Raw genomic sequence first — 60,948 nt, 5'->3', positions numbered from 1 at the left:
TATGGTAGCAACAGAGCTGAAGTCACAGACTTTGACTTCCATCCAAGTCAAATTCCTTTTTACCAGGGATGAAACCCCACCCCACTCTAACTGTCAAATGTCGGGACTTAAAGTGAAAATAAAGTTTAAAAAATTGTGAGCAAGTGGTTTTTAATTGCAGAAGAGACATAATATAGCATCACAAGAGGGACTTGTGATGAAACAGGTTGGGAGGAGTAGCTGCATCACTCACCTTTCTGTTAATCCTTTTTGGGTTGTTTCCATGGCTGTTTACATTGATCCAGTCTGATGGTGCAGTATATTTTCTAAGCAATTTATATCAGTGCAATTGAGAGTACTTACTTATGTGAGTGGCTTATCTATTTTATATTTTTTGTAAAACATATTATGGCTTTACACTATGCGGCAGTTTTCATCTGCTTGGCATTTTCTATGAATGGGGACAATTGAAGGAAAGAGCTCTGAGTCTGGTTGGGAATATAGTTTAGGCGTTGTGGAAGCCACCCTACTTCAAAGCGATTTATGTTTGGGGAAGAAACATACTGGAGAGTGAATGCTAACCTCATTAAGCCCTCAGAGTATCCTGTCTGCACAAAGGTGGTGGAATTATTGGATATTTTGGACATGGAGTTTAATTTATCATGCTATGTTGTTAAGTGTTAAAATTGTTATATGTTTATTTTGAAGTGCACTGTATCGAGATTTTTGCATACACATGAAATATTACATATTACATATCAATATTTTGAATACTTATATTCAACCATGTTTTAGGGAACATCTAGAAATTTTAATTGGGAATAGTACTCTGAAAAGTCTACCTTTTATCTTGATTCTGTATTAAAAATAGTAGTAAATCCACTAGGCACCCTGTAAAAAAAGAGTAAACAATGTAAAAAATAATATTAAATGGTCAGCTCATCCCTCTCCCTGGGATTCATCAGCTGTCCAATGGCGTGCGTGGTCCGTGTGCCTTCCCCACCGCAAACAAAAGTTCAGAAAAAGTTGAATCACTACATCCATCTGGGTAGCCTAAAACATAGCTTTTAATCTACATATTAAATTAAAAAAAATCTTGGCAAAAATTTAAAAAACAACCAGTCCATGATAAAATGTGTGTTCTGAAGTATAGGTAAAGCCATGTACACACGATCGGATTGTTGGCCAACAAAACTGTGGACTTTTTTCTGAAGGGCGTTGGCCCAAACTTGTCTTGCATACAGACGGCAAGGAATTGTTGGCCAACAAATACGAACGTAGTGACGTACTACGTTGTTTTTCAGCTCTTTAGCACCACCCTTTGGGCTCCTTCTGCTAATTTCGTGTTAGTAGAAGTTTGGTGAGTGTTGATTCATAGTTTTCATTTCGCACTTTTCATTCCGCACTTTTAATTTTGCGCTTTTCAGTTCATTTCTGAACGGCCGTCGTCAACCAGTCATGTTGCGGAATCGGAGGAGATAACGTGTTATTTATTATTGGCCTTGGAGTTATTGCTTTGACATTATTTTTTTGGTTGAATAATGATTTGATTTGGTATATTTTCTATATTTTTGGATGCATAGAATTATTATAGATTTTTGGTTAAGTTCTATTGGCAGATAGCATGTCTAATTTTATTTGTTTTCTTTTTTTAATGCACAATAAAAAAATTGTGCAGAATAATACTTGGCTATGTGTTTTACTTCAAATGACAGTTTGGGAGTAGGCACTTACATTAAAAAGATACAATATAAAAGGGACACCAACAGTTGTATCTTTGATCTTAAAAACTACGGGATAATGGAGTTGTGGTAACTTGCCCAAATAAACAAAAAAAACCAAAAAAAACATAATAATATTATTCTTGAAATCACTAGAAAAAAAAAAAGCCTTTAAAACTTCGTATTCAATAACTCCTTCAGTATCACCAGCAAAGCAGCTTCATTATTATCCCATTTATGAAGAAGAGAATGTGCGCTGCATTTGGAGATTTCATAATTTTCCACGTCACAAATGTTAATTCTCCATTATGAACGTGAGTTTTCAAGACCGACTGCTTCTGGCTTGTCCTTGCTTCCGAGGATGCATGTTTGTACTTTGGACTCTTGTCCGAGGGACTTGTGTACACACGCTCGGAAAATCCGACAACAGAACATTTGTCCGTGGAAAGTTTTAAAACCTGCGATCCAACATTTGTCTACAGAAAATCAGACAACAGTCGTCCGATGGAGCATACACACGGTCGGATTTTCCGCCAACAGCCTCTCATCACACATTTCCCGTCGGAAAATCCAATCGTGTGTACGAGGCTTTAGTCTTAAATAGGAACTGCACAACACCCATTAATATGTCTTGGAAAGTATAAAAGTAAGAACCCATGGTAGCCAAGATCAAATTTCATCGGCATGTATATCATCTGCATCTGTATATTAAATGTATATTAAATGAGTTAAACCCTTTTTATACTGAAATGCACACATAATAGAAATTTACATACAATAATTTTCTTTATTAATTTATTTAATTTTCTTTTTTCTGTGAATAATGCCCAATGATTATTAAGACATTGCAGCATTCTATTGCCTAGATGATAAATAGGATCCAAAATCTTAGTTAGACAAATGACTGGCTCTTACAGCATCCCTGTTTAATCCAAAAAGCATTCTATCAATAATCTGAAAATAAAAAGATGTTAAATCTTTCCCATGCTGTTTCAAAAAAATGTCTGGAGACATTAGACGATCACTTGTGCATTATTAGAGTCCCTGATATGTTTTATATAGATAAAAAATTGCACTGCGCTTAGGTGTGTGTCATATGTGACTGTTCACCATAGTGATACCGTAAACAATAAAAATAAGAAATATCTCTAATTCCTCCTAAGTGTAATGTGCAATTAATTAGGTTATCTCAACATATAATATACCATGTGTACATAGAATAAATAAACAAACTAATCAAGTGAAAAAAAACACACCTAATGGTGAATACTCTGCATAAAATAAATAAATAAATAAACAATGCAAATGTGCAATATTTGCAATGCTTCACACACAGTGTAACATGCAATACTTAAATACATTCATATGAGTGACCAGTGATTCTTAAATAAAGCAATGTAATCCTTAATAGTGAAAAATCATCCAGAAAAGACTTCATATAACAGTGTTCAGAAAAAATTCCCAAAAAGAGATTCTGTGCATAATGTGTTCAAAAGGTACAATAAATGTCCGAATTATCCAACGTGCTGAGTCCGGGTGTCACAAAACATGCGGTGATGTGCCTCAGTGACCCCCCCAAAGTGGTTGCGCTCACTTTAGAGCATGTGACACAGTGTTCAGCTGTGTCAAATCACGCTGTGGAGCCACCCCCGGGCTCTGTGTAGCTAGCAAGATGCGACCTCCAATCGGGCTCTCTATGGCTCCATAGACATCATACCAGAAAATAAAAAGACTATATAGTGTAATACCGCCAAACAATATTTATTAAAAGAAGAAATACCCTCTCCCCACAATGGGGTACTCACATTATTCAGGTGCTTCTGTGCACCATACAATATAAGTTTAAAATCGCTGATCGGCGTGCTGCGGGGTATCAGTTTCTCACAATCCAGCTCTGTGCTGTCTGTCCTGGCCCCTCCCCAGAGCTGAACACTGTGTCACACGCTCTAAGGTGAGCGCAACCACTTTGGGGGGTCACTGAGGCACATCACCGCATGTTTTGTGACACCTGGACTCAGCACGTTGGATAATTCGGACATTTATTGTACCATTTGAACACATTATGCACAGAATCTCTTTTTGGGAATTTTTTCTGAACACTGTTATATGAAGTCTTTTCTGGATGATTTTTCACTATTAAGGATTACATTGCTTTATTTAAGAATCACTGGTCACTCATATGAATGTATTTAAGTATTGCATGTTACACTGTGTGTGAAGCATTGCAAATATTGCACATTTGCATTGTTTATTTATTTATTTATTTTATGCAGAGTATTCACCATTAGGTGTGTTTTTTTCACTTGATTAGTTTGTTTATTTATTCTATGTACACATGGTATATTATATGTTGAGATAACCTAATTAATTGCACATTACACTTAGGAGGAATTAGAGATATTTCTTATTTTTATTGTTTACGGTATCACTATGGTGAACAGTCACATATGACACACACCTAAGTGCAGCGCAATTTTTTATCTATTTTTACTGCACGGCCATGAATATGTGATCTGCGTTTGCAGCTTGGTTTTTTGATTCAAGTTGGTTTTCTACTGGGCATTGGATTATTGTGGCTCGCAAGATTTTTCCTTTATTCCTGATATGTCTTCCCAATCTTTTTTTATAAAGACCTCATAGTGCATCCAACAGATTGGGGTTTATTTACTAAACCTGGAGAATGCAAAATCTGGTGCAGCTCTGCGTAGAAACCAATCACCTTCCAGGTTTTGTTGTCAAAGCGTAATTGAACAAAATGAAGTTAGAAGCTGATTGGCTGCCATGCGCAGTTGCACCAGATTCTGAGTGCTCCAGTTTTAGTAAATCTCCCCCATTGCTTCCTGGCACATGTAACTTAATGTAAATCTAAGAAAAAGAAAAAGATAAACTCCTGCGCTCATGAGGGTGTGGTAGGTATGGGTACGTACTATTGTTGTAATGACCGGACTGGAGAAGATGATCAGGTGTGTCCCGCTGCCTAGACTGACCTGGGGTGGTCAGAAGAGGATGGTGTGGGAAGAAAGGGTGGAAGGCGCGTGATCAAACACTAGCATCAAATTCTGCAGTTTATTCATAAGTGATAAAATACATATATGTAGGAAATAAAAACATACTAAGTTTTGTAGAAAAAAGGTTTACACAATATATATATATTCATCAGAGCTTTGAAAGGTGAAAACCAGTCTGGGTAGACACAAGGACCCACATATAAGCACATGGGAAGGAGTGGCTAGTGGGAGATTTGTCACATGTGGAAAGGTTAGTTCTCCTTTACTCCATGTAGGTCCACATCTAAGCGTTCTATGGCAGCAAGAGTGTGTGTGCAAGGAGTCCTACTTGTAGGAATGGAACAGTCCAATGTGCCTACAGGGACTGTTTTAGAAGCTTGTGAGGAGAACGCAGCCTGCGGGGGTCCATCAGCAACCAAGGGTGTAGTACTGTGGGAAGAGAAGGGTATACCCAGCAAGAGTCCAGTCAAATACCTGTTGGCGCTGTTTTCTGCCTACGTCCATGAAGAACATGGATGCTGTCAATACAGCAGCATCCATGTTCTTCACAGTAAATTGTTATACTAAACTTTACAACTTGACTCTTTCCTTTTACCAGTTCCAACTTGAATTATATAGTACTAGAATAAAGGATTACCTCTCATGTGGGACTCCCATCTCTAGATGCTGAAGCCCGAGAACTCTTATGCCCCATACACACGATCGGACGGTCACACAAATGTTCCGAACGTAGTGACGTACTAGACGTACTACATGGTTTTTCAGCTCTTTAGCGCCACCCTTTGGGCTCCTTCTGCTAATTTCGTGTTAGTAGAAGTTTGGTGAGTGTTGATTTGCACTTTCCTTTTTGTGTTTTTCTTGATATCACTTGAAAAAAAAAACCTTTGAAAAATCATTTGCAATAACTCCATCAGTATCACCAGCAAAGCAGCTTCATTATTATCCCATTAAAGAAGAAGAGAATTGTGTGCTGCATTTGGAGATTTCATAATTTGCCACCTCACGAATGTTAATTCTCCATTACGAACGCTAGTTTATAAGACCGACCGCTTCTGTTTCTGAGCATACGTGGACTTTTGTGCGACGGACTTGTGTACGCACGATCAGTCAATTCGACAACAAACATTTATTTGTTGGTGGAAAATTTGAGAACCTGCTAGCCAACATTTGTTGGCAGAAAGTCCGACAACAAATGTCCGATGGAGCATACACACGGTTGGACTTTCTGCCAACAAGCTCACATCTAACATTTGTTGTCCGAAAATCCGATCATGTGTACGCGGCATTAGAAACACAGATAACTCAGAGTTTGCTTCAACGATAAAACATACAAATATGAAAATAGCCCCAGGATCTAACAGATTCACCCTATTGTTCTATAAAAAATGTCCTTTTGGCCCCCTTTTTGTAAAATCTTTCAATTTCTTTCTTTAGCACTCACCCCTGCAGCAAGAAGCTTTCTCAACCCACATCTCTATGATCCCTAACGAATGGAAAAACCGTCCCCAATGTACGAGTTATAGGCCAATCCCACTTCTTAACATTGACCTTAAATTATTTGCTAAAATACTAGTAATCCGCCTGGTTCCCACCTTGCCAAGATAATCCACCTCAGGTGGGGATTTATGCCTTTGCGTGGGGCACATGATAGTACCATCCAGGCAATCAATATCATCCCTAGACATGTCTTTATATTACCAACAGATGCAGAAAAGGCTTTCAACAGGGTTGACTAGATGTTCATTCAACATACACTAAAATTTTTAGGTCTCGGTCCCCATATATGAATTTGGATCACTGCCTTATATTCCACTTCGACCTTATTTACACCTTTCCACACCTCAAATGGCACCCAGCAGGGTTGCCTTTTTGTGCTCTTCATCATTATTTTGACTTTGGAAACTTTCCTGAGACCTATATGGGGGAATGGGGACATTTCTGGAATCACTGTAGGACAATGCCAACATAAAGATTCAGCATACGCAGGTGACTTCTTTTTTTTTTTTTGAGTCATCCAGAAGTTTCTGCAGGAATTTTTTATGTACGGGAACATTTTAATTTTCACATAAACTATCAAAAATCAGAGGCAGTCAATCTTTCTCCTTTAAATGGGCACAATCCCATATTAGGTACTTGGGCATACAATTACCTAACAACCTGACACAACTTTACCCACTTATCTTCATTCCACTTCTCTCCTCATTTTGGAAAGACTTTGTCCCTTGGTCATCAGAACATCTTTCTCAGATGGGCAGATGCAATGACATTAATCAATGATGAATCTTCTACCCCATCTGTATCTCTTCCAAACAGAGCCAACTTCTATCCTGCTCTTTAAATCAGTACAAGTAATTTAGATTACATTTATCTGGACCTTGAACTCCTAGATCTTTAACACAACATATTATGAAGACCCGAGACATTAGAGGGAATGTCCCTGCCCAAAGGAAAGATTATATCACACAGAAGTGCACCTTTTGAGGGTCAAACAGTGGAACTATAATTCCTGTTTTAAACAATGGGTTTCAGCACTGATCAGTGTATTCTGACAGCAGGGGAGTCCTGCTGTCAGAATACAATTGCACAGCAGGGAGGATTTCTTCATCCACCTTGAATTTGTGGATGGGGGAATTTGTTCATTTTTTTAATCAGTGGGCTGACTGATCAAAAAAAAAAATAACATCTAAAACCTTGGACAGAGGGGTGACTGTGGACGTGGTATACTTAGATTTTGCAAAAGCATTTGACACAGCTCCCCACACACGGCTCATGTGTACGGTAAAGTCTACAGGCTTGGAAATATCAGTTTGTAAATGGATGGAAAACTGGGTAAAAGACAGAATTCAGAGTAGTGGTTAATGATTCTTACTTTGAATGGTCTAAGGTTATCAGTGGTGTACCCCAAGGTTCAGTACTGGGACCCTTACCTTTTAATATCTTTATAAATGATATTAGTGATATCATTTATAGTAATTAGTACGATAGTACGATTAGTAATAAGAACGATATCATTAGCAGTAATCAGCATGGAGTCATGAAGAATCGTTCTTGCCAAACCAATCTATTAACCTTCTATGAGGAGGTGAGTTGCCATCTAGATAAAGGAAGGCCCGTAGATGTGGTGTATCTGGATTTTGCAAAAGCATTTGACACAGTTCCCCATAAACGTTTATTGTACAAAATAAGGTCGGTCGGCATGGACCATAGGGTGAGTACATGGATTGAAAACTGGCTACAAGGGCGAGTTCAGAGGGTGGTGATAAATGGGGAGTACTCAGAATGGTCAGGGGTGGGTAGTGGGGTTCCCCAGGGTTCTGTGCTGGGATCAATCCTATTTAATTTGGTTATAAACGACCTGGAGGATGGGATAAACAGTTCAATCTCTGTATTTGCAGACGATACTAAGCTAAGCAGAGCAATAACTTCTCCGCAGGATGTGGAAACCTTGCAAAAAGACCTGAACAAATTAATGGGGTGGGCGATTACATGTTAAATGAGGTTCAATGTAGAAAAATGTAAAATAATGCATTTGGGTGGCAAAAATATGAATGCAATCTATACACTGGGGGGAGAACCTCTGGGGGAATCTAGGATGGAAAAGGACCTGGGGGTCCTAGTAGATGATAGGCTCAGCAATGGCATGCAATGCCAAGCTGCTGCTAATAAAGCAAACAGAATATTGGCATGCAATAAAAGGGGGATCAACGCAAGAGATAAAACGATAATTCTCCCACTCTACAAGGCTCTGGTCCGGCCGCAGCTGGAGTATGCTGTCCAGTTCTGGGCACCAGTCTTCAGGAAGGATGTACTGGAAATGGAGCGAGTACAAAGAAGGGCAACAAAGCTAATAAAGGGTCTGGAGGATCTTAGTTATGAGGAAAGGTTGCAAGCACTGAACTTATTCTCTCTGGAGAAGAGACGCTTGAGAGGGGATATGATTTCAATTTACAAATACTGTACTGGTGACCCCACAATAGGGATAAAACTTTTTCGAGGAAGGGAGTCTAACAAGACTCGTGGCAACGCATTAAAATTAGAAGAAAAGAGGTTTAACCTTAAACTACGTAGAGGGTTCTTTACTGTAAGAGCGGCAAGGATGTGGAATTCCCTTCCACAGGCGGTGGTCTCACCTCTAATAGAAACTATTAGATAATCACCTGAATGACCGCAACATACAGGGATATACAATGTAATACTGACACATATGCACACACATAGGTTGGACTTGATGGACTTGTGTCTTTTTTCGACCTCATCTACTATGTAACTATGTAACTATGTATGATATTGGGTCTGGGATTAAAAGTAACATTTCTGTCTTTGCAGATGACACTAAGCTATGCAGTGGAATAACGTCCTTACAGAATGTCTCCAATTTACAAGCCAACCTCAATGCACTGCCTAATTGGGCGACTATGTGGCAGATGAGGTTTAATGTTGATAAATGTAAAGTTATGCACTTGGAGCCTAAGAATATGCATGCATCACATATACTAGGGGGAGTACAACTGGGGAATCCATAGTGGAGAAGGATCTGGGGGTTTTAGTAGATCATAAGCTCAATAATAGCATGCAATGCCAAGCTGCAGTTTCCAAAGCGAGCAAAGTCCTTTCTTATATTAATAAAGGTATGGACTCCAGAGAGAGAGATATCATTTTGCCCCAGTACAAATCATTAGTAAGACCTCATCTGGAATATGCAGTTCAGTTTTGGGCACCAGTTCTCAAAAAAGATATCGGGGAATTAGAGAAAGTGCAGAGAAGGGCAACCAAACTGATAAGAGGCAAGGAGGAGCTCAGCTATGAGGAAAGTGTAGAGGAGCTGAATTTATTCACTCTTGAGAAGAGGAGATTAAGGGGGATATGATCACTATGTATAAATATATAAGGGGTCCATATAATGAAATTGGTGTTGAGTTATTTTACAGTCTAGAGGAAAAGAGATTTCATCTCCAAATATGGAAAGGTTTCTTCACAGTAAGAGCTGTGGAAATGTGAAGTAGACTCCCTCCAGAGGTGGTTCTGGCCAGCTTAGTATATTGCTTTAAGAAAGGCCTGCATTCTTTTCTAAATGTTTATAATATAACTGTGTACTAACATTTATAGGTTAAGCTGATCCAGGGAAAATCCGATTGCCTCTCTGGGATCAGGAAGGAATTTTTTCCCCTGCTGTAGCAAATTGGATCCTGCTTTTTTGGGTTTTTTTCCACCTTCCTCTGGATCAACTATGGGTATAGGATTGGGTATAGGGGATTGTATGATATTTTTTATTTTATTTATTTATTTATTTATTTATTTATTATGGTTGAACTATATGGACTTGTGTCTTTTTTTCAACCCGACTAACTATGTAACTATGTAACAATCTATGGCCAGCTTTACACAATTAAAGGTACTTCAAAGGAGCCTGACACTTCCCTCTTCAGCTTCAGCTTTGGCCATACATCCAACCATAGCAGCTACTTGGCAAATCTGTATCAAGCTGTTCTATAACCATAGTACCTCTCTTCCTCATCCCTCTATTCCCATTATTGGGAAATCCCAACTTCCCACCTGGCCAGGAGGATGCATCCTTTTGACACACTTTGTCACCGAAATAGACATGAGGCCCTTCTTTACTTATCTGAAAGGTATATGGCTTATGCCATCTCAAATGTCCTGCAACTTACTGTTTACTTGTTTACTTACCTGAGGCTAGCGAGGCTAGCCTCCTTGCTAGGAATTTGATGCCATTTCAACATGAATGTCAAAGTTCTGGTCCATTTTTTCAGGTATTATCATGGGCATACCAACTACTCTTGCAAGAAGCTGCACAGAGACCACTGCCTTCTTTGCAACAGTGGAAGAGAAATCTCCAAATTACCTTGCCTCGCTGAATGTTCAAAAATACTTACATTGTCCTACAAATCATCTATATGTAATCTGTATTGGGAATCTGGGTACAAAATTGTTACCAGATGGTATTGTACACCTTCTAAATTACATGTGATCTATCCTTCTACTCCCCAGAGGTGTTGCAGATGCTAGGTGAGATTTGCACTATATTTTTTGATCTTGTCTGGTTTTGAGACCCTTTTGGAATTAGAATCACAATATAATTCAAAAGTTTACTTTGACTCTCCTTCCTATTTCTTCTTACACCATGATGATAATCCTTTGAAACATCTGCAGTGTGTCATTTGATCAGTGCTGCACAAACCTGCATATCTGCACATTGGAAATGAATGAATGGGCTGTCAAAACCGGGCCACACTAGCCGAAAATTTTGCCACAAACGTATGTAATTTGCATAACACACATCACTTATAAGGGAACATTGCTGCCACTGTATAGGCTCTCCAGTTTAAAGTGGGTATATCACTGGAGACACAACAAAGATATGACCTCTCTAGGCAGACAGTCTAGAAAAGAGTCCGTTGACGTTTTTTTTTCAGTTCTGTACAGTCGATATACATGCACTAACAATGCGCTTTTCTCTCATCTCATTATGCAGTGTGGTAACTTGTACACGGTATAAATAGATATAATTGAAAAGTTGGTGATGAAGGATTCTAATTTTAGATTACGTAAAATGAAATATGAATTATTAAGGAGAAGCACAAATGACTGTTCTGTACCTTGCAAAAAATGTTTGAAGAGGATTAACAGTGAAAGATTACCATACTGTTACCTGACAGTGTCATATGATTATGACAGTATTACATTATAGGGCAATGAACGGAACTCCCTTTTTAATATGCATTATAAAGTATTAAGATTTATAATAAGCATGATAAAAAAAATGAATCATACATTTTTTAAGCATTAGAAATAATAATATAAATAGTAAGTTTTATAACACAATAAAAAAATAATGTATACTAGTTTTTATAGTTTTTTTTTTTTTTTTTTTAAGTCAAGAAGCTATGATATAGTAGAACTTGCACAAACCCAACAATGCATCAGCAGAAGTGGCAAGTCAGCCCTTCTTAGCCCTGCTTAACTTAGTGCTTTATTATTTATTTTAAAGTATATGTAAAGCCAAAACTTTTGCTTTAGTTTTGGATAGGGAAGGGTTAAAACCAATGTAATTTTTCATGGCAATAGAAAGTGAGGGAAACTCTGTTAGCGCTTAAAGGTTTCAATATTGGAAATTTGCCTCCTTTCCTGTTCTGGTGACACTGACAACTGTAAAATGTTTGATTTTCCCATTACTTTCTATGCTTGTAACAATGGTCACCAAAAGAAACAGTTTAGATGCACCTCCCCAGAAGAGATGCAGACAGCAATAAAAACCTAATAGATTTTTTTAACACTTCCACTCGCTATCCAAAACTAAAAAAAAAAAAAAGAAGAGTTCTATCAACTCATGTTAAAGCACAGCTCCAATAAAAGGGGACGTTCCACTTGTTTGCACCATTTCCCCCTTTGCTGCCACATTTAGCCATTTTGGGGGGGAGTGGGTACCTGGTTTTGACAGGTACCCACTCCCACTTCGGGCTCAGATCAGCCCCCCTCCATTCCCTGCAGTCTTCTGGGACACATCACAGGTCACAGGAGACTACAGGACCATTCACAAGGATGTGCAGTAGGAAACCGGATGTGAAGCCGTGAGTCTTCACTTCCTGCTACCCTTACTTCAGACACCTGTGCCTGCACCCGAAGCCGACTGAAAAATTGGTTCGGGTGAGGATATTGCTGAATCTAGGGGTAGGTAAGTGTCCTTATACTATAAGTCAGTTATACTTATACTAAAAGTTAGCTGCTGATTTTTCTTTTTTTTTTTTGGGGGGGGGGGGGGGCCTGGAACTTCGCTTTAAGTTATTAGAGTATAACTTTCTAGTGCATCTTTTTCCAAAAATATGAAACACAGGAGAAAATGGCATGTTACAGGCTGCATAAAAAAGGTTTCTGAAATAGTCTGTATGTGCTGAGATATAAAGGTTTAGATATTAAAGATGTTAGCCGATATTTTAACAAGGAAGAACACTGTACCACAATTAAACAGCTAGATTGTATAACTACTTACTGACAAAATCACTTACGATTTCAATCTGAAAGATGAATGTACAAATCAGCTGTGACAATGCAAGGCCCTGCCACTGTGAAAATGTAGGAGAAAATGACATAGTTTTCATATTATAGCTTAATGAGAGGTTCCAGTTTATTGTTTCCAAGCAGAGAAAGCTGTGTTTTGGGCTGTCTCTGGATTCTGTAAACCTGGATTGGAGCCTGGACCTTGAAAGTTCCAGGGTGTTTTGGGTGGGACAGAACCTTCAACCCTGTGTCTGGATTTTACTAAATGCCTGCAACCTGTGTGAGTATACAGGTGTGCAGGATCGTTATATACTCAAGCCTGAGAATAGCTCAGGGCTCCCATTTTGAAGACAGTTCCCATATTGGAGACAGGAGGTCTCAACTAGGGGTCAGAGGTGCCCAGCCAGCAGCCAGGATTCAGGAGGTCTCATCCCAGGAGTCAGGTGGGCTCCTATCGGGGTGTCTGCAACTAAAGCCTGAATGAGACAAATAAACCAGGAAAGCTGGGCAACATCATCAGAGGGACTGATAAGAAAAGCAGCGGTCCTGCCGACAAAGAAGCCATGTAGCTTGGTACTTTCAGTTGGCTTTTCATGTTGATGGTGGAAACCCCTGCATGGACAACTGATTTCTATGTGAACTGTTCTGTTCTGTTTAATAAACGTGGGTGGTCATGTCCTAAAATGTAGGTAGGACTGGCATAACTAATTGGAAAATGCATCTGCCACCTAATCACCCCAATACCACACATCTCAATGGAATCCATAAGGAAGCAAAGTCATAACTCTAAAACTCCATTATTTCCAGTTTCTTCAGTTTATTTTTCTTTTAGTATTTACCTTAAAAGGAGAAAATATGACATGTAGTCTTCTCCCTAAGATATCAGTTCAGGACCCAGGTTTGTATACCCACAGATGAAGTTTTGCAAGCATGTTTACCCTTGCTATATAACTAACAGCTGGTAAAATGGTATCCTTTGGCCAGGTAAATCAAAAGGATACTCTGAAAATTAACACCCTACTCAAAATCACTGGTTTCCAAGGATTTGGTGCAGATGAGGATAGCCACTTTTGTGTAATTGCTCTGTCCTTATGAATTGGTTAAGTTGTTACTTGGATTTAGGTGCTAATAAACAGCCCATTGGATTCTGCAAGGTCCATTACTTACATTACCATAGATTATTGGTTAATTCAACGGGGGGTCCTTGTCATTAGTGTGTGTCCTTCTTTCTTTGGATAATCAGGAACCCTTGTGGTTACATTTAAGTGGAACATGGGAATCTCCCAGAATCCTACGACACAGGTATTACTACAGTAATAAAGTAATACAATACAATTGTGAAGAATCATTGCTCCCCCCAAATGTAATACCTAAAGATTTTTTTTTTTTTTGCAGAAGAGACATAAGCCGCAAAAATGAAAGTGGAAGACCAAGTTGATCTACTACCTTTTTTTAAAAAAATGGTAAGAATTTAAATTTAAATCTATTTTTTTAAAAACGCCTGAGGTTGGTCTTTTTTTTCACTCTACTTGTGCTGTGGTGAACAAAGGTAAATTACATACAAATAATGCCCTTGTATTGTCTGCACCAAGCCTGGTGCCCATCAGCTGGGCTGAAGAACATACAGTTTATCTGTGCAGTGGCTCTGGCTGAGGGGCAAAGAAAATGCAAAAGAAGAATACGTTAAATAAGTGGAATACCATGGAAGATTATAATATTACCAGACTCCACATTATGAGTGAATTTTCATGGCTGCAAATCAGTCCCATGCATGTCAAATCATCTACTACGTGGATATATTCACTAATATCTATTTGTTAGTATTAATACTATCTAAGTTTACTTATGTCAATTGCTTGTCATGGCTATTTACGTTAATAATAATAGATGGTTGTTTTATGACTTTGAAGCAGATAGTCTAGGTGCATTGGTAACATAAGGTCGCATCATTCATTGAATAGAATAAAAAATATAGCTTGAAATGATAATCAGTTGTTGGGCAGAGAATTTATAGCTAGATACACATAGCTGTTCTCTGCTCCTTTCCTCTCCCATGACGTTTTGTGTCAAAGAACAGGCTAGGAAAATGACAGATAACAGAGTAAAACACTATGAAAAAATGTATAGAATTTATAGAAAATAGATATTTGCTATACACACTGAACCTGTCAGCAACCATTATCTTAAAAATGTCAAATTATGACGTATGTTTAGTTCATTTGTGTGACTAATGACAGGATCAGCTCATACTGCTAATGTTCTCCTTAGTTTCCTACTGTCCTGGCCATCCGTCTACTGCTCACCCATAGTTTTTCCAAAAAGCATGACAACAAAGGGACAGAGCAACTGATAGACTTGTGAACAAGCCATCATGTCCCTTGTTTTCCCCAGAAATGCTCTATATAGACCATGTAGATAACAAATTGCCATTTTAGCCTAGTTGGTAGTTGGCTATTCATGTTTTAAGTGGAAGTCCAGCCAAATATTTTATTATTAGCTTGGGATATGATAGAAAAAGAATAGGAACCCCTGAGGGGTTCTTCTCACTTTCTGTCATGGTGACAAGAGCCCAGTACACACAGGTGATGCCAATTTTAATCTTCTTTGATCATTCTTCCAGAAGCGCATTTGTGAGGTCAGGCACTGATGTTGGACGAGAAGGTCTTGCTTGCAGTCTCCGCTCTAATTCATCCCAAAGGTGTTCTATTGGGTTGAGGTCAGGACTTGGTGCAGGCCAGTCAAGTTCTTCCACCCCAAACTCGTTTATCCATGTCTTTATTGACCTTGTTTGTGTACTGGTGCGCAGTCATGTTAGAACAGGAAGGGGCGATCCCCTGTTCTCACAAATTGTCCAAAATGTTTTGGTATGCTGATGCCTTAAGAGTTCCCTTCAGTGGAGGCCAAGCCCAACCCCTGAAAAACAGCCCCATACCATAATTCCCCCTCCACCAAATGATTTGGACCAGTGCACAAAGCAAGGTCCTTAAAGACACGGATGAGTGAGTTTGGGGTGGAGGAACTTGACTGGCCTGCACAAGGTCAAGCCTGACCTCAACCCGATAGAACCCCTTTGGGATGAATTCAAGTGGAGACTGCAATCTTGGAACACCCAATAAGAGGATAATATGCGACCAGTCTAATCTACGTGGCATGTTCACCAATGCCAGGAGCCTGGCGGACAAGATGGGTGAACTAGAGATACTGTTGAACGGGAGGATTTGGATTTTGTGGGAATTTCAGAGACCTGGTTCAACAGCTCTCATGATTGGCTGGCAACCATTCAAGGGTATACCCTTTATCGCAAGGATAGAGAGGGTAAAATAGGGGGAGGGATGTGCCTATATATCAAGAATATGTAATGTACAAGTTAATGTGAGTGATGACATCACTAAGGGAGCTAGAGAGGAGGTGGAATCCTTATAGGTAGAGCTCCAAAGGGATGAAGCTAAGGGGAAAATAATACTGGGAGTATGCTATAGGTCCCCTAACCTGAGGGAGGAAGGGGAAACAGATCTCCTATCACAATTTGGATAAGCAGCAAGGATGGGAAGTGTTATCATAATGGGGGATTTTAATTATCTAGACATAGACTGCGCGGCGGGGAACCACGCATTTATCTAAGGCTCGCCAGTTCCTAAATGTCTTGCAGGACAATTTTATGGGTCAGATGGTAGATACACCAACTAGAAATAAAGCGTTACTGGATCTACTGATTACCAACAATAAAGACCTGATCATGGATGTGGAAATACGGGGCAATTTAGGTAACAGCAATCACAGGTCAATTGGCTTCAGTATAAATCACACAAATAGGAAACATAAGGGGAATACAAAGGCACTGAATTTCAAAAGAGCCAACTTCCCTAGATTACAAACCTTGCTAGAAGGCATAAATTGGGATAAAATCTTAGGAACAAAGAACACGGAGGATTTGCTTTTGCTTTAAGAGCATATTAAATAAGGACATTAGCCAATGCATCCCATTGGGTAATAAATTTAAAAGAGCGAACAAAAGTCCTGGATGGCTTAACTCCAATGTAAAAATGCATATAAAAGCAAAGGATAAAGCCTTCAAAAAATACTAGGTTGAGGGATCAGCATTTAGACTTTATAAAGATTGCAACAAGAATTGTAAGGGGGACGGCTAAGATAGAACATGAAAGACACATAGCGGAGGAGAGCAAAAAAAATCCCAAGAAATTCTTTAAGTATGTAAACAGTCAAAAAGGGAGGACAGACCATATTGGCCCCATAAAGAATGAGGAAGGACATCTGGTTACAAAGGATGGGGAGATGGCGAAGGTATTGAATTTATTCTTCTCCTCAGTCTTCACAAGGGAATTGAGGGGCTTCAGTAACCAAAACTCCCTCATGGTTAACAGAGGACAGAATTAAAATTAGACTTGGGAAACTTAACATTAATAAATCACCGGGACCAGATGGCATGCATCCAAGGGTATTTAGGGAACTCAGTCAAGTAATTGACAGACCATTGTTCCTAATTTTTACTGATAGTCTACTGACTGGAATGGTACCAGCTGATTAGAGAAAAGTCAATGTAACACCAATATTTAAAAAGGGCCAAAAATACATCCCTGGGAATTACAGGCCAGTTAGCCTAACATCAATAGTATGTAAACTCTTGCATGGGATGATAAGGGACTATATACAAGATTTTAGTAATGAGAACGGTATCATTAGCAGTAATCAGCAAGGATTCATGAAGAATCGTTCTTGCCAAACCAATCTATTAACCTTCTATGAGGAGGTGAGTTGCCATCTAGATAAAGGAAGGCCCATAGACGTGGTGTATTTGGATTTTGCAAAAGCATTTGACACAGTTCCCCATAACGTTTACTGTACAAAATAAGGTCCATTGGCGTGCACCATAGGGTGAGTACATGGATTGAAAACTGGCTACAAGGGCGAGTTCAGAGGGTGATGATAAATGGGGAGTACTCAAAATAGTAAGGGGTGGGTAGTGGGGTCCCCCAGGGTTCTGTGCTGGGACCAATCCTGTTTAATTTGTTCATAAATGACCTGGAGGATGGGGCAAACAGTTCAATCTCTGTATTTGCCAATGATACTAAGCTAAGCAGGGCAATAACTTCTCCGCTGGATGTGGAAATGGAAACCTTGCAAAAAGATCTGAACAAATTAATGGGGTGGGCAACTACATGGCAAATGAGGTTCAATTTAAAAAATTGTAAAATAATGCATTTGGGTGGCAAAAATATGATTGCAATCTATACACAGGGGGGAGAACATCTGGGGGGAACTAGGATGGAAAAGGACCTGGGGGTCCTAGTAGATGATAGGCTCAGCAATGGCATGCAATGCCAAGCTGCTGCTAACAAAGCAAACAGAATATTGGCATGCATTAAAAAGGGAATTAATTCCAGAGATAAAACTATAATTCTTCCACTCTACAAGACTCTGGTCCGGCCGCACCTAGCGTATGCTGTCCAGTTCTGGGCACCAATCCTCAGGAAGGATGTACTGGAAATGGAGCGAGTACAAAGAAAGGGCAACAAAGCTAATAAAGGGTCTGGAGGATATTAGTTATGAGGAAAGGTTGTGAGCACTGAACTTATTCTCTCTGGAGAAGATACGCTTGAGAGGGGATATGATTTCAATATACAAATACCATACTGGTGACCCCACAATAGGGATAAAACTTTTTCGAGGAAGGGAGTCTAACAAGACTCGTGGCAACGCATTAAAATTAGAAGAAAAGAGGTTTAACCTTAAACTACGTAGAGGGTTCTTTACTGTAACAGCGGCAAGGATGTGGAATTCCCTTCCACAGGCGGTGGTCTCAGCAGGGGGCATCGATAGTTTCAAGAAACTATTAGATAAGCACCTGAATGACCACAACATACAGGGATATACAAAGTAATACTGACATATAATCACACACATAGGTTGGACTTGATGGACTTGTGTCTTTTTTCGACCTCACCTACTATGTAACTATGCTTGCCACATCTTTTGTGCTGTTGTTAAAATATGTGCATTTTATTATAGTCAATGGTAACATGTTGAGAACACAGTCAATTCTGATTTGAGTCACATGCCTATGATTTCATGTGTTAAGGAGCAAATTGGAAAAAAAGAGGAAAAGGCATTTAAAGTGTGTATAAAATGCATATTGCCTTGCATTAAATTAAACAGCATGTTAAAAATGTTGTAACATAAAGCAAATTTGTTTTTAAACACACTGGTGTGAACGGGCCCTTATGGGCAATACGAGGCAATTTTCTCTCTGCTTTGTCAGTAGAGAATTCCAACCCATTTGATCACTAGCTATTCCATTTCCGGACAGTCAACAGTCTACAGGTGTGCTTATGTATTATACATGGAGTGGTTATTAAATGCATGCCTGAACATGCAAAAATCTTTATCCTTAAATGCTCAGCTTAAATGATGGGAAAAATTGACAGTGTCTTTACCACTGCATAATTTTTAGGTTTTTATGCATACAACAAAACACAATGAAAATGCATACAACAGTAACAAAAAGTTTAGTGAATAATTAACTGCCTACCGTGGGAGCAGATGTTCTTATCCTTTTATCTTAAGGCAGCAAAGTATTTTCTCTTAGCCCTTGTTATATAAGCAACTCTAAATCATCTAATTCACTTCAAATTCAATCTAGTTCAGAGTGAAAAGTTTATAATATCATATTATCACAATGTATAAATCAGTCACAAAACACGGCATAAATCTTCAAAAAGAGGAACCTCATCTCTGTAAATGGATCCACAGACAACAAGCATTACAGAGTGACTCTGTATAAATAGATATCCTGATACACACATTCAGGTTATAAGTCTCAGGTAGATAATCAATATAAAGCAGAGGGTTGTTTCTGGAATTTCAAAATCCACATCAACAAGGACTTCATCCACTGATCAGAAAAGCAAGTTTGGATTGCGAGGTCTTCAAATTTTATAACCGGTAAACCTCAGAATTTGGATACCAGAAGAAAGCAGACAATTATTCCTCATGAACAACTAGAACTATTGCACAGATTAATCAGAAGCGGGATTAATTAAAGTGAGACCTGTACACAAAGGAAATCCAGGTCCAGAAGAATCCAGACTTTCAAATTATACAACCAGAAATCATAGCTCAAAAAATTACAGGCTGTGGAACTGATTTTAAGAACTGTATAGAGGCAAGAACAAGAGACTATAAAACCATATATACATTTAAGGAAAGTCCAATTAAAGTGTAACAGGTAAGATGAAAAATTTTTAATCTCTGCAAAATTGTCCTTAGTAAGGGTAAGTCCAGTCATACACTAGCAGATCTCATTGTATATTTGTCTGGTGGCACCAGGTATTCTGTACTGGAGCAGCTGAGCAATCATCAACTGCACAACAGAAGCCATCTAAGTTACACTCATAAATGAAAAGATCTACTTTTACACTCATTCTGGTTACTTAGTGTTCATTCATTGCCAATTGCATATTGAACTGAATCTGAATACTAGATGATTTTATGAAAGCACATTTCTGGCCAGTTAAAACATGAATGCCCTAACTGGCCAATTTACTTCTTAACCAGCCTTCTGCAATGTTCAAAGTTGGTTCCTAAAAGCAACTCATTTATAAGATTTGAATTTTGATAATCAAAGTACAGATGAATTAGAGAGTGTAACGGCCATGTAAAATTAATTTAAAATCCTTTTGGAGGCTAGCTTTTATGTATTTTTTAATACATAAATTTATTCAGAATTCACTGCATCACAGAGGTACTCAAAGTCCTTTCATTCAGAACTGAACTCTCCAAACCTGTTTTTTAATTGTCCCGGTACAGTACAGTGGTTTCCGATCTGCTGCCCTATGCTTGCCTTTAACTGGCTCTTGGGGCACTACCACCATTAGTACAAGGCATAATTCCTCCCACTGACACCAACAATGAGGCACTATTTTCTCCACTGACAAAAACGGTGGGAAACTATTCCTCCCACTGACACCAAGAATGTGGTATTTTCCCTTCCACTGAGACCAATGATGGGGCATTATTCCCTCCACTGACTCCAACTATGGGTCATTCCATTTTCCCTTCCACTGATATAAACAATTGGACACTATTCCTCCCGTTGACACCAACAATATAATAATCCTACAATAATCCTCCAGCTCACTGACCACAGGCGCTACATAATTTTTTTACTTGCACTCACCACCAGGACTGAGACATTGGGGGAGATTTACTAAAACTGGAGCTCTCAACCTGATGCAGCTGTGCATGGAAGCCAATCAGCTTGTAACTTCAGCTTGTTCAATTAAGCTTTGACATTAAAACATGGAATCTGATTTCTATGGTTTCTATGCAGAGCTGCACCAGATTTTGCACTTTCCAGTTTTAGTAAATCCCCCCCCTCCATTGTCTACCCCCACTGCCACCGGGGCAGTTTCTACTCTTATTGGCCCACAATTTGACTGTATGCAAGACAAGTTCATGGCACACGCCCTTCGGGCAAAAGTGTAGTGCTTTGTCTGCCAACAATCTGATCGTGTGTACGAGGCTTTAGTGGCTGATGCATGGAAAAGCGAACACTCCATACATATGGAATAAAGCTCATCTCTAACTGTGGGAACACAAAATGCAATGCAAACATGCCCTCTAAAGCCTCGTACACACGATCGGATTGTTGGCAGACAAAGCACCAGACTTTTGTCCAAAAGGCGTGTGCCGTGAACTTGTCTTGCATACAAAAGGTACACAATTGTCGGCCAACAAACACGAACGTAGTGATGTACTACGTGGAATTTCAACTCTTGTGCGCTACCCTTTGGGCACCTTGTTGTGTTTGGTAAGCATTGATTCCGAGCATGCGTGTTTGTACTTTGGACTTTTGTGTGATGGACTTGTGTACACACGATAGAAAAATCTGACAACAGACCATTGTCCGCTGAAAATTTACTAGCCTGCCATCCAACATTTGTTGGCGGAAAGTTGGACAACAATTGTCTGATGGAGCGTACTAACGGTAGGATTTTAGGCAGTCTGTCATCACACAATTCCCTGCCGAAAATCCGATCGCATGTCTAAGGCTTTACTCTTTCCTTCTGTCAAAAAAAAAATGGGCTTTAGGTACACTTTAAGAACAGTTGGTGAATGCAAAGCAGAAAAAGTCCTATACTGTACATGCATTAGGAAAGGAGAAAAACAAGAGCGCTATAAAATTTCAAAGTTGCAGCTAGTTTGCTAAAACCTAACAATCAGTCTTATCTAAGATAGATAATATAAGATAAGATTCTGTTATTGGTATCATTCTAACAGTGACACCCAGAACCTTCACCTCACTCATAAACTCAGACAGAACTGAGCTGTCTGAATTGCATTCAATACATACCAGTACATTTACGCCATACAGGAGCCATAACCTTTGCTTTTTTTCACGTGACTTGACAATTTGCTTTAACTTTTTATGTAAACCTGCAAAATTTGATTGCTTATAAAAAGAGTGCAATAGTCCTGTTCAGATTATTCAGTCCTTGGCCTGCAGATATCGTATGTAAATACAGCTACCTTACACAAAAGTCAACATTGTATATCCTGAAAAATGTATATCCAGCTACACATTCACTTTTCTATTGTCTGTGTATGCATTTATATATTTATACCACTAGGTACATAAAGGACACTGTATAGGTCCACAATTCCTATGAAAGTACTTAAAAAATAACACTAATCTTTTAGTAGCCTAACACAATTGGGTTGATTTACTAGGTTGTTCTTATTGCAAGGGAATTTGCCCCAGATCTTAGTAAATGTAGTAAATTTTCGCTTTACAAAGAATACCCAATGTTGTGCAAGGAAAATAAGAATTAACAGCTTGCACATTATTGGATGATAGAAGTCCCCTCATTTACTAAGCTCTGGACAAAATTAGCTTAAAAAGTGAGCAGCCAATTTTTGCTTTATATAAACCTTATGTCATGGAATTTGAATATAATAAAAGCTCAGCTCCATCCAAAACATTTTTTTGTTTGTTTTGTACAGAGGTAGAAGGTTTTTATTGATATAGTTTACTAGTCCCATATATGTTACTGGCTGCAGTGGAGTAGTAAGAAAACAGGATGCTTATCTCCATGGAGTTCCTATACCATTTATTTTCATAAAGTATTCTAAGCCCTGATGAAGAGTGACTGTATTACCCCTGAAACATTTTGGCTGTAATAGGGTGTTATCCTGTTTGTGTTCCCTTTGGGAAGATTTCTCCACTTCCATGTAGGCAGGGTGTCATAGTACCAGGAGGTGATGGGATATTTCTTTTTTGGGGACAGGGCAGCAACAAAAGCACATGTATTGTACAGTACCTCACAAAAGTGAGTACACCCTCACATTTTTGTAAATATTTTATTATATCTTTTCATGTGACAACACTGAAGAAATGACACTTTGCTACAATGTAAAGTAGTGAGTGTTCAGCTTGTATAACAGTGTAAATTTGCTGTCCCCTCAAAATAACTCAACACACAGCCATTAATGTCTAAACCGCTGGCAACAAAAATGAGTACACCCCTAAGTGAAAATGTTCAAATTGGGCCCAAAGTGTCAATATTTTGTGTGGCCACCATTATTTTCCAGCACTGCCTTAACCCTCTTGGGCATGGAGTTCCCCAGAGCTTTACAGGTTGCCACTGGAGTCCTCTTCCTCTCCTTCATGACGACATCACGAAGCTGGCGGATATTAGAGACCTTGTGCTCCTCCATCTTCTGTTTGAGGATGCCCCACAGATGCTCAATAGGGTTTAGGTCTGGAGACATGCTTGGCCAGTCCATCACCTTTACCCTCAACATCTTTAGCAAGGCAGTGATCGTCTTGGAGGTATGTTTGGGGTCGTTTTAATGTTGCAATACTGACCTGCGGCCCAGTCTCCAAAGGGAGGGGTTAATGCTCTGCTTCAGTATGTCACAGTACATGTTGGCATTCATGGTTCCCTCAATGGACTGTAGCTTCCCAGTGCCGCCAGCACTATTGCAGCCCCAGTCCATGACACTCCCACCACCATGCTTGACTGTAGGCAAGACACACTTGTCTTTGTACTCCTCACCTTGTTGCCGCCACACATGCTTGACACCATCTGAACCAAATAAGTTTATCTTGGTCTCATCAGACCACAGGACATGGTTCCAGTAATCTATGTCCTTAGTTTGCTTTTCTTCAGCAAACTGTTTGTGGGCTTTCGTGTGCATCATCTTTAGAAAAAGCTTCCTTCTGGGACAACAGCCATGCAGACCAATTTGATACAGTGTGCGGCGTATGGTCTGAGCACTGACAGACTGACCCCCACCCCTTTAACTTCTGCAGCAATGCTGGCAGCACTCATACGTCTATTTCCCAAAGACAACCTCTGGATATGATGCTGAGCATGTGCACTCAGCTTCTTTGGTCGACCATGGCGAGGCCTGTTCTAAGTAGGGCAACAATTCTTTTTTTTCAGATCCTCAGAGAGTTCTTTGCCTTGAGGTGCCATGTAGAACTTCCAGTGACCAGTATGAGAGAATGAGAGTGATAGCACCAAATTTAACACACCTGCTCCCCATTTACACCCGAGACCTTGTAACACTAACAACACCAGGGAGGGAAAATGGTTAATTGGGCCCAATTTGGACATTTTCACTTAGGGGTGTACTCACATTTGTTGCCAGCGTTTTAAACATTAATTGTGTTATTTTGAGGGGACAGCAAATTTACACTGTTATACAAGCTGTATACTCACTACTTTACATTGTTGCAAAGTGTAATTTCTTCAGTGTTGTGAAAAGAAAAAAAAAATGAAAAGATATAATAAAATATTTACAAAAATGTGAGGGGGTGTACTCACTTTTGTGAGATACTGTATGTATGCATGCATGTTTTTATTGTTCCCTGTGTTCCTGTCCTAGTAACAGTAGTCTACTATTAAAGTGACGCTAAATTATATCCTTATTCTCCAAAAATAGTCCATACACATCCAATACTTTATTGCTTTAAGTACTTTCGAATAACATTTTTCAAGTCATGGAATGTACTGATGAAACCTTTCGTACGAATGTTCATTCAAAAATCTGCTTGTGTGTCAATGATGCAAATCTAGTGATCTAGTATCAATGATGCAATTCACCTTCTGTACTATTGCCATACCTGAAAAATTGAATTAACATATAAAGTTAAAAAATAATAACACTAAGAAGCCAGTGGGCAACAATTTGTCTTTTTTAATTCTTTTCCAGTTGCTGAATATGGGTGACATTGGGGTCGATGACATTTCCACAGTCAAACCCACATCCTCAGAACCAGATGAAAAGTTTGAGAAAAGCAGTATTGATCATATTCCAACCAAAGCAAAACCCCACCGTTTGCGGAAGAAAGGGGGGCGACTCTTCTCAGGACTTCTAGGACTGAACGTGTTGCTCCTTACCTGTGTTCTTGTTAGTAGCGCTGCCTTCAGTGATGTAGCAGTGGTTGAGCGGGAGGTGCTCTCTTTGCTTTGTGTCCTTATGGGTCTTACTGCCTGCTGGATGATTGTGTATCTTACTTGGACAGCGAGGAAGAAGAACTACAGAAACCTGAAGGACTCACACGCTGGTCCCATCTGGCTACGAGGTAAGAAGTAAAGTATTTATCAGGGTTTGTTTTCAACGATAAAGAGAACATGAGGTCTAGTTTTGTCATATATGTCAGCTAAGCCTAAGAAAACCTGATAGGTAAAGTATATTATGAGAACCAATATGTACAATCATATCAATTAATATAGGAGAGGCATATATCCTTGTAGACATGATAGTTTGAGATATTTGGTGCCCTTATTGAGAGTTGGATGTGTGTTCCTTTTGGAGGACCAAACCACTACGATTTGTGTCATTAATGCTGTTAGAATGTATTGTAGTGCTGGGAGGCCAACTTATCTTACCTTTGACCCAAGATACACTTTTCCAACTTTTTCAGCTTTCAGTTAGCAATAGTAAAAGTGGTTTTTGAGGTGGTTATAGTTCTCTGTGTATTGAGCAACAGGTTAAAAGGGTAGCCAAGGTAGGAAAAGGAAAGAAAAAGATGTAGGTAAGCAAGGCATTGGTAGGGATGCCAAGTGTAAGGGGGATGAGACCAGGGAGTGAATCCTTGCCAAACATGTAGTACCATAGGGACCAGTCATAGGGACAATCCACTTCAAAGCACCAATGGAGACCAATTAAAGTCTTTAGGGAGGTAGTGTCCTACCCATGGGTACCAGATTGGCTCAAATTTATGTACTGTGTGGCCATTTTTTTATGGATCAAGAAAGCCAGGAAATGAGGTGGGATCTATCCAACTTGCTGCAGCTAAAAATGTACACTATGAAAAGCTCTCAGAAAGCCTGTACAACTGTGCAAGAATGAAGATAAGGCCGGAATTCAGCTTGAATTTTAATAGTTAAAAAGTGGCAAAAAGTTCAAGTGGCAATAGTTTAAAAGTGGCACATAAATCCCAAGTGAAGCAATTGACACGTATTAGCATAAGTGAACAAGGTATAACATCACATAACCCAACCATCAGATCAAAAACCAAACTTAGCCTTGGTGCCCACGAAGGAATTGTATGAGCAAAATATTCACATCAATCATCCAAACAGAGGAAAAAGTATACAGAATCCAAGCATTGCCTACAGCGATAGTTCTCAACCTCAGTCCTTAAGTACCCTCAACAGGCCATGTTTGCAGGTTTTCCTTTATCTTGCACAGGTGTTTTAAAGAGTCAAAGGCTTGGTATTTTGGACAGCTATATTATCTAAGAGAAACCCCCAAAATATGGCCTGTTCAGGGTACGTGAGGACTGAGGTTGAGAACCACTGGCCTACAGTACTGCAACTGATGTCTACTTACACAACATTCACCTGTCATCAACTGTGAGAGATCCTCAAGGAATGTGACTGGTGTGCATCTGTATGAGTCTGTACTCCAACCTCCGGTCCCTTTTCTGAAAGCCTACTAGTGGGATCTATGTGGTCTCTTTGAAAATATAGACAGCATTGTTTCCTGCTTATGCTTCACCACAGCTGCAACCTCCTTCCATGCTAGTCCCAGTTCTTAAGCAACAGGGTAGTCAACAGGTCACTCCCGATGAAGGGAGAAGATTGAAGGTTACACTATTAGGCAGGAAACTTCAGATGTAAGTATCCCTTCCTATGTTGTACCGCTACCGTACCATTCAACCATACTCATACCAGTTGCCAGGCCACTGGGCACTCCAGATACCTTCAGCCAAAAGAACCAATTTCCAGTCAGCTGTGTCAGATGCTGATCAGTGATTACATATCATAGATCCCCCAAACAAAATGATTGTGCACTAATAACTAATACTCAACAATTTTACCCCTGGGTCACAAAAACAAAATAGATGTATATTCCAAAAAGTCACATGTAAGTTACTGCTGGCACCTTAAAGAACAAAATAATAGTAGGGTGACGCTATAACATTTAAAACCCATTCCAAAAATTATCACAACAATTAAACAACTCAAAAGCATTCATAAAAAAATAAAATAAAATGTAATCCAACTTAAAAAACACCCAGTGACTACTACAAAGTGTCCAAATTATATAATCTTTATATATAAATATGCGTATTCCTTTTTATTGCAATGAACCTTCACAAAACACCACGTGCTCAGAGGCACCAGCTCCCCGTAGGACAACCACTCACCGGGTATAATTGCCTCGGTATAATTAAGATAATATAATCGTGACACGTTTTTGACCATAGTCTATCCTATTTGTCAGTGCAGATCTTATCTAAAGTATTCTGAATCATATCTCCTATCACAGCAGCTATTTGCCTGCTTTTAAATTGTAAATATATTTAAAACGTCATTAATGCTTTATCAGATGTATAATGTTTGTATGGTTGCTACTATTCCCTTGTGTTGCTATGGAGGTGTTTTATGGGCACTAATAATTTTGGTCTTTATAATGATAAGATGCGTTACATCATTGAGATAACATGCTGATAAGTTTTGTGGATATTATATCTCAACCTTCAAAATAAATATCTAGATAAGTATTAATGTATATTAAATATTTAATTTGAATGATTTGTATTTTATATCCAGACTGAGTTCCAGGCTGCTTTCCACACAGTTTCTGAGCAATCTTTAGCTGCTTAAAGAAGAACTATCATTCATTTTTTAGGTATTTATTTAATAAAGCACTTGGCCCCATTTCTGATCGGTGGCCCCAATTAAATACAAGCAGTAGCAGTGTAGGTTTATTAACAAACAAAATCATGTCTGTACATTCGATAATCCCAAACTGACAATGAGAAAATACTTTAAAATTTAGTTTGCTTTCATTAGATTTTGGTATGAATGGAATTTCCAAGCAAAAATGACATCAACCAATAGAAATTCATTCAATTGAGAAAAATATTCCATCCTTCTTCTTTTAATTTTCTACTCACTACGGTTGAAAATGAACTTTGATTTGATACCACTAACCATTAGAAAATCAAACAAAATGTTTTAAAAACAACAGTTTCAAATCAAATTTCACTAGTTTATGGCTAGCTTTAGTATCAGGACTGGATGGAAAGAAATACAGATCCTTTGGAAAGTAAAACAGCTTCCACTTCATCTTTTTCTTTAGTTGTTTGCCTGGGTTTAAGCTTTATTGCTGAAGGTCAAATTTACATACACAAATGACACAGTCAGGTGACTTAGATCTTCCCCTTATTTCCTCCCCTGCTTACTCTCTTCAGACAGGCACCCGGAGTCTGAAGGCAAACAGCTTCTGCTGTGCTGTCTCTTTAAAAAATGTTCAGTGGCACTAGAGCAATTGGTGCACTCAGTAATATAAATTATTATGTAAAACAGGGATTTACTGTATGTAAGAAAAAAAGATATAAAACTTTATTTTAAAAAAGGTAAAAAATGAAATATATCTGAATCAAAACCATTAACATTTCCCTAGATGGCGAATACCTCCAAGATGTCAGGACAGAAAATAAAGCAAAAGCAATCGGCACAACCTCCCTCTGTGCTTCTAAATAAAAAAGGACCAAAGATTGCTGCTCCCACAATAAAGTGATTTCACCACACTTTTCAAAAAATTAAATGAATCTAAAAGTAAAATGGTTGCCAGTGAGAACCAATCAGACTTCACCTTTTAAAAAAAAATAATAATAATTGTGATAGGTTACTAATGCTATTGGTATTCTGATTACAATTATTGTAATAGTGCTCTATCCATCCAATAGACCTCTATCCCTCATCCATTTGCAGTTAGCAGTACCGGCTGGTGTCAGTGTCTAGAGGGTGCAGCGACTTCCCCTGCTTTGTTACATGACAGTGCTCTGACTTAGCGCTTGGCCACTAGAACCATGCACAGTCGCATGGTGGGAGGTCACATGCTCCCCCATATTTGGAAGCACTGGCTAGTTTGCACAGGGGTGAGGTAGAGAAGGGAGCAGCAGGAAAGAACTGACGAGGTGAGGGGGGGTTTAAACAGACATTGTCACTGTTCCCTGAATGTTCATAGTAGAGGGTAACTGTCCATAGTATAAGAAGATGTGAAGAAGGTGATACTAACAGGCCAGCCCTTTAAAAATGCCACCAATAATGAGTCACTCTTTGAACTCCTTTGAGGTTAAACTATTGGGCTGTGTTAACAAAAAATTTTTTTCAGCAACGCAGTTACAAATAGCCTGGTAAAATGTGAAAGGAAGCCAAGGGTTGCATCTGTTGCCCAGAAGTAGATACATTTTAAATTATATATAGAAAATATAAATAAAATAAGTAAGAATAAAATGGAAGTTTTTTGCTTTAATCATAATACATAAAATTAAATTAAAAACACTATGCTTTCTCTTTAAACACAATACTACACAATATACACAATAAATGTAGATGTTGCAAATTTTGTCCGATTGAAAAAAAAAAAAGTCTAAAATGCCCAATAATGGTATCTTTTTTTTTTTTCATTAGTGGGTCTGGCTGCCTTTGGAGTCTGCTCTTTGGTTCTGGTTGTGCTAAAGATTGGTAAATCCGCCAATTTGTTACACTGTGAATCTCCAATCAAAATTGTTCACCCAGTCTTCCAGGGAGTGTTTCTTGTCTTACAGGTCAGATATAGGACCTAAATCCTTTCTACTAACTGATATACTGTATAATTTGATATTATGTTATGTAACCAATGCAATTTTAGCTAACATGTACAACATTTGGATTACATTTCAGTGACTAGCTTAATTTGGTGAGGAGAGTGGGGCATGGGGGGAGAGTTTCCATTGTATAAAAATTTTACAGAGGGTGCCATACAGTGTAACTTCTGGAGTGCCTCACACACATATACTGCGTCAAGGCAGCCCTTCAGCGTGAAATCACATACTCGTATGTCTTTTTTTTTTTTTTGGGTGAGGGGCGCGCGTGCATGCCATCAGGGACCCGCTCCCACTGTGATTGGACACAGTGACCCGATGTCTGCCGGGACCCGCCGATCATTCCCAAGGCAGACAGAACGGCGGTCTGTCTGTGTAAACAAGGCAGACCACCATTCTGTCAGAGGGGAAGATGGAGATCCTGTGTTTCTGCTAAGCAGGAAAACAAATCTCTGTCTTCCCTCAGTCAAAGCATCCCCCACACAGTTAGCAAGCACTCTTAGGAAACACATTTAACCCTTTGATCACCCCTGATGTTAACCCCTTCCCTGCCAGTGCCATTAGTGCAGTGACAGTGCATTTTTTTAGCACTGATCACTGTATTGATGTCACTGGTCCCTAAAAAGTGTCCCTTAATGTCAGATTTGTCCCCCGCAATGTCGCAGTCCCGCTAAAAATCGCTGATCGACGCTATTACTAGTAAGAAAAAATGTAAAAATTAAAATTCCATAAATCTATCCCATAGTTTGTAGACACTATAACTTTTGCGCAAACCAATCAATATACGCTTATTGGAATTTTTTTAACCAAAAATATGTAGCAGAATACATATTGGCCTAAACTGAAAGAAATTCGATTTTTTTACATTTTTTTATTGGATGTGTTTTATAGCAAAAAGTAAAAAATATTGTTTTTTTTTTCCAAAATTGACAGAGATCGCAAGGAGAGCTGTCTTGCCACCATATATATACATTATACAGTCAGCAAGCGGTTCTGATTTAAAAACCTCTAGGTTACATGATCTGTTAAAATTACAAGGTTGTTTGATGCTGGGGGTCTGCTTTTTTTTAGTTTTGTGATCCTCTGTAGTTTTGTTAAATCTATGTTAAGACTTCAGTTAAAATGAGCCTAGAGTCTATAAACAAAGTCATGTGCCATTCAGCACTGTCATGATCTTCACAGGACTTTGTTTATATTACAAATGGTTGGGGTTAGCTTTAGGCTTCATTCTCCTGGAAGTAAAGATCAGGTATTTGCTTTACATTACCACTTGCCGACCGCTGCACGCCGATATACGTCGGCACAATGGCAGCAGTGGGCAAATGGGCATACCTGTACGTCCCCTTTAAGAGCCGGGGATAGCAGGCGCGCGCCTGCCACGTACAGCATGACCGTGAAGCTCATCCCCCCCACAGTTAGAATCACTCCCTAGGACACACTTAACCCCTTCATCGGCCCCTAGTGGTTAACCCCTTCCCTGCCAGTATCATTTACATTTTAATCAGTGCATTTTTATAGCACTGATCGCTGTATAAATGACAATGGCCCCAAAATAGTGTCATAAGTGTCCGATGTGTCCGCCATAATGTCTCAGTCCCGATAAAAATTGCAGATCACCACCATTATTAATAAAAAAAAAAATTAAGAATAAAAATGCCATAAAACTATCCCCTATTTTGTAGACGCTACAACTTTTGCGCAAACCAATCAATATACGATCTTTTTTTTTTTTACCAAAAATATGTAGAAGAATACATATTGGCCTAAACTGAGGAAAAAAATAGTTTTTTTATATATTTTTGGGGGATATTTACTATAGCAAAAGTAAAAAATAATGCATTTTTTTCAAAATTGTCGCACTTTTTTGTTTATAGCGCAAAAAAAAAAAAAAAACGCAGAGGTGATCAAATACCATCAAAAGAAAGCTCTATTTGTGAGGAAAAAAAGGACGTCAATTTGTTTAAGTGCAACGTCGCACGACCACGCAATTGTCAGTTAAAGCGACGCAGTGCCGAATGGCAAAAAGTGCTCTGGTCAGGAAGGGGGTAACATCTTCCGGGGCTGAGGCGGTTAATAATCCTTTTTTTTTTTAAATGATTTGCAAAGCCAATGCCTGTTCTGTAATATTAAAGCAAACTGTCCAGTACACACATTAAATTTAGAATGTGTTCATAACACTTTACTTTGTGTTGTTTTACATCATGTCATCATTTCTCAGGGTTGGACCTGGCAATGCTCCCCAAACCCCTTAAAGTGAAACTAATGGAGGTTTTTTCTTATTTGGGAAAGGGAGGGTTTTTTGCCATCAGTGTCCCATGAGGGAGATTTCACTTTATTTCCTGATCCATTCCCTCTATCAAAACAGGAAGTGAGAGGAATCCCTCCAAAGTGAGGTGTAGAGAACAGCTCCAAGTTGCCATGATGTATTGAATTTTACAGAGAATTACATTAGCTGCAGATTGAGAAGAAAAGCTAATTGTTAATAACAATTCATTTACAATATGGCTTGTCTAGCAATTGTATATGATATATTATTATTTTTTTTTTTACGTTATATATTTTTTCCCACAAACGCGGAGAAACCTTTTAAGTGCAAGCGAAAGCACACCACTCCCTTCTAACTCAAACTCTTCCTCATTCTTTTTAAAGCATATCCTCATTTGGTGGGATTTTTTAGGCAATCAAATATTACTTAACCACTTTAGCCCCGGAAGAATTTACTCCCTTCCTGACCAGAGTACTTTTTGCGATTCGGCACTACATCGCTTTAAATGACAATTGCGCGATCGTGCGACGTGACTCTCAAACAAAATTGATGTCCTTTTTTTCCCACAAATAGAACTTTGTTTTGGTGGTATTTGATCACCTCTGGGGTTTTTATTTTTTGGGACCATTGTCATTTATACAGCAATCAGAGCTAAACAAATGCACTGATTCCTGTGTAAATGACACTGGCAGTGAAGGGGTAACCATTAGGTGGCAGTGTAGGGGTTAAGTGTGTCCTAGGGGCGTGTTTCTAACTGTGGGGGGCATGGCTATGTGTGACACGTCACTGATCTCTGCTCCGATGACAGGGAGCAGAGATCAGTGACACTGTCACTAGGCAGAACGAGGAGATGCTTTTTTACAATAGCATCTCCCCAATCTTCCTCCCTGTGAGGCGAAGGCGGATATCCCCGTGGCGATCGAGTCCGCGGGACCCGCAACCCAACTCACGGAGCATGCCACAGGCACGCGCGCCGCTGGCCGCCTCTTAGGAAAAAGAACGTTGTACAATCTTCATAACACAAAAAGTCCAACATTGTATACCCCCCACTCTACTGAATCCATCCTTCCACCATCATCGGGGTGGAATTCCAGCAAGTAGTTGGGGGATACCACTCTATGTATTCCTTCTATTTTTCAAGCACCTTTGATATATGCCATATAGACTACTGTATGTTGGACTTTATGTGTTGTGAAGATTGTACAATGTTCTTTTTACAATTTTAATGAATACAAATTTTCAATAAAATTATAGTTTTTAAGTACAGTAAAACCTTGGATTGCGAGCATAATTCGTTCCAGAAACATCCTTGTAATCTAAAGCACTTGTATATCAAATGAATTTCCCCCATAAGAAGTAATGGAAACTCCAATGATTCATTCCACAACCATTTATTCATAAGTCCTTCAGTTTATAGTCCATTAAACAAGATTACAGCAATGTGATAGGTTGGGTACCCAAAAAATGTTCATCCACAAATGGAATCCTCCACAAGGGGATAAGAAGGAAAATTCAGCAGGAGCTACAGAGTATAAAAAAGAAGAGAGGTGTCTCTAAGTGTAGCCATATGGTTACATTTAATGAAGGTACAACATTTAGCAACTCACATGGTTGATAATTAAAAGAGGCACATCTAAGTATGCAGGCATGCAGGGTGAAGCTGTCTACATAGACCATCCTCCACATCGCCGGCTCTCACCGCTGTCAGTCTGCAATCATGACTGGGAAGACTACCCTGCAGTAGAGCGATCTGAAATTGAGGCTTGAAGCGTTCATAGAGCGCAGCATGGAAGGGAAGACGTCAGTGGCGGTGAGAAGGATGGTCTATGTGGACAGCTTTACCCCGGATGCCTGCATACTTAGATGTGCCTATTTTAATCATCAACCACATGAGTTGCTAAGGGTCGGTTCACACTGGGGCGACTTGGGATCCGACTTGTACGCCCTCAAGTCGCCCCAAGTCGCCCCAAGTCGCTTTGCATTTAGATTATCATGGTAGGCAATGGGAGCGTCTTAATTGACACTACTGAAGTCGCTCCGACTTCAGAAAAGGTTCCTGTACTACTTCTATCCGACTTGTAGGCGACTTGTACCCATTCAACTCAATGTAAGTCGCCTGCAAGTCGGATCTCTCAAGCGACTTTGCAGAGAAAACCCCTCCCTCCCCCCTCCCTCCCAGAGAGGTGATTGGCCACAGGCGAAGTCGCCTGTCATGGAGGCGACTTCAAGTCGCCTCGTAATTTGCCGAAGTCGCGCTGAAGTCGCGCTAAAGTCGCGCTGAAGCCGCGTTGAAGTCGCGGTACAAAGTCGCGCTAAAGTCGTGTTGCCCATGTGTGAACCGACCCTTAATGTTGTACCTTCATTAAATGTAGTCATATTGCTACACTTAGAGGCGCCTCTCTTCTCTTTTATACTCAGTTGTGACATGACGCTATTGTATATCAAGACATTGTTTGTATATCAAGTCAAAATTTATTTAAAAGTGTTGCTTGTCTTGCAAAACGCTCTCAAACCAAGGTTTTACTGTAATGTGTTTGATTGCCTAAAAAATCCCACCAAATGAGAATATGCTTTAAAACAATGTAATTGGGATGATGGCAATTACAGCCACAATCACTTGAGTTTCTTTATTTTACTCTTCCTCGTTCTAACCTAAATGAAAAAAGGTTTTGATCACAACCCTACTTTCAAATGTAGCCAGAACTTTTTTTCAAGTTTTGGGTATCATAGGGAAAGATTAAAGTGAAACTATACTTTATCTGAGCACCACAAAGCAAAAAAGCTATTTAATTCATTTTTATTATTAAAAGCAAACTAACTAATTTGCCCATGTCTTCATGCTTTATTTTGTTGAGAAATCCCTTTGAAAAACACCCCTTAGCATTTCTGACCATGGCCATCTTGAGTAAGGGCTGATGATCATTTAGGCATTTACTTCCTGGAATCCACTTGCCTTTAGCATCATATGGCACGGCATGGAAACAAGGAAGTAACTAAACAAATGTAAAAAAAAAAAAAGAGTTTAAGCAAATGTGATATACTTTCCTATCCATTTACTAATGATAGCAACACGAGGCTTAACCGCTTCAGCCCCGGAAGATTTTACCCCCTTCCAGACCAGAGCACTTTTTGCGATTTGGCACTGCGTTGCTTAAAGAGACAATTGCGCAGTCGTGCGACGTTGCACCCAAACAAAATTGACGTCCTTTTTTTTCCACAAATAGGACTTTCTTTTGGTGGTATTTGATCACCTCTGCGGTTTTTATTTGTTGCGCTATAAACAAAAAAAGAGCGGCAATTTTGAAAAAAAAGCAATATTTGTTACTTTTTGCTATAATAAATATCCCCCAAAAAATATATAAAAAAACACATTTTTTCCTCAGTTTAGGCCGATATGTATTCTTCTACATATTTTTGGTAAAAAAAAATGCAATAAGCTTATATTGATTGGTTTGCTCAAAAGTTACAGTGTCTACAAAATAGGGAATAGATTTATGGCATTTTTATTATTATTTTTTTTTTAATTAGTAATGGTGGCGATCTGCGATTTTTATCAGGACTGCAACATTATGGCGGACACATCGGACACTTTTGACACTATTTTGGGACCATTCTCTCAGTCCTGAGCTGGGTGCTGGAGCGAACAGTCACATTATTCCCACAGGGTCCTTTCCTGCTTTTCGGTACCAGTGGGTCCTCTGGCTTCCCCTCCTCCGGGTTGGTGTTGTGTGGGCGTGGGGGAGCTGGACCAGTACAGTCGGGCCAGGCATTTTCCTGTTCTTGAGGTATGCCTGCATATTGAACTCTGTGGCTCAAGCAATTTGGAAACAACTCCTCTTGGCACCTCTATGTTTTTAAACAATTGTGACTTCCAGTCTATAATACTGAGTTTCTTGTTTAAACTATACCCCTGAAGGAGGATTACATTTTCCCTCCGAAACGCGTTGGGTACAGGAAACACTAGTCCGTTATATGTATTCTGATTTGTATGACAACACTAGAATGTTGATTCTCAACATGTTTTTTATTAAATGTTGTGTATTTTTCATATTTCAATAAATACTTTTCATATTAGAATATACCTTTTTACCATTTTGTGTCTTAAAAGTCCGCCACCTGGGGATCTTTTTTCATTTCTTGTAAACACTGGATGTGGCACAACTATATGCCTAATTGTAAACCGACTCACCCTCGCTATTTTGGGACCATTGTCATTTATACAGCGATCAGTGCTATACAAATGCACTGTCATGTCACTAGGCAGAACGGGGAAATGCCTTGTTTACATAGGCATCTCCCCGTTCTGCGGCTCCGTGACACGATCGCCGTGAGACCGGCGGACATCGAGTGCACAGGTCCCATGAGCACGGACACGCTGTACACGGCGGGCGCGCCTGCCATCCCTGCCAATTAAAGGGGACATACAGGTACGCCCATTTGCCTACCGCTGCCATTGTGCCGACGTATATTGGCGTGCAGCGGTTGGCAAGTGGTTAAAGAGGAATTGAACTCTGCTCGTATCATTATAATAAAAAACAATAATATAATAAAATATAATGAAAACATCTTTGCCATTCTGAAGCTTCCCTCCAACCACTTTGCATATTATTTTATATATATACTGTGATTCTGTACTTGCCAAATATGCTGCAGAAATCTCCCTCCACTGAGTCTGGCTGCATCCATTTTAACTGTGGGCAGCTGAAGCTGCTGCCTGTTCACTTTCTGGGTTTACACAGACACACAAAGGCACACCTCCAGCTCTGTAGCTCTCATTGGCCCTCTTATGACTCATCCCCCTCCCTTCCTGGCAAATTCTCACAAGAGTGAGAGAGCTGTGCATGATGTCATAAGCCTAGGCTTTTTTCCAGACACGAAACAGGAAGTGGGCTGTAGAAGGTATTTATTGGCAGAAAAAAATGTTTTACTATCCAAAGATGGAAAGATGAAAAAATGACTGAAGATCCGCTTTAAAAATATTTGAATGAGAGAGTGAAGTTCTGCTTTAATGCTCTTTTCAGTTTATTGAATTAAAGTGAATTTATTTATTTTTGCTGTTGAAGTGCCTTTCTGGAGATTTCTCTTGTCTTCCTGCCCTGCATGTGTAACAGGAGTGGAAAAGATTACAAAATTGTCCTCATTCAAAGATTTAACCTCTTGTTCTGGTGACAATATTTCTGATGAAATATTGGATTTCTCAATCCTTTCTATTCTAATTACAGTGGTCGCAGGACAAAAAGAGAGAGAACCTACACAGAAGAGACAGCAAAAAAAAATCTTCTCTTTTCTCTGATTGGCTGTCGCAGTGGTCACATGGTTGGCAAACAGTCTTGCTGGTTCTCAATCATTACTAGAGATCGACAGCTCAGTCACTGTGCTTTAGTTTTCTCCAATTACGGGCCCAGTGATTCCTTGTGCTCTGGCTAACAGGAATACACACCTCTGCAGATCTTATGATCGTATGGACCATGAATATCTGCTAATGCTAATATGTATACTTTTTATCTCCATTTACAGACATACTTTCTCTGGGTATACAGTAAAGACTGTGTTCAGGTCCACATGAATTTCACCAGGTAAGACAAGGATAAGGACAAGAATATTTGGTGCTTTTTTTTTTATTTTAATAGCCTTTATAAAGTTTAAATCAAGAAATATACAGAAACACAATACCAGGTATAGAACATCCCTAGCTGGTATGTCCAAAGAACATCAGGTCTGTCATTTATTTGTAGTTACATAGTCTGACAAAAGACAAAAAGTCCATCTAGTTCAACCAACAGAAAAATACCTAAATTGAAATCCTCCATGCACACAATCCCATACCCAGAGTTTATTCATAGGAAGAAAAAAAAAAAAAAAAACGCTATGAAGCATGCTCCAATTTGCTCCAGCATTGGAAAAATAATTTCCCGATCCCCAAGGTGCCAATCAGATATTCCCAGGATCAACAATCCCTGGTGTTACTACCTATATAAATATAAATGTTAGTATCCAATTATATTTTGTGTATTTATGAATACATCCAACAAGGCCCACAGTCATTTCCACATGGCTCTAGCTTGTATGGCATATGATCTTATTTAGGTAATACTTCAATGTATAATATTATCTGAAGATAGTTTTAGGCTCCATGCACACTAGTGTTTTTGTAAGCTCCTAGAAGCTGTTATTGGCCTTTTTTTCTGCTCCTAGAAGCTAAATAGTGTTATCCTATGTGTCCATACACACTACTTTAGGTTATCAGCATTATCAGCATTTTTGAGCTTCAGCATCTAAGAGCAGAAAAAAAAGTTTTTGGGGAGCAGAAAAAAATGCTGAATGCTCCTAATTGCTTCTAAATGCTACTAAAATGCTCTTAACAGCTTTTTTGAGCTTTTTTTTTCTTCATGTACTGAAAAACGCTAATAAAATGCTAATTGGTAAGATTTTTTCCTGACGTCAATACATGGCAGCATACATATGATATAGCTGCGCCCCTATATCAACCCATGGGACCTGTTTAGCTCTATAAAAGTCTTACTGAGAGCTACCTCCCCCAATCTGGTTTTAGATTGTGTGGCAATCGCTGAACAATGCGCATTAGGTGCCCCAAATGCGATACGGTTCTGCTGTGATTGTCATGTGGCATACCTACCGGAAAATTTAAAGGAAAGGATGGCTCGTTCAGAACCATCTCCGCCGGGATAGTCAAAACTATTCACCGGGCATATAGAGCAGCCAGGAAGGATCCTCCAGAGGTGGTTAGAGATCACTCAACCAAGTCAAAGTCTTCTTCTTGGGTGGCACGGGCAAGAGTGTCTCTGGAGACAGTCTGCAAAGCAGCTAGCTGGTCATCACATCATATGTTCTTAAAACACTACAGGGTGCATCCAGCAGCTCCTATTACAGTAGAGTTTGGGAGGAAAACTATCCAAGCTTCTATGTCTATTGTTAAATAAAGACTAAGTTTGCATCATTAAACCCTCCCTCTCAAAATCTCATTATTTATCATATGTATGCAGAAATGTTGGCGTCAGGAAAATTGAAAATTGTATCAAATACTGCAATTTTCCATTCCTGACGCCAAACCATGGCAGCATACGAACCCTCCCTCTGATCTTTGTGCTTTATATGCAGAATGGGGGAGGTAGCTCTCAGTCAGACTTTTATAGAGTTAAACAGGTCCTGCGGGTGGACATAGGGGCGGAGCTTTATCATATGTATGCTGCCATGTATTGGGAAGGAAAGGAAAATTACGGTAAGTATTTGATACAATTTTCCATTATATTGCTTCTTCTTGGATCAGAAAGTGGTGGCAAACCACACAAACTACAACAATCTTTTTTTTTTTATTATTCAAGATGGGAAAGATCTAGAATTTCATTCAGGTTATTACTGCTTTTTGTGCCTTCCTAACCCAGCGGCACCATTTACCCTTCATTTTTTGTCCTGGTGTCTCAGGTGAAATTTCCTCAACTGGCTGACAGACAGCAATAATAAACCCTGACAGGACTATCAAATTCTCTATATGGAACTAAGAATAATCATGAAGACTTTTGTCAGGCTTTGAGCATTTTTAAAAAAGCACCTTTTTTTTGGATCTTATTGTTTTTCTTTTATGAATTCTTGTGTTTTAGGTGTGGCCTTATGCTGACTCTAATCACCAACCTCTCAATATGGACGGCAGCTGTGACTGATGAATCTCTTCATCAGACTCCAAGTGTAGGCGATTCCACAGGTGGCCATAGATGGATGAGAGGTAAGATAGTGTAAAAAGAGCAAATATTACTCAGATAGGTGGAAAGTATAAATATCTTGAGCTAAGGTACTGACTCAAATACACAAGCATTGGATGAAGAAGCACGTTCAGTACTTGAGTGTTTTTGAGGGCCCATTCCAGCCAATTGGTAAACTTTCCTAATGGGAGGCTCCATTGCAGTCAAGAGTATGACTAACATTTCTGTCAAACAATTCAGTAAGAACTCACAGGCACAGGTTTAATAAAAGCCTGCTTTTTTGTAAATGAACCAAATGCCAAAGTGTCATGGATGGGGTTTCAAGGGTTACAGTGATGGGGGAGGATGGACAACACCCATCCACCATATGTTCCTCCGAACCCAGCCTACACATAGAGATTTGATTGACACAACATTAGCATAGGTTTTAAGCAAACCTGTTATTCACTACAAAAAGGTCAAAGAAAAATCTTCGGGAGGCTGAGGACCCCTTAATCGGGTAAGTTATTTGCCTGAGGAAGGGCTTCTTAGCGGCCCCAAAACATTGCATTGGTAGCCAATAAATGGTTTGCTGATATCCTATGCTAATGGTGTGCCAGTGATATCTAATTATTTAAACTTTGTGTTTTGAAGGCATTATCTATCACTTCACTGCAGCACCCAGGAATTCATGATCTATGGCTGTAATGAGTGCTGTAGATCATAAAAATATATTGACTTGGCACCAAGTCTGTCATGGACGTCATGTACAGTGGGATGATGATGCGTGAGGTGTTATGCCCTGTACACACGATCGGACATTGATCGGACATTCCGACAACAAAATCCATCGGATTTTTTCCGACGGATTTTGGGCCAAACTTGTCTTGCATACACACGGTCGCACAAAGTTGTTGGAAAATCCGATCGTTCTGAATGCGCTGACGTAAAACACGTACGTCGGGACTATAAACGGGGCAGTAGCCAATAGCTTTCGTCTCTTTAATTTATTCTGAGCATGCGTGGCACTTTTGTGCGTCGGATTTGTGTACACAAGATCGGAATTTAAACGATCGGATTTTGTTGTCGGAAAATTTTATATCCTGCTCTCAAACTTTGTGTGTCGGAAATTCCGGCGGAAAAAGTCAGATGGAGCCCACACACGATCGGAATTTCCAACAACACAATCCGATCGCACTTTTTCCATCTGAAACTCCGACCGTGTACAGGGCATTACTGTTCATCATTCCTTAGAAATATGCCAGTGTGCTAATATCCAGACTAATAACTAGAACCTTCAGTGCCCTGGTGCAAGAAACCATGAAGGGCCCCATGACTACTGTTCCATCACTCCAATTCCGACAGTGACGGCTGGTGCTAAACTTTTTTTTGGGGGGGGGGGCGGCAAACAAACTCCTCCAGGGCCAGAAGAGTCCCTGCGCAGCCTGGATTTAACAGGGCTCTGGATGGATTGGGAGGATTCCCCAGAGTCGCTAGTGTCAGTGTGAGGGGGGCACCTCTGTCAGCTGAGACAGCGGAGGATGTGTGTGTCAGAATTGGTAACGCTAGAGGTCTGATGCCCGGCGGCGCAGGATGTCTCCTGCCGCCATTATGTTAAAGATCTGCACTGTGGGAAAGTAACTGGAGAGTTTATTTACCGGCGGGTGGTGGCGGAGCTTGATGGGACTCTTGTCATGCCACAGCGGTGGGTGGGCAAGCTGCAAGTCAGGGACCAGTGTAGCGGTGCTAGCAGGTCTGGATCTGGTGTTCCCTGGGTGAAGAGCGGAGCAATGCGACCATCTACTTCAGCTGTCCCCCCACCAATAGCAAATATTGATTCGCTAGTAATCACAAGTGGGTGGGTTTGCCTCAAGCCCAACCTTTTTCAAGCCATATAGAGCCTCCGGCTCTAATCACGTGCTTGAGAGAAAAATAAACTCAAAGAAATCTATGAGTCTGGTGCCCTGCATACATCCCAGCATGCAAACTAGGGGGGCGGCCGCTACTGAATCCTGAGGTCCTTTATTTCAGTGGTGGGGCCCTGTTCACACTGCTGCTACTAATTATGCGAAAGTGGATGCTGAACGGTTCCTGCACTACTTTCCTGCAACTTTTGTGCTAATTGAGTGCCAAAGACTGCAATGTTAAATCACAAAAGTCGCAGGCAAGTTGCAAGGAAATTGCAAGCAAGCCACAAGCTAGTCACAGGACTTTGGGGTCGCAGCAGTGTGAGCCAAGCTTTGTGGTCCTGCATTGGGACCCTTACACACAGGGGCGGACTGACCATTCGGTCACTCGGTCGCCGACCGAGGGCCCGACGTCAGGAGGGGCCCCATGAGCGGCTCAGTCAGCAGAGGAAAAAAGCCGCCCGCCGCACCGCATGAAAACCCCGTCCTCCTGGATTTTTACAGCTCCCAGCACCGCGGCCAGCCCGCTGCCCGAGCAGACCTCGGCTTGGGCTGAGAGAGGCTCTGTCAGCAGGGAGGGGCGGGGCAGGGAGCTCCACTGACGCTCTGACCCTGCCCTGCCCCGCCCCTCCTCATGTAGTCTGAGTCTGAGCGTCTCTCCTGCACTTCTGAGAGCTCCGCTCTAGACCACAGAAATCCCCGCCTCTACCGACGAAAGCCCCGCCCCTACCGACGAAAGCTCCGCCCCTTTTCCCGACGAAAGCTCCACCCCCTGCCGACGAAAGCTCCGCCCCCGGACCTCTGAGAGCGGGAGGTGAGCCCGAATGGTCAGGTAGGTCCTTCTGCCTACATTATATAAACGGCCTGTAGACCCCTTTTTTTTTTTGCTAAACCATCCCTGGAAATGTTGTTTATCCCCCTGTATAGCTGTGCATTGCTGAAAGTTTACATTTTAAAACTGGCTACCTGGTCATCTCCTTTAGTCGCATTCGCAGTCTGGTTATTTCCTGTAGTCGCATTCGCAGTCTGGTTATTTCCTGTAGTCGCATTCGCAGTCTGGTTATTTCCTGTAGTCGCATTCGCAGTCTGATTATTTCCTGTAGTCGCATTCGCAGTCTCTGGTTATCTCCTGTAGTCGCATTCGCAGTCTGGTTATTTCCTGTAGTCGCATTCGAAGTCTGATTATTTCCTGTAGTCGCATTCGCAGTCTGGTTATTTCCTGTAGTCGCATTCGAAGTCTGATTATTTCCTGTAGTCGCATCCCCAGTCTCTGGTTATCTCCTGTAGTCGCATCCCCAGTCTCTGGTTATTTCCTGTAGTCGCATTCGCAGTCTCTGGTTATTTCCTGTAGTCGCATTCGCAGTCTCTGGTTATCTCCTGTAGTCGCAATCCCAGTCTCTGGTTATCTCCTGTAGTTGCATTCGCAGTCTCTGGTTATCTCCTGTAGTCGCATTCGCAGTCTGGTTATTTCCTGCAGTCGCATCCCCAGTCTGGTTATCTCCTGTAGTCGCATCCCCAGTCTCTGGTTATTTCCTGTAGTCACATCCCCAGTCTCTGGTTATTTCCTGTAGTCGCATTCGCAGCCTCTGGTTATCTCCTGTAGTCGCATTCGCAGTCTGGTTATTTCCTGTAGTCGCATCCCCAGTCTGGTTATCTCCTGTAGTCGCATCCCCAGTCTCTGGTTATTTCCTGTAGTCACATCCCCAGTCTCTGGTTATCTCCTGTAGTCGCATCCCCAGTCTCTGGTTATTTCCTGTAGTCGCATCCCCAGTCTCTGGTTATTTCCTGTAGTCGCATTCGCAGTCTGGTTATTTCCGGTAGTCCCATTTGCAGCCTCTGGTTATCTCCTGTAGTCGCATCCCCAGTCTCTGGTTATCTCCTGTAGTCATTTATGATATCTATGGCTATGCATATTTATTGAATCCATATTGAGCACTATATTTGATTGGCTGTTTGCTTCTGCTTAGGCCTGGCAAACATGCACAATCGCACATGATGATGACTTCATCATCATGTGCGTGATTGTGATTGTGCGTGTGTGCCAAGCAGAAGCAGCCAATCAAATATAGTGCTCAATATGGATTAAATAAATAGTGGGAAGAATGTTCCTTACATTGGTGATCAGTGAGAAGAATGCTCCTTACATTGGTGATCAGTGAGAAGAACGTTCCTTACATTGGTGATCAGTGGGAAGAATGTTCCTTACATTGGTGATCAGTGAGAAGAATGTTCCTTACATTGGTGATCAGTGAGAAGAATGTTCCTTACATTGGTGATCAGTGGGAAGAATGCTCCTTACATTGGTGATCAGTGAGAAGAATGCTCCTTACATTGGTGATCAGTGAGAAGAATGTTCCTTACATTGGTGATCAGAACATTTTAAAACTGGCTACCTGGTCATCTCCTTTAGTCGCATTCGCAGTCTGGTTATTTCCTGTAGTCGCATTCGCAGTCTGGTTATTTCCTGTAGTCGCATTCGCAGTCTGGTTATTTCCTGTAGTCGCATTCACAGTCTGGTTATCTCCTGTAGTCGCATTCGCAGTCTCTGGTTACTTCCTGTAGTCGCATTCACAGTCTCTGGTTATCTCCTGTAGTCGCATTCGCAGTCTTTGGTTATTTCCTGTAGTCGCATTCGCAGTCTGGTTATCTCCTGTAGTCGCATTCGCAGTCTCTGGTTATTTCCTGTAGTCGCATTCGCAGTCTGGTCATCTCCTATAGTCGCAGCCGCAGTCTGGTTATTTCCTGTAGTCGCATTCGCAGTCTGGTCATCTCCTATAGTCGCAGTCGCAGTCTGGTTATTTCCTGTAGTCGCATTCACAGTCTGGTCATCTCCTATAGTCGCATTCACAGTCTGGTCATCTCCTGGAGTCGCATTCGCAGTCTCTCTTTATCTCCTGTGGTCGCATTCGCAGTCTCTGGTTATTTCCTGTAGTCGCATTCGCAGTCTCTGGTTATCTCCTGTAGTCGCATTCGCAGTCTTTTTATTTCCTGTAGTCGCATTTGCAGTCTGGTTATCTCCTGTAGTCGCATCCCCAGTCTCTGGTTATCTCCTGTAGTCGCATCCCCAGTCTCTGGTTATCTCCTGTAGTCGCATCCCCAGTCTCTGGTTATCTCCTGTAGTCGCATCCCCAGTCTCTGGTTATTTCCTGTAGTCGCATTCACAGTCTGGTTATTTCCTGTAGTTGCATTCGCAGTCTTTGGTTATTTCCTGTAGTCGCATTCGCAGTCTGGTTATCTCCTGTAGTCGCATCCCCAGTCTCTGGTTATCTCCTGTAGTCGCAATCCCAGTCTCTGGTTATCTCCTGTAGTTGCATTCGCAGTCTCTGGTTATCTCCTGTAGTTGCATCCCCAGTCTCTGGTTATTTCCTGTAGTCGCATTCGCAGCCTCTGGTTATCTCCTGTAGTCGCATTCGCAGTCTGGTTATTTCCTGTAGTCGCATCCCCAGTCTGGTTATCTCCTGTAGTCGCATCCCCAGTCTCTGGTTATTTCCTGTAGTCGCATCCCCAGTCTCTGGTTATTTCCTGTAGTCGCATCCCCAGTCTGGTCATCTCCTGTAGTCGCATTTGCAGTCTGGTTATCTCCTGTACTCGCATCCCCAGTCTCTGGTTATCTCCTGTAGCCATTTATGATATCTATGGCTATGCATATTTATTGAATCCATATTGAGCACTATATTTGATTGGCTGTTTGCTTCTGCTTAGGCCTGGCAAACATGCACAATCGCACATGATGATGACTTCATCATCATGTGCGTGATTGTGATTGTGCGTGTGTGCCAAGCAGAAGCAGCCAATCAAATATAGTGCTCAATATGGATTAAATAAATAGTGGGAAGAATGTTCCTTACATTGGTGATCAGTGAGAAGAATGTTCCTTACATTGGTGATCAGTGAGAAGAATGCTCCTTACATTGGTGGTCAGTGGGAAGAATGTTCCTTACATTGGTGGTCAGTGAGAAGAATGCTCCTAACATTGGTGATCAGTGAGAAGAATGTTCCTAACATTGGTGATCAGTGAGAAGAATGTTCCTTACATTGGTGATCAGTGAGAAGAATGTTCCTTACATTGGTGATCAGTGAGAAGAATGTTCCTTACATTGGTGATCAGTGAGAAGAATGTTCCTTACATTGGTGATCACTGAGAAGAATGTTCCTTACATTGGTGATCAGTGAGAAGAATGTTCCTTACATTGGTGATCAGTGAGAAGAATGCTCCTTACATTGGTGGTCAGTGAGAAGAATGTTCCTTACATTGGTGATCAGTGAGAAGAATGTTCCTTACATTGGTGATCAGTGAGAAGAATGTCCCTTACATTGGTGATCAGTGAGAAGAATGTTCCTTACATTGGTGATCAGTGAGAAGAATGTTCCTTACATTGGTGATCGGTGAGAAGAATGCTCCTTACATTGGTGATCAGTGAGAAGAATGTTCCTTACATTGGTGATCAGTGAGAAGAATGTTCCTTACATTGGTGATCAGTGAGAAGAATGTTCCTTACATTGGTGATCGGTGAGAAGAATGCTCCTTACATTGGTGATCAGTGAGAAGAATGTTCCTTACATTGGTGATCAGTGAGAAGAATGTTCCTTACATTGGTGATCAGTGAGAAGAATGTTCCTTACATTGGTGATCAGTGAGAAGAATGTTCCTTACATTGGTGATCAGTGAGAAGAATGTTCCTTACATTGGTGATCAGTGAGAAGAATGTTCCTTACATTGGTGATCAGTGAGAAGAATGTTCCTTACATTGGTGGTCAGTGAGAAGAATGTTCCTAACATTGGTGATCAGTGAGAAGAATGTTCCTAACATTGGTGATCAGTGAGAAGAATGTTCCTTACATTGGTGATCAGTGAGAAGAATGTTCCTTACATTGGTGATCAGTGAGAAGAATGCTCCTTACATTGGTGATCAGTGAGAAGAATGTTCCTTACATTGGTGATCGGTGAGAAGAATGTTCCTTACATTGGTGATCAGTGAGAAGAATGTTCCTTACATTGGTGGTCATTGAGAAGAATGTTCCTTACATTGGTGATCAGTGAAAATTATATAAAGTTAATAAAAATAATTTAAAAAAAAATGTAAAGCACCCCCATGATCCCAGCACATGCTCTATATGAAAAGCTTTATGTAGGGTGAGCACATGTATGTAAACATGTGTCTATAGATGCAAATGCTGGACTCGGGAGCCCACCTGCAAGGTAACCCCCCCCCCCCCGGAGAGCGCTTCTCTTAGGGAGTTATCTGATGTGGGGAGGAGCCGCGAGAGCCACCCCCAGATGTCGAGGTTCGGGGCCACTCTGTGCAAAACGAGCTGCACAGTGAAGGTAAGTATGATATGTTTGTTATTTAAAAAAAAAAAAGAGCCTTTACAATCACTTTAATTTTGGAAAGGTACCTGTTGTTGCACTTTCTTTAATGTAATTCTGTGACGAATGCATGTAGTGTGGGCAGTGCAAAATGTAGGAGGGGATTTGTGTGGGTGTGGCTTGAGTGTGGGTGGGAACACATGAGCGGGGACAGGGGGCCCCAGGATCTCCTATAGCCCGGGGGCCCCATGAGTTGTCAGTCTGCCCCTGCTTACACATGTTCTGCAGCAGCCCCCTTTCTGCCATCTTGCGGGTACCCCCATGATGGCAGAACGCCAGGGCCCAGTCACAAGTGTGACCTTTGTGACCCCCACTGCTAATATCATGAGGACCCCAAAGTTCACCAAACTTGACACAGCTAATGGCAGTAAAAAAAACACACTAATATCTAAGTGGCCCTAGTCAGTACACTCTGTACCTAAGTAGACTAGAACACTGGCCCCTGCATATCACCCATACCGCTCTAACTAGCAGTTACAATTTGATTGTGGAACTTTTGATACTGTACCTTAGAGATCAAAGTGAGTTGGCATCCACACAGTTATTCAGTTGGATGGAAGGAGCTAGCCATTGCATATGACCTAGTACAGGTAGAATTTTGGCAATAACAATGTTCAAAAAGTCATAACTATGTCAAATTATGAACTATGGATCAAAAAGTAAGACTAATGGTTTCAGCTGTTGTTCTTTTGTGCATAGACACCAAATTTGTATGCTTTACGCTTTTAAAATTTGAAAATGTAGCATAAAAGACCCCAATTAGTAACAACTGTCCCATATTTTACCACAATGCTAGCATGTCTTACATCACATCTCTCTGCATAGCCAGGTATTTGCAGAAGGTTTTATAATTGTGTACTGCATGAGATGAGAGTTTTGGGTCATTACATTTTTCAAAATTTAAAAAGTCGGCAGTCTAGGTGACATTTCTTTTTTTTTTTTTTTTTTACCTCTAACTGTGCTAATTGGCATGCATACACTTAGTCTAGATTGTATCTTTGTTAATCGAGATGCAGACATATAGGCTGGCATTTTTACAAACTGTTGCTGTGAAAACATGCAAATTAAACATTGGGCCTTCCTTCCACACTGCATTGCTAGAAAGCTATGCATGTTCCAAACTAACTGTAACTCCAAGCACTGCATTGTTAACCTGCTTTGCATATTCTGAATTAACATTTTCCTGTCTCACATGACTGTGATGTTAAAAATGTTTATAAAAAAATATGACCCAGGCCCTCTCACTGGATCATGACATAAAGGTATCTTTTCATAAAATAATTGTTGCACCAATGTCAGTGCAAGCGAAACAAAATCTAAGAGATTGACCCATGTATCATCAGCTCCATCTAGTGGCCAAAATGCAGTATGGCTTTCTCATTGAGATATTTCAGAAAAACTATATTATTGTTATCATTATACAGGATTTATATAGCGCCAACAGTTTGCACAGCGCTTTACAACATGGGGGCAGACAGTACAGTTACAATACAAATTAATACAGGAGGGCCCTGCTCGTTATTATTTTATGTTATTAAGAAATGATCTTCCCTTTTAATTCAGCAACCCCTGTAATTTTCTTTAAGATTCAACACAATATGGCAAACTGGAGGTGTCATGTTTGTGTGATTGGCTCCCTGATTTTCTCAAAAGTCTCTAGTAAGATACAAGTCAAGTTTTAGGCACCCCATGCAATAGGAATTTCAATTTTTTTAGATACTCCCCAAGGGTTAATAATAGATGCAGGCCCTGCAACTGTTCTTATTAGAACCAGTCACTGAACCAGGTGATAATAATGAACCAGTATGATTGGGTGGGAGGGGAGGCTATCATCGAATACTGGCACAATCCCCTACAACAGGTATAGTATATTGAAAAGGGGTCCCCACATATCCCTGAATGGGGAGACTGTGGGTAAAGAAGGGGGATTTTTAGATGCCACAAACAGTATCTACTGTTCTGCGTTTTTTATAGCTAGGCAACTTCTATCCTCATATTGATTAGTGGTTCCAAATGAATAATAACTACTGCAGTAGGGAACAGACACAAAAGATACACTCCGCATCTTTCCTAATAACTGTTCTCCTTTATTTTGACGCAATTGAAGGTTTTTATACACATGATTACGTAGGTATCACATTAATATAACAATTGTACTTTTATGGTAACAAAGGGAGTAACATAGGCAGGCTAATTCTAATCAGGACTCGAAAGAATGCAAACATGTCATGAAAACTTTATTAGTGCCGTGTGCACAATAAGTGCAGTGTACAATACATACAAAATAGATTACAATTATATACAGAACTTACAAATGTCCTACTCCTACAATATAAATGAAAAAAGATTTATCTAGATTTTATTTGTCCAAAATGTAAAAACATGTACAATAACATAGATACACAGCACGTCAGCATTAACAATATACGACCATTCTGTGCAAACAATGTGTAACAAAGAGTTTATGGATCATGGATCAACACGTTTCACCCAGAAGAAGTGTGGGGGGGGGCCTCTTCAGGATCCAGTTTGCAACATTGATAAGTCTGATAACTAATAGATATTATCTATTAGTTATCTATTTTACATTTTTTACAGATAAAATCTAGATAAATCTTTTTTTTTTATTTATATTGTAGTAGTTGATACTGTTTTTGACACCTAAAAATCCCTCTTCTCTTCCCACAGTCTGCCCATTCAGGGATAAGTGGGGACACCTTCTCATTATAATGAACCAGGCCCTCCCATTTAGATTCACACTGCAAAGGACATCACATAGTGAAACAAATTGATTTTTCTTTAGAGCAAATACAGGTAGGGCTCTGCAACAAAGTTCGATAAAAACCCAGTAATGTACATAGATAACCCAGAAAGAATAGTTTTTTCTCAACAAAAATAGAGTTACACTTTAATACATCTATATCAAAAACCTTTTTTCTTACTTTTGCATAGAGCGAAGAAACTCATTTAAGTTTTTAATGCTGTCTGTGGCCATATTGGAGTTAATTTCTAGTTCTGGTAACACAAGAGGAAATCGCCTCAAAAAATCCTCTAGATGCAGGGATGCTGTTAGAAATCACGGGGCCCTGTACAGCCTGCCTGACCCATTCTCCATCCTGAAGCAATCCCCCATACCCTGCAGCAACCGACGGGAGTGGCACTCAAGGGGGCCCGGCAGCTGGGGGAAGGAGATTATTTACAGGAGAGAAGATCGGTGTGGCAGGGGGCATTTACTAGAACAGATCCCCTGTAGTTCCCCTACAGCAATTGAAAGCTGGTGGGAGGTAGAGGAGAGGAAGCCAGCCTTCAGCTGCTGCAGGGAGAGGCATACAGGGGATTGGTTCCCCCCCATGCCGCACTGGTCACTCCATGATCCAATTCCTCCTGCTGAACTGATGGGGAGGACCGGTGGTACCCCTTATCATTGTCCCTGTGCCTAGATGGGACCAGGGACTTAGCATGATGTAAAGAACGGCAGTTTGTGTGTACACAATTTTGTATCTGTGTCTCTTTATGTTGTCGGCTATCCAGTTTAGGATAATGATAATTCTCCTAACACAATCTTCCCAATTTCTTACAGCTGGCGGAGGATCTACTGGATGTGACTGTGACAACACTGTTTGTAAAACTTTTCAGACTGGATATTACTATTTGTACCCCTTCAATATTGAGTACAGCCTGTTTGCTTCAGCCCTGTCCTACGTGATGTGGAAGAATGTGGGTCGTACATTGACTGACGACTCCCATTCCACAAATCATTCTTTACGTCTGCCGAGACTCTTTGTGGGCATTGTCTGTGGAGTTGGGGTCCTTATAGCCGGTCTGGTTATATTTATCATTTATGAAATTGAAAACTCAGCTGAGACCAAGGATAAAGTTCTGAAACTGTTTTACATTTTCAACATCGTGGCTCTCGCTCTCATGTCTTTTGGCTCTCTTGCTGGCTCCATAATCTTTAGGTTTGACGAAAGGGATGCAGACAGCCACAAGAACCCTACACGTAGCCTTGATGTTGGCCTGCTCATAATAGCGGCTTTGGGCAAATACATTATATCATATTTCTCAGTTATAGCGGTTATTGCCACATCTGCCAAAGAACTCAGAGACATTCTCAACCTGGTGTACTCAATACTTATGATAGTCCAACACACGCTTCAAAATACCTTTGTTATTGAGGGACTTCACAGACAGCCAGTTCATGACGGACACGATGATCATCACAGCACAGTGGAGTATAATGGCAGACATGAAATTTACATCAATACAGTGGCCACAGCTTCTCAGGGCAATCATTTAGGAGCTGAACATGGGCATGAAGTTCATGAACACCAACACGAGGCGCGTCCACACTCCGATTCAAGGAGAAACCACATAAATTGGAAGAGGAGGATTGTAAAGGAGCTCTCGTTGTTCTTGCTTTTTTCCAACATCATTGTAAGTTAAATCTTTTTGTTAAAATGGAAACAAAAAACATTCTGTAGGCAGAAATCTTTTTTTCCAAATGTCCTGAGCTCACCCCGTTCATTTACAAAGCCGCATGAGTTTCGTTATATGCATTCATTATCTTATTTACAAAAAAAAAATTCTATTCATGAAAATAAATATAACATTGGTGTGAAATAATATTTAATCATTTTAGAAGCCTTTCTCATGAACTTGTATTTTAACTCCACGTGGAATGGTTCCTTTCTCCTTAATAGACATCCTATGGAAAGTCATTGTTAAAGCTTAAAGCAGATCTTCACTCCATCTGAGCACCACAAACCAAAAACGTGAATTAATTCATTTTTAATACTCAACGCCAGCTCACCTATCCATCCATGTCTCCATGCTTTTTTTTGTTGAGAAATCACTTTGAAAAACACCCCCCTAGCATTTCTGGCCCTGGCCATCTTGGGTAAGGGCAGATGATTCATGTAGCATTTGCTTGGAATCCTGGAATCCATCTTTCCTTAGCGCAGGCATGCAGGCAGTAGAGTGTGCTTAGCTAAGAAAACCCCTCTTCCTCTCCTCCCCTTCTGAAGACTGCTGGGATGTATGACATAATTTGCCTAGACAAGAAACCAGGAAGTAACTGAAGAGATGTACAAAAAAAAAAAGTTTAAAACCAATAAATATGATATACTTCCCTATCAGTTTACTAATGCTAGCAGCATAGGGATTAAAAATAATCAATGTAGATTGGAAGAGTAAAGTTCCACTTTTATACTAGGTTCCCCCTCCTTCTTGATTCCTACCCTAACCCCCCTAGAGTATCCTTCTGCCCTATTATTTATTTATTTTATTTTTTTATTTTTTAATCTGCATACATCTTTTTTGGAGTCTTCTGACCACTCATGTGATATCATGGGTCACCTTTGGGCTCAGTTCACACTATTGCTTTCCAGATCGCAGGCGGAATCACCATGATTCTGCCTACAGTTCCGAATCGCCGCAAATCGCAATATGCCCTTCGTGATCCCCACTATTTTCAAAGGCACTCAAATTGCGGCACGATTCCGTAACTTCTTTTTGCGACAGGCGTCCCGCAATTTTTTATTTTATTTTTAATTAAAATTTTATAAAGTTTCACATTATACAAAATATAAACACATTACTCAAAATTTGCATTCGTAGAATCCTCAGGCAGAATCCTGATGATTTCACCCGTGATCCAGAACGCCACTGAGTAAACGGAATTTTATTCTCTTCTGCCTGCTGCGCATTGTGAATGGTTGAGCAGTCTTCTGGGACCAATCACGTGTCCCAGAAGACTGCAGGGGGTGGTAGGAGAACTTCAGCTTCAGATCGCCTTGGCGGTCGGAGTGAAAGTGGGAGTGGGTACCAGTCAAAATCGGGTTACCCGCTCCCCCGCTGCTCCTTAAAAGTGTCAATTCTTTAAGAGGAGCAGGAGATGAGTCCTTAATGCGGAACCGCCCCTTTTGGGTCGAGCTCAGCTTTAAGACATGAGACAGGAGGAACTTCATAGTGCAGTAAATTCTGATAAAATGTATTGACAGGTTAATGCACTAACAACTCCACAGCATAAAAGAAACCGTAATGCCCCGTACACACGATAGGATTTTCCTACGGACAATGTGTGATAGGACCTTTTTGTCGGAAATTCCGACCGTGTGTAAGCTCCATCACACATTTTCCATAGGAATTTCCGTCACACAAAATTTGAGAGCTGGTTCTCAAATTTTCCGACAACAAAATCCGTTGTCGGAAATTCCGATCGTGTGTACACAGTTCTGACGCACAAAGTGCCACGCATGCTCGGAATCAAGCAGAATAGCAGCACTGGCTATTGAACTTCATTTTCTCGGCTCGTCGTACGTGTTGTACGTCACCGCGTTCTTGACGTTCGGAATTTCCGACCAACTTTGTGTGACCGTGTGTATTCAAGACAAGTTTGAGCCAACATCCGTCGGAAAAAAAAATGGATTTTGTTGTCGGAAAATCCTATCGTGTGGCATTAGATTACGGATTCAAGCCCCGCAGCAGGAACTAGCCGCCGACGTACGTGATGACATCACAAGATCAGCTCTGGAGCAGATCTCTGGATGTCATTGCATATGCTGGCAGCTAGTTCCTGCAGCGGGGCTTATGCTGCGGAATTGTAAGTGCATTAACCTGTCAATTAACCTGGATCTGGATTGCACTCTTAGTTCTGGATCATACAATAACTTGTATTTAATATAACTGTTTCCTTATCTATTAGTTCTGAACCATACCATGAGTTGCCTCTAATATAATTGTTTCCTTATCTCTTAGTTCTGGATCATACCTGCCTTTGGTGCCCGTCCTGAGTTTGACAATGACCGAGAGCTGCAATTCTATGGGAGCACAATGTGGACCGCTATTGTCAACCTTGGCCTTCCTTTCGGGATCTTCTACAGAATGCATGCTGTCGCCAGCCTTCTTGAAGTTTATGTTATATCCTGATCCCACTAATATATATTTATATCATTATGACCCTTATGTTTGTCATCCATCATCATTATGGAAAAAAAAACATTTGACTGCAGATGACCTGGAAAATAAGAAGCCTGAATAAACCATCCATGATTATCTCTACCTCTGATATTGTGTTCTAAGACTGTCTAGTCATGGTTTGAAAGAGGTGATAAGTCTCTGATAAAATGAAGGAGGTTTTCAGCTTTGTGATGACTGAACAAATTTTATTCTAATTGTTTAAAGCGGTGTTCTGCCTGGGGGAAAAAAAATAAAAGTCAGCAGCAATACTGTCGCTGCTGACTTTTAATATATGGACACTTACCTGTCCTGGGAGCCCGCGATGTTGGCACCACAGCCGATTTTCGGCACCCCGCCATTCATCGTAAGGGAGACCGGCTGTGAAGCCTTTTGGCTTCGCAGCCGGTTCCCTACTGCGCATGTGCAAAGCGCACTGCGCTTTCTAATTGGCCTGGTAGTGGGGGAAGGAGGAGGGGGGCTGAACTTCCGAGGGATGGCGCTGCGGCGCCGTCTCCCGGAAATGGGGAAGGGTACCTGTCAAAAACAGGTACCCATTCCCCCTCCCCCCCCTGAAAGGTGCCAAATGTGGCACCGGAGGGGGGGGGGGGGAGCAGATCAGCGGAAGTTCCACTTTTGGGTGGAACTCCACTTTAAAACAACAACGATAGTCTACTACTCATGTCTCAGGGTGATAGTAAACTGCTACGCCTCATGTGAAACAATGAGTTTATTTGAGGGCTATTGACAAAATTACCACTTCATATATACTGTATATATATATACAGTATGTCATAATCTTTCCTACTCATTTGTAAATAGTTTTTGATGTATTCTAATATTTCGATTTTTAATTATTAATCAATGGAATAACACATGAGCAGGCGGATGACAGGTCCATGTCCATGTCTGCTCCACTATATGGAGCGGACACGGACACCGACACAGGCCACTGCTCTCTCTGGGACGGTCACCTGATCCGATGGACGGATGGGGAATGGATCCCCATCTTTTAGCAGACTGGACCGGATAGGATGTCAGCGGCTTTGTAGAGAACAATGGGTGGTCCGATCGGGTCCGCCTGAAAAACAAACAGGCGGACCCCGATCCGTCCACTGGTGTGAAAGGGGCCTTTGTTTTGGAGAGAGTAAGGAAGGAATAAACCACTATCGTGTTTTTTTTTTGTTTTGTTTTTTGCTGTCTGTGTTCCATTTGTTACATTTAAATTCACTTCCTTTTGCAGAAGCGCAAAAGGAAGTCAAAGAAAATCTCCACAAAGTGAAGAAAATTCCTCTCTTAGAAAGATTCCCCCTTACCTTTTGTTTTGGTGACATTTTGTTGGATTGCCTATCACTTCTAATTTGTTGAAAATGGTCACCAGGACACAAAGATAGGACAAATCCACCTAGCAGGGATACAGACAGCAATAAAAACATGACAGGGCTTCTAATCCCTTCCCTACTGTATACAAAACGGAAAAAAAAATATTTTATTTATACATTTATACTTTAATGATGAGAAAATGCAGAAATGGGCTGTGAGAAAGAGTGCGGACTGTGCATGCGTGCATAGACAATGTAACCAGGTGCTCATTGTGAGTTTCCTGGGCTGCGTATTCATTTCTCATTATGTCCTGCCATCTACAGGACAGAGAGTGGAGGGCAATGAAGTGAGAAGCTTAAAAAAAAGCATTGTTTTAAGAAATGCAGAGGTTTCAGCAGAGGTTTCAGGTTTTCCACTACCTCCCACTTTCCCATTCATTCCTATTTGCCCATCACTGAGCCCTTGTTCACACTGAATGCAGCTTTGAAATCACGCTACTTCAACGCAATTTCAAAGCCGCGGTCAATGCGATTTCACACGCGGCTGGCCATTATCTATGCAATTTCATGCACAGTTGTCTATGCACGTCACACATGAAATCGCCAAAAATAGGGCAGGAACCTTTTTCAAATCGGTGCAAGTTGGAGTCGCACTGATGTAAACAGTTCCATAGGCACAAATAGGGTGCAAAATAAAAATCAAATAGTGTGGCGCTAAATGAATACAAAATTATAGAAATTTCCCACAATTTGTTACACATGTTACAACCAAAAATGTAAATGTATTTTATTGGTATTTTATGTGATAGACCAACACAAAGTGGTACATAATTGTGAAGTGGAAGGAAAATGATAAATGGTTTTCAATTTTGTTTACAAATAAATCTGTGAAAAGTGTGGGGTACATTTGTATTCAGCCCCCCTGAGTCAATACTTTGTAGAACCACTTTTCGCTGTAATTACAGCTGCAAGTCTTTTTGGGGATGTCTCTACCAGCTTTGCACATCTAGAGAGTGACATTTTTGCCCATTCTTCTTTGCAAAATAACTCAAGCTCTGTCAGATTGGATGGAGAGTGTCTGTGAACAGCAATTTTCAAGTCTTGCCACAGATTCTCAATTTGATTTAGGTCTGGACTTTGACTGGGCCAATCTAACACATGAATATACTTTGATCTAAACCATGGAAAATGCAGGCTGCACAATAGACCTTAGTTTTGGCAATAAATGGCCGCGGCACTTTATTTTAGTTTGAAACATAAATAAATATCATATAACAAATTTCATCAATGAGGAAATAATTCAAAGTATTATCTCATTGCTTAGTCAGAAAAACTCAAGCAAAACATATTCAAACATAAACGAGTCCCCCTCAAATTCCAGGAGTGACAAAACCACAAATAAGTGCTCGCGATGGGTGGGAGGGTGGGTAGCTCTCTTGCTGTGATGATCCCAAAAGGAAGGCACACCTACAATGGGACCTTTTTAAAATGAGCCCTACACCTTCTGGCAGGTTCTCTTACTTTTGATTGGGCGATCACACCTGTCCGGTCAGGTGAGCTAAATTCTAAATGAGACAACACACCATTTATTCATGTTCTAACATTATTGAAGTAAACCAACCACAATTAATAAATAACTAATAATTAACAGGATAGAAGTGAGAAGTGGGGGGGGGGGGCAGCCACAGGCCCATGCAAGTGTGCCCAAATAAATTGAGCCCACTTGAGCATTCCATTGTAGCTCTGGCTGTATGTTTAGGGTCGTTGTCCTGCTGGAAGGTGAACCTCCACCCCAGTCTCAAGTTTTTTTCAGGCTCTAACAGGTTTTCTTCTAAGATTGCTCTGTATTTGGCTCCATCCATCTTCTCATCAGCTCTGACCAGCTTCCCTGTCCCTGCTGAAGAAAAGCATCCCCACAACATGATGCTGCCACCACCATATTTCACAGTGTGGATGGTGTGTTCCGGGTGATGTGCAGTGTTAGTTTTCCACCACACATAACATTTTGCTTTTAGGCCAAAAAGTTACATTTTGGTCTCATCTGACCAGAGCACCTTCTACTACAAATATTTTGCGCAAAGCGCATAAGCGTGCTAACGCATTCCCCAAATTGGTTTATTCCCCGACTTGGTACATACCCTGACTTAGCTAGGGTTAGCGAAGGCGAGCGTGGGGCAGGACACGAGCCGTTTTAGAAAACTTGGTAAACACATTTGGATGGAGGTAAGCCACACCTGCTGACCTTTGAGCTTCTAATGGCACGAATCCTGACCTTTGGGGGAGGTCCCTAACCCTATCCCTAAGTCCTGACCTTGATCATCAAGGGAAAACCCTAACCCCAACCCCTAAACCCTACCCCTAGCCCTAACCCTCAAGGGAAAACACTAACCTTAACCCTATACCTACCCCCCCAACAGGTGGACTCTATTTACCAATTAGATGACTTCTGAAGGTAATTGGTTCCAATAGATTTTAGTTAGGGGTATCAAAGTAAAGGAGGCTGAATACAAATGTACGCCACACTTTTCACATATTTATTTGTAAAAAAAAATTAAAACCATTTAACATTTTCCTTCCACTTCCCAATTATGTGCCACTTTGAGTTGGTCTATCACATAAAATCCCAATAAAATATTAAAATATATTTACGTTTTTGGGTGTAACATGACAAAATGTGGAAAATTTCAAGGGGTGTGAATACTTTTTCAAAGCACTGTATACAATGCTTAAAGTGCATAAAACTCTAATATAAATTAATGATAAAAATCACAATTCATAAAGTGAACAAATGTGAAATAAATTCAAATTTACATTTCATAAAAAAATCACCAACATTATAAAATTAGTGTATTGCAAAAACAATATTCAAATCCTATAAACAAATAATAAGTCCCAATTCATGTACTTAAACAAATCTAAAAAAATTAGTAATTCAAGTTCAACATCCAAAAAAAGTATAAGGTGTATACAATTAGGGTGCGACTTGTCATGCAATTTTAAACTGTCAAATTGCATGGCAAGTCACACGTGTGAACGAGAGCTAAGATTCAGCAGTGTTAAAACACTTTTTGTCAGAACAGGTCATCATTCAGGCATTCAGGGATTTAGGTGTTTGCACATTATACATGGAGTGTTTTTGTTTTTTTTTTATATACAGATAAAATATCAAAGGGCTCCATGTTCCCAGTTATTTTAAATGTAAAAAAACATCTTGCTACAGTAATTCTATTCAGTCTGTAACAGACCCTGCAGTAATTCCTTTCCGTCATTAGATGTCACCAGTTTTCTGAGTTAATTGATGGCCAATGTCCGTTTAAAAAAAATGGAGTTCTGCTTTGAAGATTAGTTGAAGGCTGAGTTTTCGTCTTTTTTTTTTTGTAACTCTGTGTTTTAAATTCCATAGTATTTTTTAAATTTTATAGAGCAGACAAATTGTCGATTTACATAAATATATTTTAGCATTATTATACTATACTAGTAATAACATTGGCATATATAATTGTATATGTATTATAAGTCTGTATTACTAGTTAAAAAAAATATATCCTGCTTTACGAGAATTTACTGATTTTGTTAGCTAGTTCTTAAAATTTACCTATTCCTAGTTTGCTGCCCTGAAATTCAATGCTATTAGATTGTAAGATTGCAGCAGTAGGGCTCTCCTAAACCCTCTTGTATTGAAATGTATTGTCGCTGTATTGTCTCCCTTTTTATTGTAAAGTGCTGCGCAAACTGTTAGCGCTATATAAATCCTATATGATAATAAAAATACATAATGGAAAGGCCAGTAAATTCTGTTCAAAACGATTGAACCATGAAGTTGCAAGCTTGATGCAAGTTACAGTTACTTTATACATACTGTAGATACCTTATCATTTTAACTCAAGTTTTAATGCTGATGTTTAGTACTTATCATGAATAAAGAGTTTCCTGTGTGCTGGTGGCTGCTGTGTTCCTTGAAATCTTCAGTCCTCCATCCCATGGATGCCTTAGCTGTGATCTTCTGGTGCTGCGGGGGTTAATGTAAGTGGCTGCACCCAGTGGCGGCTGGTGCTCCAGCCCGGGGGGGGGGTGGCAGGTCAAACAAAACCTCCCAACCACCTGACCCCACGGATGGTACTCACGCGGTTGGGCTCTCAATCAGTGCCGATGCAGAACGCTGAGAGAACGTTCTGGGCGGCCATCTCCTGAGTCCCAGATATTCCTGTTCATCCTCCCCTCTGCCCAGCCAATATGATCACATCTCCTCTTGGCCAATTGCGCTCCTCCCGCTTCCTGATTCGCCGGGAGGAGAAGCAGGAAGACAATAGTGAATATTAATTTGCTAGTGTCACACAACTGGGTAGGCTCAGGCACAGTGCCCCAAGCCCACACTTTTTTGAAGCCAATTAGAGCCTCAGGATCTAATTATGTGGTTCAAAAAAAAAACAAAAAAAACAATTGGAATCCATGTGTCCGACGCCCTGCATGTAGATTAGGGGCCGGGCGCATGGATTTAGAGTCCCATATGGAGCGGCCGCCACTGGCTGCACCTGTCACAGGCATTTGTTACAACTATTGACCATGCCTGCCCTTTCTGCTCTTCCTCCATTCATAGATGCCATGTTGGTTACCACAATTAAAAATGCTCTGCGAAGGAGGTGAACCTTTGCTTCATCCACTCTTCCTCCATTCATAGAGATCTTTAAATTGCAGAAACAGATAGTACAGCTTCCATGAATTGAGGAGGGGGACAAAAAGGGAGTGCATTGTTGGCACTTTCCATGAATGCCTGTGCTGGGTGAAGCTGCTCATATGTGTTCTTCTGGTGCTGCTGGGGGATCCGGGGAGCAGAGGACTGAAGATTTCAAGAAACGCAGCAGCCACCAGCATGCTGGACACCATTCATGTACTGTAAATACAGTCCATTCAGCTTTAAAGGTGTTTATTTTTCCCACAGTTATTTTATGAGAACATGTATAGTGCGGAACTTTTTTCTGGCCCAGTGTATAATAATGGAACATTGTGCACTTATAGCCAGCATACTGTGAAACGTTTTCCCCTTATGATTTTTGTGTAATGTCTGTAAAAGTTTTGAAAGATTTCTTGTTGCTTCTATGTTATAAATACTACTTCCACTATGTTTCATGTAATGTGTTGTAATGCTTATAAACAGAATATTAAACTGAAACATTTCTCAAACACAGGCTGGTTTTTATTGCTGTCTGTCCCCCTCGCTGGGCGGTTTGACCTTTTCTACCATGTCTCCCTGAAAATAAGACCTACCCCGAAAATAAGACCTAGTGTTATTTTCCAGGAGGGCTGCAATCTAGGTGCCACCCCGAAAATAAGCCCTAGTTTAAAATGCTTGTAAAATCCTATAATCCACTCTATTACAATAGTATACAATGTACAATGTGTGTGTGTCTGTAATATAAGTGCGGGGAAGAGAGCTCCGGGAAGGTCACAAAACCGCAGAGAGGAGCTATAACGGAGGTATTTGGCACAATTATATTACAGAAACACACATATTGTACAATTATATACTACTGTAATAGAGTGAATTATAGGATTTTACAAGCAATTTAATTCAGTTCACA

The 60,948-nt window shown here is 40.5% G+C and overlaps 1 protein-coding gene across 1 annotated transcript; it reads left to right on the top strand.

The window, feature by feature from the left end:
- The first annotated feature begins 18,145 nt into the window (after positions 1-18,145).
- On the top strand, positions 18,146-54,020 carry LOC141114441 (proton channel OTOP2-like). Its single transcript, XM_073608115.1, has 7 exons — positions 18,146-18,163; positions 24,962-25,334; positions 29,683-29,819; positions 37,639-37,697; positions 39,741-39,862; positions 50,674-51,527; positions 53,850-54,020. The coding sequence occupies exons 2-7, from the start codon at positions 24,971-24,973 to the stop codon at positions 54,018-54,020; spliced, it is 1,707 nt and encodes a 568-aa protein (XP_073464216.1). The 5' UTR covers positions 18,146-18,163; positions 24,962-24,970.
- The last annotated feature ends 6,928 nt before the right edge of the window (positions 54,021-60,948 follow it).

Source organism: Aquarana catesbeiana, linkage group LG12 (assembly GCF_042186555.1).
Source record: "Aquarana catesbeiana isolate 2022-GZ linkage group LG12, ASM4218655v1, whole genome shotgun sequence".
NCBI lineage: Eukaryota > Metazoa > Chordata > Amphibia > Anura > Ranidae > Aquarana > Aquarana catesbeiana.
This window is presented reverse-complemented; position numbering and strand designations above follow the sequence as displayed.

Excerpts from the sequence above, each read along its gene's own strand:
- LOC141114441 (XM_073608115.1), top strand. The coding sequence starts at position 24,971 with ATGGGTGACATTGGGGTCGATGACATTTCCACAGTCAAACCCACATCC. Across the intron at positions 29,820-37,638 it reads GAGTGTTTCTTGTCTTACAG|ACATACTTTCTCTGGGTATA; the intron begins GTCAGATATAGG and ends CTCCATTTACAG. Across the intron at positions 51,528-53,849 it reads TGCTTTTTTCCAACATCATT|TTCTGGATCATACCTGCCTT; the intron begins GTAAGTTAAATC and ends CTTATCTCTTAG.